The following is a 70,532-nucleotide window of genomic DNA, read 5'->3' as shown; positions in this document are numbered from 1 at the left end:
AAATGCTATATCATAAATTATGAGAGAAAATTGTAAGATTAAATTATAGACTTAGCACTAGTTTATAATACTCTTTTTTTATTCTATCAAACTCACCGTTCCACCCATTTAAATAAACTCAACAACTCAACAATTAATTAGGCCTTAATGTAATAATAGGCCGGCCCAGCACAACAATAAAACCTAACTAATTAAATCTGGGCTACCAACTAAGTAAACTATCAACACAATTAACCCACTAATTCAATCGACACAATTTGGGCATCGTTAACAATAGACCAGCCTACTTAACAAATTTAAACTCATCAACAGTTCAACACTATCAAACTCATTAATCCAATTAAACCCATTAACACCGTTTAACCCATTAATCCTTTAATAATTTAATTACCCAAACTAAATAATTGGATGTTATTATCTATGGGCCAACCTACTTAGACAATTAAACCCATAAATTAAAATTAGCCCATCAACCTCTTTATAAAAACCCACTAGGGTTTGGCAAATTTAATTTTGGTTCTCTCTTGTTTGTTTTTTCAAGCTCCCTTAAAACTTTTGAATTCTTACACTTTACCCCCCAAAAACACAAAATAAAATTTAATAAAATTCCATAAAAATACGGGGTATTACAAAGTGTTTATTTGTGTTTGTTTGCGAGGAACGGTGGAGTCGGTTATGTGGTAAAATAAAATCAAATACTGATTATCTATTTAAAATTTCTTTACATAAATTACCATATCTTATCTAAATAATCTTATAAAAGATGTGAAGTCAATCGGTTGCCTTAAATATTTCTCTTTTTATGTAACTATTATAAATATTAAATATTTTACGGATGTATCAAATTAAGTTCATTCTAAAATCATCTATTAAAGTCATAATCAAGTTTAATTTAGATATATTAAGTTAATATGAAATCCTTTTACTCCTCGAGGGACGCACCACCTTCCTTTTAATATTATTTCTATTTCGACTTCTAGATTTTGTAGCTTTACCTTTTGTTATTATTGATTATTTTAAGGTTGCGTTTGGTTCGGGGTGATATAAGATTAATCTTGTAATCTTTGTTTAATTTTTAAAATTCTCTCGTTTGGTTGTCAAGTAATAAAATATTACATAATCTTTTATTATAAATAGGGTTTACTATTGGTAATATTGGAGGTAACCAGATTACCTTCTTAAGGGGTGTTAATATAAGATTACCAAGGTAATCTTAATTTTGACCCTATTTTGCCCTTAACTTTTTATCATTTCGGACACATTTGCCCTCATATGTTTATCAAATAACAATCACCCCAACCCCCTACATTTGAGAATTTAGCTAAAACACTTCAGCCACAAAAAAAGTTTAAAAGTTAATAAAATACCCCCAACCACCAAAGACCATGGTCGGTTACTAGCCACCACCATTAGCTGTCAGCGAAAGTCGTCATATCGGCACAAGATCGGCAAGATCTTGCCGGTAAGGATGTTTGGCCAGAAACTACCAGATTTGGCAATTTCATAGTCAAAGATGTGGCCGTGAAACGCCATAGATCTAGTCGTGAAATGCTAGATCTTTGGCCGTGAAATGGCCGCTGTTTCACGGCCAAAGATCTAGCCTTTTCACAGCCAAATCTGTGGTCGTTTCACGTTCACGGCTAGATGTAGCCGTTTTTTGCTATGGATCAAAGATCCATGGCCAGATTAGGCCTTACTAGCGCACCACCAACCAGATCCGACTGGTTATGCGCCATTACGGCCGCTGCCAACAGTGGTGGTTGGCTGCCGGCAGTGGCTTATAGGGGTGTTCAAAAGTTCGGTTAACCGCTTTTCTAAACTGAATCGGATTTTAACCGAACCGGTTTTAGGGAAAACCGGTTTAAAAAAAGCGATTAACCGATTTTCCCTTTTTTTTAATAAAACTTTTTTTTTTAAATTTTATCCTAAATTAAATTATAAATATAAACAATACATTGGGAACTAAGAAAAAAATTTTGGGTTGGGATTTTAGATTGAGTGAATTAGGGATTTATTTTAGTTTAGGTTATTATTTATTTATTTAATATATATATATATATATATATTTGAAAAACCGGTTTTCGGTTAATCGTTTCTAATTTTTCCCGAATTGGTAACCGAACCGAAAATTCGGTTTTTTGAATTTTTTGAACCGTAACCGAACTGTTTTTTTAGTTAACCGTTTTTTCGGTTCGGTTCGGTTTTTGCATTTTTTTGAACACCCCTAGTGGCTTGGGGTGGGTGGGGGTGATTTTGCTACAAATTAAAGTTTTATATGGTTAGGGTGTTTTAGCAAAATTTCAAATCTAGGGGGTTAAAAGAAATAATAATAAAAATAATATTATATTATTATTTAAAAAGGAGGATAATTTAGTAATCTACATAACATACCCATTCATTTATCCTCCCAACCAAACATATTATTATAATATATCCACAAATTTATTTTAACCAACCAAACATATTCCTCTAACGATTCCCTAGTAATCTATCTTTCCAGTAATACAACATCTTTAGTAATATAACATTCCCTGAACCAAACGCGCCGTAATTGTTATAATCACTGTTTTTTTTTTTTTTTTTTTTTTTTTTAAATTACTACAAAAATGTTTATAGTTATGTTTGTTAAACATGTTTCGCAAGCATGAATATGGATATGAAATTATTTTTTTTTTTTTTTTTGTGTTTAAATTACTACAAAAATGTTTATAGTTATGTTTGTTAAACATGTTTCGCAAGCATGAATATGGATATGAAATTACTTAAAATAAGAAGAGAAAACTAAAAAAGAAAATTTATTTATTTATTAAAGTTCTTAATAAAGTTATATAAATAATAATTAAATTTTTTTAGCATAATTTTGTGTTTCTAATAATTTTATCTTTATTTGATATATTAGAGTAGGATTTCTTTAAATTTTAGCCTTAGCGCAAAATCCCATAGGAAAAATTTATTATAACATAAATTTCAAAGATTTATTTAGTAGGGTGAACAATTGAGCTTGTATTTATTTATCCAATTTTTAATTCATTTATATATTTTCATTTTCCAATTATAGTGCATATATATCCTAATTTTAACCCAAAGAATATTTATCTTAAACTAGGTGGATATCTATAATAATAAACGCTGAGAGAAGAATATTCCTAAATTTCATATCAACAAAAAATTTTCGAGAGCAGAATATATGATATTGCATATTTGCATGCAGAAAAGGAAAACATAAATGTACAAGGAGACAAAATACCACTTAGAGAGACAATTTAGTTGCCTTAAAACTTTTTAATACTCTGTTTAATTTCTCTTTCAATCTCTCTCTTTGCGTGAAAACACGAAACATAGTGAAGGAAACAGCAAGAACTTGTTCTCGTTGTGGCCACAACTCAAGCACTTGTAATGAAAAGGGTTGTGTTAAAACTCTTTGGTGCCAATATTCATGTTCATCATGAGAGAGATGAAGCTGATCAACCTCCACATGAAAGGAAAAAGGGTATTTTTTCAAAAAGGGTATTTTTTCTTTTTTCTTTTCAATAATATTGATTTCATGATTTAATCCTAAAGGGGAGTACCTTAAACAATCAAATTGTAAACTTGGAACCTCTCATGAACATTCCACATTACGGTGGGATTACTTACATGGTAAAAACCAGTTTGAGCTTTGGCCACTTAAAGATTTTAACTGCTTCATTAAATACTATACTAGTTAATTTAACAGGATTCTTTTGAATTCAATATATCTAATTCTTTGAAACATATGGTTTAATTAATAGGGACCAAGTAATGTGCTATCTCTTTCATACATTGAAGCAATGAAGTACTACCAGATATATGTGTTGAGGGGTAACGCCTCTCACAATTTTAATGCTTGTAGAGCTTAATTTACCAATGTCAATGTCACTGCAAGCTGAAGCCGCTGCTTCCACATCTTCAAATGCAAGAGATGACAATTCTCTCGACCATAAAATTGGACTGCCTCAATCCTCCCATCAATACTAGGTTTATTTTACTATACCTCTTTGACCATTTGAACGTTTATTTTACTAATTATTTTGGCATTTGTTATTAGAATTATATTATATTATGACTGACCAGCTGGTTGCTCATGACATACCTAAAGTTATTGAAAATGTTTGGTTATTTTGTACAATTGCAGAGCTTTATGCTGGCTGACTGCCTCCACCATTGAACCATGTATAAATTAAAATACTTCAATTTTCTCGATTTTAATTTAAGTATTATTTTTATATTAATTAATTATTACATCTCGAATTTATTGTTAATTTGTAAATTGTTGTATTATAAAAAATATATATGTTAATTACAATGATATTATTATCATAATTTTAACTATTTTGTGGTCCAACAAAGAAAACCACATAAATGTTTCAGTACTTAACAATGAACAAAGATTGAGACTTATGTAATTGTTGTGAATTTGCGTAAACATATAATTTATCAAAATTAATAATATGTGAAGCAAATCACCAATTACACAAAAAATATAATAATTTAATGTGATTCGACGTAAAACTTTCATACACTGATAGTATAAAGAATAATATACTGATATCTTTGTATAATATTGCAAAGAGGCAATGGCAACAATATCCTTTTTGGTTTTTATGGCTCAAATTGATTAGGTAAAGATCTGGAAAGAAATTGAAGTTAGAAAGTGGTTCTCTTTCCATGGCAATTTGTATTCTAGCAGGAAAGAATTTGAATACACTATAGAATAGGAAAGTGTTAGATTTTAGTTTCAATAGAAGTGAGATATTTCTCTTGTCCCACATTAACTATAATGTTTATTTTTTATGTTTTTAATTTAATGTTTTGGTTTTTGTAGGGGTGTTCAAAAGCGGTTAATTAAACCGATTAACTTCTTTCTTGAACCGAACCAGTTTTTCGGTTCAAGAAAATTCCTTAATCGAAACCAAACTGGTTTTTTGGTTAAAGAAAATTCCTTAATTGAAACTGAACCGATTTAAGGGAAAACTGGTTTTTCGGTTAACTGAAAAACTGGTTAACCCGTTTTGAACCGGGTTTCCCCTTAAATTGGAGTAAACTTTTTTAAAAAAAAAAAAATTCCTCAATTAAATTGTAAACATCAATAATATATATCCAAATGAAAATTAAACATTCATACATATCAATTAACCACAACTAACGATACATTAAAAATTGATATAAATAAATTTAATTTTTATTTAATTTAATTTTAATATATAATATCCATTAAGATTATTTTTTTATTTTAATTTAATATATATATAAATTGTAAACATCAATAATATATATCCAAATAAAAATTAAACATTCATACATATCAATTAACCACAATTAACGATACATTAAAAATTGATATAAATAAATTTAATTTTTATTTTATTTTATTTTAATCTATATCCTTAAGATTATTTTTATTTTAATTTATATATATATATATATATATATAATATATATATATATATATATATATATATAACTAGTTAGTAAACCAGTTTGCATTTCACCCAAACCGGAAACCGAACCTAAAATCCGGTTTTTGAATTCTTTGAACCGTAACTGAACTGATTTTTCGATTTGGTTTGGTTTTTGCATTCTTTTTAACACCTCTAGGTTTTTGAAAATAAAAATGTGGTTGAATTAAAAGAAATTGGAAGTAGTTATGGAAACTGATTTCAGGAAAAAAATTAGTAGTGCGGGCACGAGTGGTGTCACTTAGGGGGCGCACGGTAAATTTAGAAATTTTAAAGGACCCTTTGGACTTTGTAAGGGAACCTTTTGATATTTTACAGATCCGCAATAAATCGACGCCGTCTCTGCACTGGGCGATGGAAAAATGTTAGTACAATGTAAAATATCGCATAAACTCCTATACTTTTTGTGTATATTTTGGAAATATAAACATTCTAAATCTATTTTTTTTAATACTTTTATTCGTACTAAAAGACCATAAAATCTATCCTAAACACATAAACACCATTATATATAACAAATCAATACAAAATAACAACTTTAAGTAACCCCAATACAAAACATTAGGTATTTTCTAAGCCCATAGCCACCATTCATTTTATGAAAATTAGGTACTTTTATGAGGAAGATTTGGGTATAAAAGAAGAGTTAACCACTTTTTCCCACCCAAAGGCTTAACGACACTTTCCCAGTCATAGACTTTTAAAATATCATTTTACTATCCAAGCAGCGAACATGAGCAAACTCAGTTCAGGTTATTAAAGACTTTGAAGAGGGGAGTCCGATAAGTCTTTTGGTGGTTGGGATTGATCGAAATTTGATTTGGGAATCACTTTATTGCTAGCGATTAGCAAGGTCAGCAAGAGTAGAGTTTGAGAGGTTTTGATGAGTAATGATCGAAAAAGAGAATAGTGGTGGTGTAGGGTCGCAACGATGCCAGAATCGAAAACGGAATTTAAATTTGGATAGTTAAATGGTATTTTAAAAGTTTGTGGGTAAGAAAGTTCATTAAGCCATTATTTGGGTTGGGAAAAAGTAGTTTACTCACAAAATAAAGAAAATAGGAGAAGCGTCTTATTTGAAAGTCGCATTTGAATGTGGTCATTAGTTAATGCACCATTTTTTAAAAAGGTTTTATTTTAAGCAAATTTCCGTAATCTAAAATTTTATTTTGCTTGTTTTTGGGGTTAATTATTGATTGTTTATTAACTTGATAAATAATTGGCTTTATTAGTTTGAATAATACTAGATGTGCAAATTTCATATACAAACTATGCCAAAGCTGATGTGTTATAAAATGATAAAATGAATTTGTATACAAAATCAATTGATAATAAAAAAATTGTCACATCAATTTATATACATTGTTTATATATGTAGCACCACTGAATTTATGTATAAGAGGTAATTTTTAAACCTCATATGTTTTATTAGACTATTAGTAACCACCGCTTGAAAAACATGATTGTAATGAATAAAAAATGAAATAATTGTAAACATTTACTCAAACTTCTTCACTCTCAACTTCCTTTCTTCACTTTAATAAAAGTAAAATATTAGTATAATAAAATAAATAATAAAAGCTATTATATGTTTTATCTCAGTTTTTAGTTTGCACTCTCAAATGATAACAAATCCTTGGTATTTTAATTGCTAGAATATAACCATTTCTTTTCATGTTAGACTTATATGGTCCATGTGATTATTATAAAATCGTCAATATTTAATTTCATATTGAAATTGGTGCAATAATAATACTAAATCTTATTGGTTAGTTGGAGTAGCGGTAGTTTTCCTTTAATAAAATAACTTTTTTTATGGAAAGATAACTCATGCTAGTGAAGAATACAAATTGATATATTTTAAGATAATTAGATGATTTTAAATTAAAGATAAATTAAATAATTAAAAGAAATTACATAACAAACATGTCAAATTGTCACATCAATTTGTAGAAAATAATTTAGGTCTCCTGTACATTCTTTGAAATAATATTCTATTATGAATATAATAGGATATGATTGAATCAAGTAGGATAGGATTATGAAAATGTGTTTGATATATTTTTTGAAAACGTTTTTTGAAAATATTTAGATTATTTTTAACCCTTTACATTTGTTAATTTAGCTAACCCCCCCCCCCCCAAATAAAAGTTTATAAATTAACAAAAACACCTTCATCCACCCACCCACTGGCAATCGGCCACCACCACCAGACGATGGCTGGTTGTCATCGAAATGGCACACGATCAACTGTATCTAACTAGTCATGTGCCGATCTGACCTTTTTTGGCTAGGTCCACTGTGTATCTGGTCAGAAACGACCAAATCTATGGTGAGAATCTAACCGTGGTAGCAACGACAATGATTGGCGGTGGTTGCTGGCGGACGACTATAGCTTGGGTGGGTGTCGAGTGGGGGTATTTTGTTAATTTATAAACTTTTATTATGAAAGTTAATTGTTAAATGTTTTGAGTTGAATAGAATAAGATTGTATTTTGAATTGAATAGTCAATATTTTAATAAATATGTTTTTTTAAATTATGACTTTTAAACGTATTATTTTCCGAAGCATTGTCCGTGGTTTCAAGGACTATGGGTTTTAATAGCCGAGAAAAAATCACTTACTACGAATCTTTCAAAACTAATCACTCAAATGGTAAGTATTGCGTGTTTAATTGAACTTCCTCCAAAACTTTCAAAAATTTATCACTAACCCTCTTTTATCGAAGAATTATTAAGAAATTTACGACTAACTGAATATAATTGATAAGTGATTGGTTTTTAAGTAATAATACTCATCCCAAAATTTATCCAAAATTTTACACTTCATATGGTTTATAGTGCAGTATCATCTCATACCAAAATTTATCCCAAATGATTTATATTGTCATATTATTCCTCACTTATATTGTTGACTTTTTGAAAGTTTAAAGGTGAAGTTTGATTATAATTGTAATACTTATTTGACTGATTATTTTTGAACGATTAGGGGTAGTGAGTAATTTTTTCCTCTCAAATAGCTACATATTTCTGAAAAATAAAAAATAAAAATTACATAGTTATATTAGTTTAGAAAGTATGAGCGGACTAGAAAATAAATTTAGGAGGGAAAATTTAAAATAAAATAATATAAAATATGAGAAAAATAAATAAGTAAATCTAAAAACATTAATATAAATGCCGACCAATCAAAAATGGAAAATAAACTAAATTAAAGATTTTTTGAGCGTTTGTATGTGAGTCCATCCCTGTTAGAAAGTACTTCAATTTTTTTTTCCAAAAACACTACAATTTTTTCTTCATTTCAAAGTCTTTATTTATAATTTATCTATATATTAATGACTACATAAAATACAAATGTGTGCAAGATTTGAGACGGTAGACTGAGAATGCTAAATTGTACATATAAGTTAATGTCTTTGCATAGGTGAGCAGGGAAATTTCTTCGTCGTTCAAATTTATGAGGTTTGAGGAGAATATCAAGACCTTCATCTTCATCTTCATCTTCATTATTATTAGATGAGTAATGTTATGTGTACTAATCTAAGTACTGACAGTTGAAATTTTGAAAATTTTTTTTTTTAGTTTTTGTGGGGAACTGACGTGGTAATAAGAGATGTTTGCCATGTCAGTTAGTACTTGGGTTGTATGGTTTTTAGTTAGTGCACATAGTATTATTCTTATTAGATATAAATGACATTTATGTAATTTATAGCTAATTGATGTTTAGTTAGTTTTAGAGAAGTTGAGTTAGTTAACTCATATTCAGCTCAATTAGCTAATGAGATATAGTGCTATATATAAAGAAACAGTGATGCATCAGTCAAAGTGTGATTTCATTTTCCCAAAATTCAGTTCAATACACTCCTATTTGCTTTATTAACATGGTATCAAAGCATCGGAGATTCAGCCTTAATCTGGGAAATGGGTCAATTCGAATCAATCCTTTATACTTCAACTAAGCTTATTCAAGCTTATATCTAATTTGTTCATTTCATTCCTTGAATTTCTAGTTCGAAATCTTGGATTTTAGGTTTTGTTCTAGCTCGAAATCTTGAATTAGGTTTGATTCAACCATAATTCTTTGTTGATTTCTACTTGAATTTGATTTTGCAACAATCAATTTGGCATTGGTTAATCGATGTGGCAACATCGACAGAAGAAGTAACTATTTAGATGATTGACTCCAACTCGCCCTCGTATGTTCATCCATCTGATACACTAGGCTTTATACTAGTCTCTAAGCAACTTGTCAGAACTGAAAATTACAGTATTTAAAGTCAAGCCATGACAGTCTCTCTTTGTGCCAAAAACAAACTCGGATTTGTTAATGGTACTTGCACAAAATCGATTGTGCATCCTAGCTTGGTTCCACAATAGGAGAGATGCAACTCATTAGTACTTGCATGGATCTTTAATTCAGTTTCAAAAGAGATATTTGATGGTATAGTTTACTCCACAAGTGATGCACAATTTGGCAAGATTTGAAGGAGCAGTACAACAAAGTGAATGGGACTAGAGTTTTTGGATTACATCGAGAAATTTCTAACCTAACTCAAGGAACTAATACAGTATCTAGCTACTATAGCAAGCTCAAGTCATTGTGGGATGAACTGGATTCCTTGGTCAACCAACTTGCACCTAATAGTGCCTCAGCAAAGGCATATCTATAGCAGTTAAATTAGTAGAAGCTACTGCAGTTTTTAATGGGATTAAATGAGTCTTATTCAATGGTTCGAAGCCAAATCTTGCTGGTGAACCCTTTACCGAGTGTCAAACAGGCTTATTCAGTGGTTAATCAAGATGAAAGCCAGAAAATATTGGCAAGAATGAGTTTGAATCCAGAGATAAGTACTGCACTTTATGCCAATCATACTAGAAATGGCAAAAATCATAGTCAAGGCCAAAAGTATAAGGGAAAAAACCTTATATTGAATGTGAATTTTACCATATTCCTAGACACAAACATGACAGCTGTTACGAGTTACATGGTTATCTGCCTGAGTATCAATTTACCAAAGGAAAAGGAAACTTTAAGTCAAAAGCCACTGCTAATCAGGTGCACACTTTGAAACCATTGGATACTAGAAATTCATGATCAAGCATTAGGAATTCAGAGTCTATGATTGGTCCTGTTTTGATTGCTGAGCAATACAAACATATCCTCGAATTGCTAGGAAAGGAGAACATTTCTCCACTAGTTGCGAACCTAGCAGGTAATTCTGTTGCCCTGATGTCTTATCTTGATAAAAGTTGCTAGATAATTGATACTGGAGCATCTGACCATATGACATTTGACCATTCTATCCTACAATCATCCACTACTATAGAACTTTCTGCGAAATACCTTGTAGGATTACCAAATGGAACAAAGACTTATGTTAAACATGTAGGATCTATAATTCTGAACAATAATTTACACCTATTAAATGTCCTGCATGTTTTAGATTCCCATTACAATTTACTTTCAGTCTCCAAACTTGTTGTCTCCAACAATTGTTTTGTTACTTTTTATCCTGATTTTTGCCTTACTCAGGATCTTTGCAGTGGCAAATTGAAGGGGATTGGTAAGCATAGGCAAGACTTTACCTTTTTCATTCAAAATCAAAACTTTCTTCTTTTGTATCAGATTTAGGATAGTTGAATAAGGTTGTTTGCCATACTGTAGAGTCATCACAAATTGTACCTCTTGAAATGAATTTGAATAAAGTGTCTGTTTCTTTACTTTCATTATCATCATCTAATCATTTTGCATTATGGCATCAAAGGTTAGGGCACATGATAGGGTTTGGGATATGATATATTTATATGAGAAACATAGACCTTCAAGAACAAGAGATATAGAGATTAATTGACAAAATTCTTCATTGATAACTACAATTTAGATTTAGTCTATTATACAGCCTTACACTTGCCTCCAAATGACTCCCAAAAAGACTCTAATTGCCTAATTCAAATCTAATAAGATATTCTATCATAATTATAAAAGGATAATAAGATAATCTTAATTCTATCATAATAAGATAATAGCATAATTATAAAAGACTTAACATAATTATAAAAGATAATAATAAAAGACTTAATATAATTATCCTAATTCTAAAATAATCCTAATAGCACACTTCTTATTCTGTTTTGCCCCTTGTTCATCCTAGTCTGTCAAAGTCTAAAATAGAAAATCTACAGCCTATACATTGTCCTATCTACCCTCTAGCTAAACAAACTAGAATACCTTTTCCTAATAGTACATCTCAAACACATAAAATTTTTTATTTACTACATATGGATGTGTGAGGTCCTTATAAAACACCTACACATGGTAATGCAAGATATTTTCTCACTATAATTAACGATTTCTCTAGGGTTACTTGGTTGTTTCTTATGCAATTCAGGTCAGACACTTATTCTACTATTAAACATTTCCTTCGCATGGTCCATACACAGTATAATTTGATCCCAAAGTGCATTAGAACCAATAATGGTTTAGAGTTCTTTAATGAAACTTGTCATAATCTCCTAAGTAGTCAAGGCATCATTCATCAAAGTTCCTGTGCTTATTCTCCTCAACAAAATGACATTGTTGAGAGAAAGCACGAGCACATCTTAGAGGTTACTAGGGCTTTAAAATTTCAGTCCAACATTCTCACTCATTTTTGGGGATACTATGTCCAAACTGTCATATACATCAGCAACAGACTACCTATTGCGGTCCTTAAAGGTCAGTCACCATTTGAAAAGTTTTTTGCCAAACCACCATCTTTTGATCATTTTAAAGTTTTTGGATGTGTAGCCTATGCGACAATCTTCTCTTCTAAGGATATATTACATCCTAGAGTTGCACCTTCAGTGTTCTTGGGGTATTTACTTACCCAAATTAGGTATATCCTATGCAATTTATCTATTCACACTATCTTTGTCACCCAGGATGTCTTTTTCTATAAGCATGTGTTCCCTTTCACTTTACCAACACCTTCCTCAAATCCTTTTCCCATAGATTCAGATTTTCTTGCTTTAGAATCAGTTCAGCCTTCTTCTATAGATTCCACTCAAACTCATTCTTCAACTTGTCCTGGTTCTTCAATTGTCCAGACTACAAACATTGATGTTTCACCTGGTTCTGTTCCAGTTCTAGTTTATTCAACTCCTCATATGCCCAATAATACTCACGTTTCACCACCTCCTCTTAGAAGATCTAGTAGACTTACCAATCCTCCCATTAGGACACAAGATTTTGTTTGCCCTACAATACATAATAATCCTATAGCCAATGTTTCTCATTATCTCATTACCAATTTTTTGTCCTATGCTAATGCGTCCCCTTCATACAAAGCCTTCTTGCCCAATCTTTTTTTGATAGAACCTACAACTTTCACACAAGCCTCCAAGGATCAGAATTGGGTCAATGCTATGCAAAAAGAAATTCAAGCATTAGAAACTAACCACACCTGGTCTTTAGAACCATTGCCCCTTGGAAAGGCTCCCATTGGTTGCAAATGGGTGTATAAACTTAAATACAAAGTTGATGGCACCCTGGATAGATACAAGGCACATTTGGTTGCTAAGGGGTATACACAGCAGGCTAGGATTGATTATGAGGAGACTTTCTCTCCTGTGGTCAAAAGGGTTACTATTAGGATAGTTTTGGCTTTGGCTTCTATGAATAATTGGCCACTTTATCAACTTGATGTGGACAATGCTTTCTTGCAAGGGGACTTGCAAGAAGATATTTACATGACATTACCTTAAGGTTTTCCAAAATTGGGGGGGGGGGGGGGGGCAGTATGCAAGCTTCATAAATCTTTATACGGGTTGAAACAGGCTTATAGAGCCTGGAATTCTAAGTTAACTACAACCCTTTTGGATGGTGGTTTCCAGCAGTCCAAGTCAGATTACTCCTTGTTTATCAAAAGAAATTAGTCTCATATTGTCATGCTTCTTATGCAAGTTTCATAAATCTTTATATGGGTTGAAACAAGCTTATAGAGCCTGGAATTCTAAGTTGACTACAACCCTTTTGGATGGTGGTTTCCAGCAGTCGAAGTCAGATTACTCTTTGTTTATCAAAAGAAATTAGTCTCATATTGTCATGCTTCTTATGCAAGCTTCATAAATCTTTATATGGGTTGAAACAGGCTTATAGAGCCTGGAATTCTAAGTTGACTACAACCCTTTTGGATGGTGGTTTCCAGCAGTCCAAGTCAGATTACTCCTTGTTTATCAAAAGAAATTAGTCTCATATTGTCATGCTTCTTGTGTATGTGGATGACATTGTGATAACAGGTAATGATCCAGTTTTGATCAGTCAAACTAAGTAACTGTTGCACAACAATTTCAAGCTGAAAGATTTAGGTGTATTGAGATATTTCCTAGGATTTGAAGTAGCTCGATCATTTAAAGGAATCGGCACTTGTCAAAGGAAATATGCATTGGAACTTATCTCGGAATCAGGCTTATCAAGTTCTAAACCATCCTTAGTTCCCATGGAACCCAATATTAAACTCACCTCGGCAGCATATAACCGTCAGTTTGCTTCTAATAGTGCGCAACATGATCATTTTCTTGAGGATCCAACTATTTATCAAAGATTGATAGGTAAGTTGTTGTACCTCTGTATGACCAGGCCAGATCTTAGCTACTCAATTAGCCTTTTAAGTCAATTTATGCGTCAGCCCAAGCAGTCCCATATGGTAACAGCTTTAAAGGTGGCCAGATATGTGAAATCAGCTCCTGGACTTGGTTAATTCTTTCCTACTCATAATACGTTGTCTTTATCAGCCTATAGTGACTCTGATTGGGTTACTTGCTTAATGACAAGGAAGTCCATTACTGGTTTTTGCATCTTTCTTAGCTCTTCTCTCCTTTCCTGGAAATCTAAGCACCAAGCCACTATTTCAAAGTCTTCCTCTGAGGCTGAATATAGAGCTATGACCTCTACCGTATGTGAAGTCATCCGGTTGGTCCAATTACTCAAAGAACTTGGCTTCTCCAATTTGCTTCCCGTTACCCTTCAGTGACAACCAAAGTGCCCATTACATTGCCTCCAATCCTATGTTCCATGAGCAGACCAAACACATTGACATTGATTGTCATATTGTCCATGAGAAGCTCAAGAATGGCCTTACCACTACTGCGCATATTTCTTCCTCTGAGTAGCCAGCCGATATTCTTACTAAAGCACTTGGAAAGACTTATCATCATCACCTATTACACAAGTTGGATGTGCTAGACCTCTATCACCCTTCGATTTTGAGGGGGTACTAGATATAAAGGACATTTATGTAATTTATAGCTAAATCTCTTTTTAATTATCTTTGTAAATATGTATCCTCATTTTGATTTTCTATATATATGTATGTATGTATGTATGTATGTATCAAACAAATCAACAATATTTTTCAGTATCATTTAGAAGTTTTTAAAATAAGTATCAAAGTTTTTGAAAAATTCTTAGAGGGGCAATCAATATAAATAATTAACATATATAACTAATATTTATTCGAGCTTTATCAAGCTCGTGAGCCTCAGAGCTCGAAAGCTCGATAGAGCTCGCAAATTATCTGATGTTTGAAAGCTTCCAAGTCGAGTACTAACATGTTCAATACTTGGCTCGAATATCAATCAAACATTTCAAGTTCAAGTTTGGTTCGAAATGTGTCGAGCCAAACACGGGCTTCCGTTGAGTTGAGCTCGAATTGTTCATGAACTGTTCTGATCGTTTATAGCCTTAGCCTCTCGGTGTATTATGTTCTCCTTTTCTCATTGTTTTAAGCTTTCTCAGTTATTGAAAACATTGTATTTGGTATAGGATGTAGAATTTCATTATCTTGTAATAAGCAAGCAAATGGTTAGTTGTCAATTTATCTATTTTAATTGTTGTTTTCCATTCCATCAATATCCTTTTCATAATGCAATGGGAAAATCATATTGCTTAATTATTCTGATAGTTTTCCATTCCTTTCTGTCAGTATTATTTTTTATCCATACCAAGCATTAAAGAAGTAGAGCTCTGATGATTATGATTGCTTTCTGTCAGTGCCAATATTGCAGACTGAACTTTGTCAATTCCCTAAAGGAAGAGAAATGTGAAGTAACACAAAAAGTTGAATCTCACCCTTGCCGTAAAAAGGTGCTGTGAAATTTTTTATATTTGGTCCTTGTTATTGAGAATGTTTTTAAAAAGATTTCAAATGTAAAGCCATATTTTGCCTGTCAGATCTAAGTAAAAGAGAACTTGGTGTCTTACGGAATATCTAACTAAAACTCTAAACTCATCCATAAAAATTAAGAAAATGATGCCGAAATAATAAGATGATTGAACAATCAAGGAACAATTGATACAAAAAACCACCACCGAATGTATTAAGTTCAGATATTGGATTGAATAAAAAACCATAAAAGGTTCTTAAACTTTCATTTAATAAAAATAATTATCAAAAACTGTCCTATTACGACTATAATAGCCTTTTTATAGTTTGCCTAATCAAAAAACCAAGAAAAAGAATATTAAATAACTATCGCAAGAAGGTCCCAAAACATTCAAAAAGCTGTAATAAACCCAAAAACTTTAAGAGTTTGCAAACACACCCCTAAAATCATAAAAAAGGCCTAAAAACCCATCTAAACGATTTCGAAAGGCTAAAAAATGAAAAAACTTGTAGCCTTGCCACAAGCCTAACTTATTTGACCGTTTTAGAATGTCACACCAAAATTCGTTGCATTTTGACATCATCAATACTATTCAGCACTATTCATATGATACTGTTCATCACTGTTCATATGACACTATTCATTATTGCATCATTCTTTCCCACCAAAAAAGGATTCGTCCTCGAATCGACAACCGCATGCTCCTCTGCGACGCTATCTACCAATTCATCTGCATGGTACGGTTATAAATCCACAACATTGAAGGTGCCAAAAACATTATACTCACCTAATAACTCAATCTCGTATGCATTGTCATTGATACGCTCTAGAACTTTGAATGGACCATCAGCTCTTGGTTGTAACTTTCCAAATCTGTCCGTTGGAAATCATTCTTTCTAAAGGTGAACCCACACCAAGTCCCCTAGTTTGAAAACAACCTATTTGTAATGCTCGTCAGCCCGTTGTTTGTACCTTTCATTCTGCTTGACAATACGTTTCCGAACCTACTCGTGTAACTCCTTAATGAACTCAACCTACTCATCAGCATCAGAACTGAATTGGTTAACAATCAGAAATGGTGCCAAGTCCAAAGGTGTGATTGGATTACGACTATTTACTATCTTGACCGGACCTTTCCCTGTTGTGTGATTCTGAGATCGATTATATGCAAATTCTGCATGTGCAAACACCAAGTCTCATTGCCTCGAATTATCTCTAATCAAACTCTGTAACAATTTTTCGAAGCTCCGGTTTACCATTTCAATCTGCCCATCTGTCTGTGGGTGGTGAGAGGAACTAAATTGTAATTTGGTATCCATTGTTTGCCATAGAGTGCACCAGAAATGACTCAGAAATTTGACATCTCGATCTGAAGTCAGCGACTTAGGAACTTCATGGAGCTTGACAATTTCCAGTAGAAACAACCTTACCACCTATGAAGCATCAAAATTTTTGTTACAGGGGATAAAATGGGCCATCTTCGAAAATCTATCAACAACCACCATAATGGAGTCTTTATTCCGTTATGTTCTTGGAAACCCCAACACAAAATCCAAACTCACATCCTCCCACAGTGCTACTGGAACAGGTAATAGTGTGTATAAACCTACATTGGTACTTCGAGTCTTTGCCAGATGATAAATTCTACAACGTTCCACAAGACCCCTAACATCACGCTCCATACGAGGCCAGTAAAAATGCTCTGATAGTAAAGCTAACGTCTTATCCTTCCTAAAATGTCTAGCTAATCCTCCAGCATGGCTTTCAATAATCAGGGATTCCCTCCATGAACATTCAGGAATGCATAGTCTATTCCCCTTGAACAAATACCCCTCTTGAATCAGAAATTGCTCACAAGAACCACCCTTACACATTTCCTAAATATCACTGAAGTAAGGATCATCTCGATAAAGGTCCCTAAATGTATCAAACCCAGTACTTGCACCTGCATTGTTGAGAGTAAAGAATGGGGCCTACTCAATGCAGTTGCCACCCTATTAAGAACCCTCAATTTATGTTTAATGGAAAAAGTAAAAATCTGTATGAATTACACCCATTTAGCATTTCTTGAGTTGAGTTTGTGTTGCCTATTAATGTATTTCAATGCCTCATGATTAGAATATATATAACACAAATTCCTTTAAAAGTAGATAATGCATCCAGTACTCCAAACTCCTTACTATCACATAAAATTCCTTATCATTCGTAGAGTATCTCCGTCTCGCATCATTAAGCTTCTCACTGAAAAAGGCAATTGGCTTGGTCTTCTAGCTCAATGCTTCCCTAATCTCAACATTCGAAGTATCACAATGAACCTCAAATACCTCTCCAAAGTTTGCTAGCACCAAAACTGAAGCCTCTATAACCTTGCTTTTCAAAAGTTGAAAGGCATTTTTGGCTTCTTTGGTCCATACAAAACGTCCAGCCTTCAAACATTCGATAATTGGCGCGATAATGGTACTGAAATTCCGAATGAACCTTCTATAAAATGATGCCAACCCATGAAAGCTCCGAATATCATGAATGTTTTTCGGTGTCGGCCAACTCGTTATTGCCTCAATCTTGGCTAAATCCATTCTAATCCCATCTGTTGATACTATATAACCTAGAAACGCCACAATCAGTGAGAAAATGACACTTCTTCGGATTTGCGTATAACTTCTGCACACATAACACCTCAAAAACCCGCCTCAGATAGTCTAAATGCTACTTCACTGAAACACTATAAACAAGGATGTCATCGAAATAAACGACAACAAACTTACCTATGAATGGCCAAAACACTTGGTTCATAAGGCGCATGAATGTACTCAGTGCATTGGATAGTCCAAACGGCATTACCATCCATTCATACAACCCATAGCGCATCTTAAATGTTGTTTTCCATTCATCCCCCGATCGAACCCGTATTTGATGGTAGCCACTCCTCAAATCTATCTTTGAAAACACAGTAGCCCCATGAAGTTCATCAAGCAAATCATCAAGTCGAGGAATTGGAAATCGGTATTTGATAGTGATTTTGTTGACAATCGGACTATCAATACACATCCACTAAGACCCATCCTTCTTTGGAACCAATAAATCCAGAACAGCTTAAGGGTTCATACTTTCTCTAATTACACCTTTTTCTAACAATTCTTGAACTTGCCTTTGTAACTCTTCATGTTCTTTTAGACTCATCTGATAGGCAGCCTTGTTGGGAATGACAACTCCCAGAACAAAATTAATATAGTGTTAGATGTCCCTCATAGGTAGTAATCTAGATGGCATCTCCTCCAGAACCACGTCACCAAACACATCCAATAATGGTTGAACTTGGGGCAGAATAGTAACAACCTCGTCATTCTCTTATACTACAACCAAAGCAAAAACCTCTTGTGATTTTTCAATCGCATCCACAATATCTGACTTGGACAATAGGTGATTCACATTACCCTTATTGTCTTGCCTCACATCTAACGGCCCTAACATGATCGTAATACGATCTTTTTTGAAGGTGTAAGTATTTCTGAAGTCATCATGTTTCGTCTTCCGATCAAACTACTAAGGTCTCCCTAACAAAAGATGACAAGCATCCATTGGTACAACATCACACCACACCTCATCCTAATATTTTTTTCCAATCGAAAATTGCACAAGACACCGTTTGTTCACTTTTACTTCATTTCTTTTTCGAAACGAGGAAAGTTTGTATGGTTTAGGATGTTCTTCCATCTTCAAATTCAACTTTTCTACCATAGATGCAACAACAACGCTTTCACAACTACCCCCATCAATAATTATCGACACACTTTTCCCTTCAAGGTGCACTTAGTATGAAAAATGTTGTTTCTCAACCACTGCTCATCCTCTATTGCAGCAGTATTCAACAATCTACGAAAGACTAAAGACTCACCTTCATCTGCATAGATGATTTCGTCTTCATTTGAATCTGTTTGTTCATGTTCTTCCCCTACATCATCATATATTAGTGTAGCATCTTCCTCAATCAAGGTCACAATCTATCGATTTGGACAGTCTGTTGCAAAGTGCCCGAGTCCTTGACATTTGAAACATTGTCTCCCCTTTCCTCATGTTGATCTAGCCTCAACTACTTGTTTAACCTTCAAGTTTGCCTTAGAATTACTAACATTCACTGCCACTGTCGTTGGTTTCAAAGATGTTGAACTTCCTCGACTCCCTGAATACTCATTTCCTGAAAAATGATTTGAATACCGTGAACCTCCNGTTGCCATATCTCAAGCACAAAAGCAAGAGACTCTATCTTCAACAATGGGTTCATCAAGAAAGGAGGCTGAAAAAAAACAAACCCCCAAGAAACAAAAGATAGTCTTTACAGCGATACACTTGATGAAGCGTAAGAACCACAACGGCCCACAAGAATCTGAAGCAGCTAGCGGAATTTCAACAGAAGTTACTCTTTTTCATCAAAGAAATAATAAGAAGCCGAGAACAATAAGTTACACCATTCTTTCACTGACAAACAACACTCAAGTTTCAACACAACTGAAGTTGTTTGATGATACTTGGCCGACTGCTAACATACCTGTGGCTAAAGAATACTTTGAGGGGGTCAGAAAGAAAAGAGAGATGGCAAACTCCAAGATTGCCATGATGAAACATTACAGCCCTGAAGAGGAGGAAGAAGAGAGGATGAAGGGAGTTTCAACCAAACTAAAACTTTACAATGATCCATGGAATATAAAGAAGAGGCTAACAAAAAGTGATATGGGTCATCTCTGTAGGCTTTTGCTGCAAACAAGTCCGATGGAAAAGTATGTGTTGCCATTCCTCAACAGGCATCAGATTAATGAGGTTCAAAGCAAAGAGGGTATGAGAGTGATGGTGTGGGATCAAGATACTCAATCCCAGCACTCATTGATTATGAAGAAGTGGTCAACTTCAAAGAGCTACATTTTCATTGACGGATGGACTCAAAAATTCGTCAGTAGACGAAACTTGAAGACGGGAGATGAAATTGGACTGTATTGGGATCCGTACAATTCAATATTTAATTTTCATGTTTTTCAACGTGCGGCCTAAAATTTACATTTAACTTCCAGATATTCCACTCAATGTAGCTACGCAAGAGCATGTATGGAGTTTAATTTAATTTAGTCAAATTTTCCAATTGCAAATATTAAATTTTGATTTTAAATTTCATGTAATGTTCTGTTTTGTTCACATAAAAGTTATCCTATAAAGACGCAGTAGAACTTTTACAATAACTCGTGTCTCTTTTGTTATGAATACCAGAAGTTTCTCTTGAAAAACAAATCCCCTAGAAACAAATGCTAGTGATACACAGGATATATAAAAGAACCACGACAACCCACAAGAATCTGAAATTTCTTCGGAAGTAACTATTGTTCATCAAACCAACAATAACAAGAAGCGAAGAACAAGCACCACTAAAATCGTCTTTATCGGATAAAGAATACTCAAGTTTTAGTAGAACTCAAGTTGTTTGATGATACATGGCCTGGGTCAACTGATAAAGAACACTATGAGGGAGTTAGAAAGAAAGGAGAGACGACCAACTCCAAGATAGCAAGGATGAAACATTACACACCTGAAGAGAAGGAAGAAGAGAGAGTACTATAGGGTGTTTCAATCAAACTAAAACTCTGAACTCATGCATAGAAATTAAGAAAAGCTGAAGAGGCTTGCACAAAGGGACTCATACGCTTTGGGAGATATATTACATTGTACTGGATATAATTTATTCATTTAGTTTTTTTTTTTTTTTTTTTTTTCATTTTTGTAATTAGTTTAGTGTTTTTTATATTAATATTATTATCTTAAGCCTTTTAATTGAGTCTTATGAGATGTTTATAATCTATTTAAACACTAATGTTAAGAGTTAGTTTGGGATTGTTGTAATTTCAAATATAATCAATTTTTATTTAATTTTAAAAACAATTAACTTTGAAAATAATTCAAAGGATATTTAGTAAACTTAATTTTTTTAAATTGCGATGAGTTTCAAAAACTATATATTTTTCCTTTAAATATTTTTATATTAGAAAAATTATTTTGATAAATATTTAAAACTATATTAAATAATTTTATATACAAAGAATTTGTTTATAATTTATAAAAAAAAAAAATTAATAATTGAAAAGTGCCAAAAACTCTCAATCATCATCGGTTCCGATGAGCCACTACTGGCAGGGGCGGATCCAGAAATTTCTGCTAGGATGGGCCAAAGTAAAAATTAATTATGCATTAATACTTTTGTCTATTAATATTTTTGTTAGGGTGGGCCAAAATATATAAATTATACATATTAATATTTTTAAAAAAAAAATTGAGGGCCCACCCAAAAAATGGCTAGATCCGCCACTTACTACTAGCAACTACTAAAATAGCTCCGAGATCGGAATCCATCGATCTACACAACCCAGGTGGTTCCGCCAGAAATGGCAGTTCGAACCTGACAGTGGATGCTATGGTTCATCTATTTTATTTGAAAAAATATATATTTAATTTATTTTATTGATTAATTAATGTTTTGGATAAGATTTCAATGTAATATATATAAATTGATTAATTTAAAATATTGATCATAAATATATATTTAGGTTTAGCTGAAGACATTGGAGTGAACTAATTGAAATATCAATATCCATAATATTTAAAATTATTTGGAGAGGAATTAGATATGATGCTATAGTTTCACCATGTTCAAAGAGTAGTTAAAATCAAACCTATCCGATTTGTACAGTGGGATGGTTCTTGCAATTGCGGTATAATACAGTCCAACCCAGAGGAAGTTATGACACAGTCCAATCCGAATGAACAAAATATTGTATTGAATCGTACCAGTCTCTACTGGCTTAGTAGGCTTTAAAATGATGATACAAAACTGTGTGTTAATAAGTAAATATTGGGGTTGTGTAGTGGTTTGATGTTTTCAATGGTTAAAATAGTGCATATCTAAATAACTGCTCTATCTGGATAAAGCCCATGGGTTACTGTGCTTATAAAATCTGCATTTGAAATGCAAAATATACAATTGGATTGTATTAAAATCTCTGCATTTCAAGCTTTAATTTCCAAGTTTTACTTATATATTTATGTTCAGCTTGAGATACTGGGTCAATTAAATAAAATACTGCATCATCTTACTACAAAAATTTTGCATTCTTTCTGATACAAACACTTTTATGGGAAGGTAAACAGAAGCCATACTCTATAAGGATAGAGACATGCAGTGTTTCAGATGCTATCTTCATTATTCCCTGAATCAATGGCTTGACCGCCCCACTTCCGCATGCGCGCTGTTGTCTGTTCGACCTGAAAGTCAATTCATAATCTTTATATACCTTTACTTCACTCATTCTGAATTCTGATTCTCGTTTCAAAAGAATAAAATGTACAACACAAAAGCTCAATTTGAGTAGACACAATGTAAAGTCATTCTGTTATGCTTAATGATCAAGTAATTTGCATTACAGATTTTAGTTACCTCCTTGCTCCAGTTGGTTCTGTAAAGTACAATCAGGAGCAGCAATGTTTGCAATGCAGTTCCACATATCATGCCCGACCAAAGTCCCTATATTAGCGAAAAATATTAGCCAGATTTACAGGAAATCATTGATGAAAAACAAAGCAAACAAACATTGCGGAAAAATATTGTACCTTCACGCCCAATTTTGCTTCATAACCAAGGAGGTAACCGAGAGGGAGTCCAAATACGTAGTACGAACCTAAATTGATGTAAGCCACCAATGCTTGCCATCCACCACCAATAGCAACACCTGAGAGAAGAGAGAAGTAATTAAAGGAGATTCGCTAAGAAGAAGATGAAGGAGTTAGTTTCAATGGAAACTCAGATTGTTACCTGATATTACTGGTTGGACACTGTTAAGGACCATGGTGATACCAAGGAGGAATGCTAGTTTAGCCACGGCAATTTGCAGATCCTTGCTGCTTGTGAAAAAGACAGCAAAATAGTCCTTAGTTATCAATATAACTACCATGAAAAAAAATCCTATGAGAAGAGATTGAAATACTGTCACATAGACTGAGTATTTGGCTGCTCTAGGACGTCCCAATCCAAGCTCATTAGAGACGCGGACGCTGAAAATGTGAAAACAGAGAAAAATTAGTCAGAAATGTTAAAGTTTAAAGAAAATATGCATTTGGTATAGAGCATTCTGATAGATTGACCCTGTGATTTACCTTATTGCAGCATTTATTCCAATGAATAACATAGCTTCCCACCCGTTCAAGTTCATGCTGAAACATTATACCAAACGAGTAGATTCTGAGGATTGGCACTACAAATGGAAAATATATGGTGGCAAAAACAGTTTATACAAGTTATTAGGATGAACTCACCATATAGAAAGGGAACCGACTGCAATTACAGCATTATCAAGGTGGCCAGTGAGAATGATAATGCTCATCATATACCAAATCTCTAGGCAACTCATCACAGCTGAGGCAATTGAAAGCCGAACAAACGCCCAAATGTCATTAAATGCTGACCAAGAGAAGCCATGCCACCCCTCTTTGCACCAACCCATCACATATATAACTTGTGCAATGGTTATTTCCCAAGCTGTGATATCAAATGCTATAGCCGCACCAGTTGTGCCCCAATCGAATACATAAACGAAAAGATAAAGCAGTACAATGTGAATTGTCAGAGCTACAAACCCAATCCAAGCAATGACGCTAACCCTGCTTTGAGCCTGAAGGAACTTTTGAGTAGGAAAATTGATGGCAAGTGAAAACAATTGAGGAATAACTAAGAGAGTGAATTGTCCTGCTAGATCAGCTATTTCATCTTCTTGCCCAAGAAGTTTTAGGATTGGAGTGGCGAATATGTAGACGGGCAAGAGAATGATACAGCTCACCCATAAGACTATCCAAGAGCGCTGCATATAAACACCAAGCATGTGAACTTGCCCAGCACCAAAAGCTTGACCACACAGCGTCTCCAGAGCACTCCCCATGCCAAGCTACAATTTTGCACAACAAATTCAGGTTCTTTCTGTTCATCATGAATGAAAATCAAGAAATACCAAGCCTCAGCTTGAAAGAACTACAGCAAACTAACCCACTACTGTACTAATGTACATAACAATGATATACACATCCTATTTTTATCAATCCTGGCAATCAAAAATTTGATTTGCTACTAAAAAAGTATTACAAAATTTATAGAGAATTTTCTGACAAAAGGAGAAAAGGGAAAATTCAAAGTTTCTCTCAGAAACAATAGGAGTTCCAGAAGCAATATATAAAACAAAGAATCATAATGGAGGCAACATACAAACATACTTGGACACAGAAATCTACATCGCGCATTATCAGAGATAACATCTATTGCAATCTATCTGAATCAGAATAAAACACAAAAAACCCAGAAAAGAGAAAACAGTTTCAAAGTTCAAATCATGAAGCGACGAAACAAAAGAGAACAAAGAACAAAACAAAATAGACTGACCATGAAGCCAAAAGAGAAAGTTCCAATGACAGAGAGCGATATGGTTACAGAAGAGAGTTGAATATCCCCAAGATGCCCAACAAATATACTAGTAATCGAGTTCGTCCCGTATTGACACAAAATATTAAAAGCTATGGGAGCTGCAATCTTCCACATCTTCACAGTCTCAGTCCAGAACATTGACTTTGTTTCCTTCCAGCTTCTCACCGGCGCATAGTCTTCCTTCACTTCACCGTTGAGAAGCGGCGTCTCCATTGTTTCCGGCGGTGCACACGTTTACGATACTGATCTAATTCTAATATCACTATAGAGTCTAGTTTATTATACGTAGATGGGTTGTTGATATTTGATAAAGGTCTGTGCCTCGTTTTATGTAGTTGGTTTCGCTTTTCTTGTTATTTTATGGTTGTGCAGATTCAGCGGCCTCTCTCGTGCATGCTGACAAAACTTAATTGTCATCATTTGATCAGTAAAACCTTGTTGAAAAATCAATAAATTAGACTCTAAAATTGCCGATACTCATTTAACAAACAGAGATAAAACGTGTATAATGATAATTGATTTGATTTCCTCTTTTAATTACTATATATTCTTCTTTTCAAATTGATGTGATTTTAATTAAGGAGACCTTAAACTACAACTACCAGTCACAGTGAATGGGTTCCTTTATTAAATCAATGCATGAAGATGGTCAGTCGTGATGAGTACACCCATTTCATGAAACTGAGAATTGAATTTTCTATGAAAGTTTCACGTGATTTGGACCAAATCATTGTTTTGTTTTTTCTTCTCAAAATTTAAAAATTATTTACTTTTTTTTTTAAATCACTAGGTGGTGTTCAAATCAATGTGGGGTACATCTTAACTAATTATTCTAGACTCTGAAATTATCGAACGAATAAAAGTTTTAGTGACCACCTCTATTAACAATTATGGGGATTCAAACTCGGAAGACTATGTTAGATTATCCTTTTACTCTTTTACTATTAAATCATCCAATGGTGGTTAATTATATACCTTTTATCCTAAAAAAATTCAAAGAGCGATACTACATATATAAATTAATTATATAAATTATTCTCTGCAAATTGATATGTCAATCATGTATATTTGATATATCATCTACTCTAATTGTTTAACTTATCTCGTTAATTCAACATATTTAAATACACCATTTTATATGAATGAATTTGTATATATAACATTAGAATAATATTATGTGCACTAATTATTTTATACTAATCTAAATATTAATATTAAAAATTTAAAATTTTTCAAAAAAATTTTAAATTTTTAATATTAATATTTAGATTAATACAAATTGATTAATACACTTAGCATTACTCATAACGTTGTTATTTTCCAAAATATGGGGAGACTTGAGATTGGATATATATTGATTTAAATTTCTGAGATATCTTGGAATTAATCTTTACAGTTTCAGGAATTGGAATTAGTTGGTTTTCGTGTCAAATTATTAAATAATGAAACCATTTGTGGGATAGGTAAGGTGAATGGGCAAAACAGAGTCCACGCCGCTACTGTTTGGGAAATTGCAGACTGGTTGTTCGGTTGGTGAAGTGAACGGCCAAAATTCTGTCCACGTCCACCCCCTCTTTTTTTCTACAGATTGTTGTTATTGTAATTTTTATACGGTCTCAGAAGTTATTATAATCCTACACATGTTGCTCTTATTTTACGTGTCTTGGAGTTAACCATTTTAAAATAGGTTAAAGACACTCATCCTCATACTTTTAAAATACCACTCTTTTAACCTAAAACACAAACTTAATTAATAATTTTTTTTAAATACAATAATTTTAATTACAAAGATAAAAGTACCCCCACCAAATTTCAATCCCTAGTCATCGGTCACCGCAAATCAAACTTTCACTCATAATTTCGGTCAACTTCGACCACCATAATCTGACCTTTTACCACCAAACGAATCACCGATCATCCCTCTTTAATAGCTCTAACACTCTAAACCGTGATAGCTCTCCAATCGTCGGTGACTATGGTTTAGTTCTTTTGCTACAGGGTCGGCGTCCGATGAACGGTGAACAACCACGGTCTAAGATGATGCGGCTTTTGGAGAGGAGGTTTCGTTGATGCTACAAGTGGCTTTAAGTGAAATTTTCGACAACCAGAATCTAGCTTGGAAGCTCAATGGTCGTGCGAACCAAAAAACTGCAATGGCTGGAGATTGGCGTGCTCAGTGTGGTTGAAAAGTGCGGAGTATTTATGAGTGAAGGATGGGAAAGCTAAAGGTGGAGTCGACACTAATCAATGATGTCGGAATCATGTTGAACTGCCTGAACGGCCTAAACCTAGGGTTTGAGAAGATTCTGGCCAAACAACAATATAACCATTTTACCCTTCCTTTTAACTAGTTTATGACTATCTTACCTTTCTTCACAATAAAAGTTACTAACATATTTGTATTTTGGGTGAAAAAGTAATATTTTAAAAGTTTAAGGATGAGTATAAATTAAACCATTTTTTTGGGTGGGGAAAAAGTCCTTAACTCCATGGTTAATGAAGAAAGGACAAATTCCACGCTAAGGAGAGTGACATTGTATTGCTTTTAATGAACTGGTTTGGTAGCGCAAGTGACAGCTGCAGTATTTGACTTTTTAGCTATTGTTGATGTCCAATTTGAGGCCCGTATTGAATCTTGCCATGTTCATTTATTGTCTTATGTTCTACATGTCCTTTTCTGAGTAGTGATGGGTAGGGGTATTCAAAAGAACTAGATAGAATCGAAACGTGACCGATATACTAGGTTTAGTTTCGGTTCTTACTAAGAATTAGTCATTAATGGGTAGGTTTTGGTTCTAAATTTTTAAAATCGTTACTATACGGTTTCGATTTCGATTTCTATAGTTAGAAATCAGAGCTAAAATCAGGAATCAGGAATCAAGACTAATATAAAATAAAATTAAAGATTAGGAGGGTTAATAAAATTTTTTGTAGAAAAAGTAATGTGAATACATTTATATTTATATTTATATTTCATAATATTTAAAGTAAGTTGGTTTGACTTTTAAGAATCTACCTTTACAAAGTAATGGAGTTTGTAATTTTGAATTTATAATTTGTAATTTTATTTTCGTTAACAAGTGCCAAGTGGGGGGGTATTTGTAAGTTTTTTAGGGTTTTTTGTCATTTTAAAAACTTTTGGGGGGTCATGAATTATACAGGGTATCCAGAACAGGAATCAGAACCGTTGTTACAGGTTCTGGTTCTGGGTACCTAGGAACTGCAACCGTCGGTCTGGTTCCAAATTTCAAGGAACCGTCGGTTCTAGTTCCTTCAAAAAGTGCAGGGTATCCAAAACCGAACACCCCTAAGGATGGGCGTATGGGTGTTTGCCCTAGCCATGCGGGGATCCGACCTCACCTGGCTCAAATGAGGCGAGAAATCCTCTAAAATATCGATGACAAGGTTGAGGATGATCTCAACAAAATCCCATAAAAATTAGAGTTTAAATAATAGTTTTAAGAAATATATCTAAATTTATGATATTTAACTTTATAATACTTTTTAGTATTAAATTTCTAGAAAAAATAATTTAAACAACAGGGTTTAATAATTAAATATATGTATTATTACTTTATAAATTTCATAAAATAATAATACATGACCCAAAAATAAATTTAATTAGGTTATTACAATTTGCCAAACCAATATAAGAATATAAACAATTGTTTAACGAGTTATAAATTACACACATTCAATTATCCTTTTAATTAATTAATTGATCAATTAAATATGATGTTTAACTTAATCAATGATGGAATTTGGGATAATAGGATTTGTCCCTTTCACAAATTGACTGATTTTATTAGTTGTAGTGGAGATGGTGTTTTATAAATTAATTCATCAATTTACCTAGTAAATTATGTTAAAATTGAATTTAGTTATATTAATTTTGTGAAAAATTAATTAATTAACTGGGCTAACTAAGTCTAAGCCACCATACAATTAAATAATTAATTAATTTACCTAATAAATTATGTTAAGATTATATATAGGTGTATTTTTTTAATGAAAAATTAATTAATTAACAGGGTTGATTAAGCCTAACCGGCTAAACCTTCATACAATTAAATAAGTAATCAATCTACCTGGTAAATTATGTTAAGATTGAATTTAATTATATTAATTTTATGAAAAATTAATTAATTAACCAGGCTAACTAAGTCTAAGACTCAATACAATTGAATAATTAATCAATTTACTTAATAAATTATGTTAAGATTAGATATAGATATATTTAATTATGTTCGAGGAAAAATCTCCGTTGGAGAAATTTTCCCTCGAAGCCTCGTTCATCGGGCTAGGCCAAGACGGGGATGGAAGTGATTCCATCCCTACGGACAGGGGATGGTCATGAGAGTTGTCCCCGCCAGCAAGGACAAGCCAGAGATGGTCATGGGAGTGAATATCGTGGACGGGGACGGGAAATAGGGTCCCTGGACCCGACCCGGCTTGCACCCATCCCTATTTCTGAGTCCTTGTTAATAGTAAACGAAAGGGTTATTATCAGCAACCTCCCTTGAGGTTTAACTATAATAAATAAGTCCCCATATAAGTATTAAAAATACTAACTCACCCTCCTTGAGGTTGAATAATGAAGGATACACGTGTAGTTTTATTTTTCGAAAGGGTAATGTTGACATTGCGTTTATATTCAAATGAAGCATTTTTTTTTAATAGGAATATTTGCAGATATTACCAAGAAAAATAAACATTTAATTTGGCAACATGGGACAATTCCGATAATTGTTTTATTTGCTTAATTTATTAAAAATCAAAATGATTACATTCATCTCACCAATCAAAATTAAATGATTTGGCTTCATACAGAGAACTGGATAATTGTTTCATTAAAGAATATAATTTTAATCTTAATTTATTAAAAAGATTGATTCCTTTTTTTTAAAATAAGAAAAGTGGGCGTAAAATGATTTTTATTTTGACTTCCTATTTTAGATTTTAGGCGGGTCCTGAATCTGAAGGTTTGATTTTGTGGGTCAAGTTCTTGGCCCATTTACAAGCCCTCAAGGCTCCTTGGATCAGGGTTAGCCCATATCCATATTTCAAGGTCCAAGGCCCAGTTATGTTGGACTTCTAAGTTAAAAATGCATTGTTTCTTGATGAGTTTTACGATGGTTGGCAGAGTGGTGTTCTTTAAGTCTTGCTAAAAGTAGATTAAATTTATTTTTTAAATATAATATTTAAGAGGTGTTTATAATAATTATTATTATTTTTACCTTATTGTTATTTTCTTTAATTGATAACAGGTGAAATTTTTGAAAATAGTTGTTTTAATGCATTTTAAATTGTTAATGTCTCTTTTGGTAATTTTATCTAATAATATACTTTTAATTTAAAAAAAAAAAATGATTTGATGGGGCTTATAAAGAGCTTGAGTTATTATGCAATTTATAAACTTAGTTCCAATTAAATTATTTCATTTTATAAGTTAGTTATACAAATAAAAAGAGAAGATAATTGAAATAATACAATGATGTGTCACGATAGCGTTATTTTAAAATTTTAACAGGTTTCTTAGAATAACATAAGCGGGCGGCAGCGTTTAAAGTCTTGCCCATTTCAAGAATTAACAACGAAACGAATGGGTTTAGGACAGAAAAGAAAAGATAACGTGTCCGCCTGCACACTGACTATTTCGTACTTAATAAGGCAACAGCCTGCCGACACGTACACCAGACAAAATCTACAGTCTCAAATCAACGGTTATCATTAACTAACAGGGGAACATCTCCGTTATTCATTACGGCGCTCGATATATAAAAAAGTATCGTCGGTACGCGCCTGTGCCTCGTGGCATTGCCCGTAACTACTTCAAGATTTGACAACTCACTTCCCTTGTCCTTTTACCGGCTACTGCCGGTAACTAAGTCGTCACATGATGACTCAATTTTCTTAATACTATTTAATTTAAAAATTAAAATACATTTAAATTTTAAAAATTATTATGCAATTTTTTAATATTTGAAAATGTTTTTAATATAATATTTAAAAGAAGTGATTAAATAAAATACTATAGAGAACAATGAAAATAACTTTTAATTGTTCTTCAACTTTACATTAATTTTTATGAATATATGTAAAACTATTTTTGAAAACATTTTGAATCAATTTATTATACGAATTTTTATAAAATTTATTATATTTTTTATTTTGAAAAATAAAAAATTATATTTAAATTCTATATGAAATGGGTGGAGACTTTTTCTTACCGTAAAATTGAACAAAATATTAAATAGAGGAAGAGTTGGTATGATTTTGAGTGATGGGGAAGGAATAGAGAGATATTTGTTTGTTTTTTTTTTTTTTTTTTTTTTGTAGTGGGTTTCAAAATCAAAGATAAAAAACGTTTGGTGAGTGTTGATGGAACCTGTAACCCGGAACTGAATGTATTATCAGATGACAGCTAAATAATGGAACCTGTAACCCGGAACTGAATGTATTATCAGATGACAGCTAAATAAACTCATGTATCCAAACAGTACCCACCAAACATATATATTTATTTATTTATTTTTAAACAAAAAGTATGATTGAATTTGTTTAGCCTGTGTGTGAGCAGAACAGCCGTTTTGTCTTCAATCTTTATGCCATCTCACTATTTATACCTCCTTCCTAATACTTTTTTAAAGCTTTTTTTTTTTTTTTTTTAATTATAATTTACTATATATATTACTATAATATCATAAATCCTTTCTTTTGTGCTACATTTCTCTTCCTCTCATCTCTTAAACTATATAGTACGCAAATTATGGGTTTCCAAAAAAAATACAAAAACCGAATCGATAATCGAACTGAAAAATTGATTAACTGAAAAAACAATTCGGTTATAATTCAAAGAATTCAAAAAATAAGATTTTAGGTTTGATTTTCAATTTGGGTAAAAATAAAAACCGATTAACCGAAATCGGTATTTTGAACCAATTTACTAATATATATATATTAAATAAAAAAATAGTAATATTTTTAATATGTATTTGCATAATTTCTTTTGTTGTTTTCTATTGGTACTTATTTAGTTATTTTATTGTTTTATTATGAATACTTCATTACGGACTTTTATTTGTATCAATTTTTAATGTATTGTTAGTTGTGATCAATGGATATGTATGAATGTTTAATTTTTATTTGAATATGTATTTGTATTGTTGATTTTTACAATTTAATTAAGGAAAAATAAAAAACAAAAATTTTATCCAATTTAAGGGGAAACCCATTCAAAACCTGTTTTTCCCTCCAAACCGATTCGGTTAACCATTTTTTAACACCCCTTACGCAAATCTCCTGGGAAATTTATGTGAGGGTCTATAGGAGACCAATAATATGATGCTGAATCAACAGAAGAATCAACAAATAAGCTAAGAAGGAGATAAAAAGAAATTTTAAAGTGGTTTAGATGTAAAGTACAAATCCTACGTTATTGTTATCCTGTTGCTTTTCTAGTGTGTTTACAAATGTGGTGTGCTCTCAAATAAGGCAATAGCTTTGAGCTCTTGGAAATGAAAATTGGGATCTTCTTTTGGGGTGAGTGACCCTTTTTTTATACTATTTCATAGACGAACTTGCACATGAAATAGCCCTTAATAACATGACATGTGGCTTGGCAGATTGAGCTTCCTAGAAACTTAATGACGAAACAACATGTGATAAGCTTACAAGTACAGTCGTCCTTTCATGGTGTGATGTGGTAGCCTGGATAGTTACACGGTCATGAGACACGTGACATGAATTCATACTACATGAATCCACCGCATAACAAATAAGGTTTTTATGTGCATTTAAAAACTAATTTCTGCTTCCACCTTCTTATAAAATTATAAGCAAAATTTGGATCATATAAGAAACGACCATTTAATTACTCATTCAAACGAAAGGTGGTGGTTGACAGGAATACAAATCCAAGTATTTTGGAAGGTTCTATAATGATAAAGTTTATAATAATAATGTTAGCCGGTCTTATTGGGGTTAAAATGTGTGACCAATTCGTGACATTTACTTTGAATATGTTTTATTAATGTAAATAATTAAAACTTTGAATATGTAAATAACTAAGTATATATGTTGTGGTCCAAAGTCCAAACCAGAGGTTGAACTAAAGGGAGATTAAAATTTAATATATAGTTTCTTACGCCTATGGCGAAAACCAAACCCATTAGAAAAGGCACCGCGTGGTACAGTGTGAAACTATACAAATGGAACGTGCATTGTATTGATTTGATTTTAGATGGGAATATTTATTAATTATGTAATGCTATTTAATAGGTTGCGGCGTTCAATAGTCACTTCAATTAAATTTTAAGACTATAAACAATGGACCAATTCATCCATCTACTTTGTGAATTCACGTGTTGTTTGGTTCTAAGGAGTCAAGATTCAACTACACAATTTATATATGAAACTATAAAGTGTTAAATAAAATCAATTCTTTTGAGATTTATAAAATAATAAAGATTCTCTTACTGTCAAATTGAAAGTGTTAAAATAAATGATAAATAGTCAATTCGATATATAATTATTAAATAATAATAATATAAGTTTTACCCGTTCGTTATTCCATAAATCTCTTTAACGGTTGATTAACAACATGAATTTATCTTTTGGGAGAGTATATTCTCTAGTAGCGATACTTATTAGGAATCGAGATGATTTAAACTCATAACTTCTTGAGTAATAGATCAAAGAGTATTTATTGAATCGCTTGGTCACTCAGGAGTGGTTAATACAATAGATGCGTTTGGTTCCATATTTTTACCCATATTTTCAATCTTATTCCCCAAATATTGTTTGACACATTATTTGAGAAATATTACTATATATTTTTTAATTACTTTTAGACCCCTTAAATTTATTAATTTCATTATATACCCCTAGAAAAATGTTTAAAATTTAACAAAAATACCTCCATCGACCCATACTTGCCAGATTTCAGCAACCACGGTCGGTGGTAGCCGAAATAAGCCACAATAGCCTACACCACGACCGAAATTGGCCGGTAATTCATTGATGTTGACGGTCAACGATGGCCAAGATGGTGGTTGCCGGAATATGCCACAACGGCCTACACCACGACCGAAACTAGCTGGTAATTCACTGATGTTGACAGTCAATGATGGCCAAGACGGTGGTTGCCGAAATATGCCACAACGGCCTACACCATGACCGGAACTGGTCGGTAATTCACCGATCTGGCCTTTAGTGACGGACAACAACGGTCATATCTTTGGCCGTTGCTGACGGCCACATCTGGTCGTAGATCTGGCCAGAAAATGTCATATCAACGCCATACCCGCCAGATCTGACCGGTATGTGTTGTTATGCAGTTTTCCAGCCAAATTCCGACGGTGGTGGGGGTATTTTTGTCATTTTACAAAAATTTTATATATTGGAGTGCTTAGTTAAATTAGCAAACCTATGGGGTTTTTTTATAATTTTTTAAATTTTACCTCATAATACTCCCCTATTCAACTACCTAATATTATTCTCAAAATCTTGTCCAAAATAATAAAACAAACGGACCCAATGATTTTTATTTTTCCATTTTTTATGATTGGAGGTGTCAGAGTCTGCTTACATGCACACTCAAAGTGGTTAACACAATGATATTTTTTTTTTATGATCGAAGGTGTTTGGTCAGCTTATGCGCATCTCAATTAATCTTTTGGGACCTTAGAACTATCGGTCGAATAAAAACTCCAATGACTATCCCTATTAGCAATTGAATAAGAACTCGAACTCAAGACTTCTTGAATAATACACCCAAGAGTCTCTATCAAACCACTTGATCATTCAGAAATAGTTAATGATTTTTATTATTTCAAAAACTTGAGAGTCAATGTCTTTAATTCAATTATAATTTATTAGCAAAAAAAAAAAAAAAATTATGATATCATAGAAATTGTAAGGTGATTAGTTGATGTTTGGAGGATTTGTCTTATGGTCCATGATAATGAAGAGCAAAGTAAGTGACTAATTAAGTTAAATAGGTGTGTAATTAAAAGAGGTAAACAAAAGAAGTTGATACTGATTAGAAACAAATTGGGTAAGTGGGGACAGAATTAATAGAGACCATTCCAAGTCACGATCGAAAAGGATAATATATCACATTAACTCACCTTAGCTTTTGGGTATCATACGTGATGCCAATTGAATAACGATAATTTTAATTATCAATTTTTTTATTTTTTTTTCTATATAAATTTAAACCAGTCCATCCTCTATGGATTTTTTCTCTTGTACTCATTGGAACTCGACCTAATTTTTTTTTAATTATTTTAATTATTTATTTATTAAAATCCAATTTATGCCACATGTCCAATCATTTAAGATAATTATATTTACAAGTTGTTATGTAACGTATATAAACTGACTATTATGAACATTTAATACCCGTCATTGTATTTAGAGAAATCATAGAAAAAAATACACAAACAGTGTTAGCATTGGATTTGCTTTTCATTCATTGATCAAGCATAAAATCTTTGGGTTTTGTACAAATTCCTATTTAGATTCCCCTGAATTCTACGTACTTCTCGTTAGTGTAAATCAATGCGTCAAAAATACTTAAAGTCCTTATGAGCTTAAGGTTTTTTTTTTTCGTTTTAATTTTTATATTAACTCATGGTATTATTAAGAATTATTTAATATATATATTGATATTATAATGATAATTTTTTATTGGGTATTTTTTTTTCTCTAAAAATTACTTTAAGATGATCTTTATAATATGCACTTCTGTTCGAAACGCTTTTTATAAAACAGAATAAAGTGCATTTGGAAGTGGTTTTATAATTGAAAAAAGGCTTTTGAATAGTCGTTTTTGTAAAATCACTTGCAAAATGTTTTTTTCATCATCACCTGAAAGTGCTTTGTATTGTTCAATTATTAGTTCTAATTTTTTTTATATAAAATCAAATATTTTCTTCAAAAAGAAAATAACACACTGCTAGTCAAATTCTTGTTTCTCACAAAGATGGACCACAAAAGAGATTCTTAATAAAAGCAATTAATCAGTTAATTAATAATTAAATGATTAATCATTCTTAAGAGTTAAAGAAGGCTACAATCCACATTAAATAATACTACACACATAATCTTTTTATACAAATTTTTTCTTACAAACTTATATGACAAGAAATTATTGAATAAAAGTTTATTTTAGATTTAAATTTATCTAATTGTCTTTTGCCAAATAAGTTTATAAGATTAAATTTGTATGAAAAGTTTATAAGAGTAGAATTATTGATCCACGTTTATATGCCATGCATGTCTACGGCCAGCTTTTAGGGAGTGTGGATTTCGTGTGACATGGATAGCGTGTCCGTTTCCACGCATCGAGATGCGCGTGGCCCCTCATCCAATTTTTTAAATGTTTAAAATATCGCTTTCAGTCGGCGTTAATCAATTCCCAGTGTGATCAGGCTATCCCCGTTAACCCAAAACCTCTATGGCTCTATAACCAAACAGGGCCCACGAAAGATTAAAATTACAGTACCGCCCTTCTTCGCCAGGAGTTAGGACTGATTCGTTTTCTGTTAGGCAGTCTCCACCAACTTTTAAACCAACGGCTTTGCCTTTGCTTATCGAAAGTAAAGTGTATTTATTATGACCAATTTACCCATCAATTATAATTTCATGTCTTAATTAGGTAAGAATGGTGGGTATTTACTATTTAGAATTAATGCATGGTTTTGGATAAATGATAATTTGATTAAAAATGGAAATAAACCTTAAGGGCTTGGCCTGATAATAAAAAATATTTAATTATTATTTTAGAGTCATCTATCATATTATAATTTATCTGATATACTGAGTTTGTAAGATGTTTAATAATTTCACACATTAATTGATGTGTTTGCAAAATTGGCGTGAGTATCTAGATTATGAAAAGGAAAAACAAAACGGAAATGGAAATTGGGAAGAAGATATTAAGTTAGGCAAGGGACAAGTGGCACAATCAAGTTTATGTGAACACGTGTCGGTTTGTGGAATACATTAGAAAATAAAATACAGCAGTTTGGATGGTTAAGTTGCTAACCAATTTTCTGATTATAGTTTTTGCCTACACGCAACCTACAATCAAATGTCAAATATTGAGTGCATACTTGTGTTTATAATTTCACATTGGTTATGATAGTTATAGTCTTTCATAATATTATAATTTAATCTCACTTATAATAAGATTTTTTTTTTTTTTTTCACTTAGGATATGGTTGACTAATTAAACCTTTTAATGTTCGAATTATATGAAGGGATATTCAATTTCTTTGATTTTTACAATTTATTCTTTTTGTGATGGTATATTTTGTAAAGGGTTTGGATTTATTGGTCAAATAAAATGCTTGAATTAGAAGACTTTATATGAAGGTTTGTGATGTGGGAAAATTGAAAAAAAGCTAAAGATTATAAGTGAATGGAGTGTTATTTAATTCAAAACGGGATGCTTCAATGGACCAATTATTGTTTGTTTAAGAGAATATTGGTCATTAGTTGCTTAGAATTGGCTTAGTTTTGAAGCCATTTGAGAGATAAAGAGCACAAAGTCACTCTCAAAATAATTATTCTTAGTGGAATTAAGAAAGCAATATCCAAAAAGCAGAAAACCTTGAACGAAGAACCTTGATGAGTGATTCTTAAAGGAGCAAAACAGAAAAAAAAGTTTTATGTAAAACAAAATACTCAACGGAAACTATAAGTGGTTAAGTGGTTCGATAGAGACTCTTGAATGTATTACTTAAAAGATTCCGAGTTTGAATCTTTTTTCGGTTGTTAATAAGACTAGTCACTGAAGCTCTTATCTGATCGACAATTTCATGGTCTTGACGGATTAGTTAAGATATGTGTAAGTTAGTGGATCATTACAAAAAAAAAAAAAAAAAAAAAAAAAAAACTCAATGGAAATAAACCAATTCATTTTTAATATTATATACAATGTTATTCCAATCATAAATAGACCAACAAATTTTAATATATTGGTTGATATATGCTTTATTTATTATAAAAAAGATTGAATAAATTATTATTATTATTATTTTTTTGGAGCCCGAAATTTATGATGCAATATAGAACTTTGGTTTTGAGCATTAATTTACGGGTAATTAATATACTACATGCATGCAACCTAATACTTTTAACGTTATTAATATTTCCTTCATTTCTTATGTTAATCTAGTAGAGACCAACGAAATAAATGAAAATACATTCTTATTTTTAATATATAATAAATACAATAACAACAGTAGGTATTTTAAGTAAATAATATAACATTGATATAAAATTTTGAGTGTTGAAATAAAAAAATAAAAAAACCAAGTTGGTGATGGGAAAACAAAACCACTATATCTAGAAGAAATGGAAATTATTATTTTAACCAAATAAGTTAAGTAAATATTATATGTATTCTTCCCATAAAATAAGTTGGCGATTTCTCACAAAAGTGGCAAAGTTGTCATATCAAATACAAACTCTTAAGGAACTTACTTTAATTTGAAGCAAATAACAAGGCTTAGTATTTTCTTACCCTAAACTTATAAAATCGCATTGTCTATTTTTACAATCTAATTTTAAATTTTTTGGTTCGGTATGTCTTAATATTTAATGGTTGGGGCATGGCCAACGCAGCCAACTTTTCTGGTTTTCAAAATTCTGTAATCGAACGTAAAGTTACCAAACTGACACGTGTACGTTTCTGACCGCCACGTGTGCTTATTCACTAGGTGTCATCCGCTGGGACAAACCAGGTACTGGTAATCGAATCAGTGAACCCAGTTAGTGTAGTTTTAAATCGACAGGTCTGTTAGTACAAAGTAGTTCAAGGCCCAGTGAAATTTGTACACGTGTCCAAGTCGTTGCTTTACGCAGCTCTGTGTATTTCGTTCATGGGTTGTTGTCGTTGGCTTTTTAGAATAGTTTGTAACTGTCCTGTCAGATGATCACTGGCCGAACGAAGATCGTTTATTCGTTTCATTGACATAAGTTAAAATTCATACCCCAAATCCCAAACCAGCGCGTGTCTTCACCGAAAACCATTAAATTATTAGAGTGGTGCTTCAGTACAAGAAACGTTAAGTTTATTAAAATGGAAGTATAATTTATTACTGGCAGATTAAATGTAATAATTAATATTACATTAAAAGTTATTTAATAATTGAGAATTGTACAATCAAATATTAAATATAACTTCTTTTTTTTTTTCGGGTGTTACAAAAATATATTATAGTAGTTTTAAAAGAAATCGATTTTAGAAAAAATTTTGACTAAAAGATTTTTCTAAACAAATGATACGAAAGAATGCGTTTACATTAATCCAATAATTTCTTCCACTTTCTCAAAAGGTTGGTCACTCACGCACCTGAAAGAAGCGTTGACGTAATTTAGCCCGACAAAAGATAAGCTATAAATTGTAGCAACGAAGAGTATGTATTACTCTTTTAATCACCGTTCATAGCTTTGAAAACATGTAAAACTGCACGATAACTAAAGATCAAACGGTGAGAATCAAAGCGGCAGACATACACACGGAAAAAACCACATAAAGGTTACACCATGCATTGCATTGCACCGAAACAGCAAGTTGTAACTTGTAACTTGTAAACTCCCCACCTTCTCTCCATAAAAATATCCCTTCCGTTATATTCATGAGAATCGTTTCTTTTTCTTTGTTATCTTCTTAATTAAAAATTTCCGTATTTTTATTTTCTCTATCTCTCATGCGTTTCTTCTTCTAAACCGGAAGAAGAGCAAGAGAAGGAGGAGGAGAAAATGTCGTCTGGGTTTCCAGGTGGTGGACCGGACATGTACGGTGGTCTTGCGGGCAGATCCATGAACGGGAACACGTCACAGCCGTCGTATCGATCACAATTGCCTGGAATTTTCATGGACCCAGCCACTCAGATCGCCAACAGAACGGCACAAAACCTCATCGGTAAGCGGACCTTCACAGACTTCCAAACCCAGCAACAGTTACAACACCATACCCTCAACAATTCAAACCTAAACACCATATTTCAACGCTCAGTGAAGCCGAGAACGTTCCAGAATCTCTCTCCGATATCTCCGTTATCTCCCGTAGATTTTTCGTTTAACAATGTTCTATCTTCAGATTTGCACCGTTACGGCTTGCCGCTTCTTCAACAGCAGTTAAGGCCACATCAGCAGCAGCATCTACCAGTTGGGCTTGTTTCTGGGTCGAACCTACAACAAACGACCCCGAATTTGCCGTACGTGAATAATAATAATCACAATACAGTGCAAAACCGAGTTCAAGCGCAAGATTCGGAGAAGAAGATGCTGAATCGTCTTCAAGAGCTTGAGAAGCAGCTATTAGATGACAACGATGAAGAAGAAGGTGACGCGGTTTCGGTGATAACCAATACTAACAGTGAGTGGTCCGAGACTATACAGAATCTCATGAGTCCGAAATCCATTACTCCGATTTCTCCGATATCTTCTGCTTCGCCTACTTCATCTTCTTCGTCGTCTTCATCGGTGGCTTCTCCGGTTTCAAGTTGTTCAAAACAGACAGTAATGGAAGCTGCATCAGCGATTTCAGAGGGCAAAAACGACGTCGCTGGGGAGGGCTTAACTCGCTTGAGTCAGGCTTCCAATTCGAAAGGCAATTCGGAGCAAAGACTGATGGAGTACATGTGCTCAGCATTGAAATCGCGAGTTAATCCTGTGGAGAATCCACCGCCTGTGACGGAGCTGTTTTGTATGGAACACGTTGAGTCGACTCAGTTGCTTTACGATCTCTCCCCTTGTTTCAAGCTTGGGTTTATGGCTGCAAATCTTGCCATTATCGAAGCAACTCTCGACCAACCAACGAGCAACAAATTTCACGTTATTGATTTTGATATTGGGCAAGGAGGACAATATCAAAACCTACTGCACGCGCTCTCTACGCGTTCTCAAAATGGTAAACCTTACATTGTGAAGATCACAGCTGTGGTTGAGAATGGCTGTGAAGAGAGTTTGAATGTTGTCGGTAACATGCTGAAGCAAAACGCTGATAAATTTGGCGTTTGTTTACAGTTTAAGGTCAAGACCTTAAAACTCGGTGATCTGACTCGTGACTCACTGGGTTGTGAGCCTGACGAACCATTGGCTGTTAATTTCGCATTCAACATGTTTAGAATGCCTGACGAGAGCGTCTCTACGGACAATCCTCGCGACGAGCTCCTCCGTCGCGTGAAGGGATTGGCACCGCGCGTGGTTACTTTGGTTGAACAAGAGATGAACTCCAATACGGCGCCTTTCTTGGCCCGTGTTAAGGAGGCGTGTGCTTATTACGGCGCATTGTTTGACTCAATTGAGTCCACTGTACAGAGAGATAGGATGGAACGACTGAAGGTTGAGGCAGGATTGGGTCGTAAACTCGGTAACTCGGTTGCTTGTGAAGGGAGGGACCGTGTTGAGAGATGCGAGGTGTTTGGAAAGTGGCGGGCCCGTATGGGCATGGCCGGGTTCGAGTTGAAGCCAATGAGTCAAAACGTTGCCGAGTCAATGCGGTCTCGGCTCAGTTATGGGAACCGAGTCAACCCAGGATTTACCGTTAAAGAAGAAAACGGAGGCGTCTGTTTTGGTTGGATGAGTCGAACTCTCACCGTCGCATCTGCTTGGCGTTAACTTCACTCACTCTCTCTCTTTCCTATTTTCTTTCTAATTTAATATTATCAATTGTTATATTTTTAACGTTTTCCTGAGAAAATGGAAAGGGAAAAAAATGGAAATGGAAAAGGCCCACCAAACGATATAATAAAAGGAGTGTTTGGATTTCAGGAAAAATTCTTCTTGCTGTTAGATTTATGAGTATTGTCACGTGTGTGTGATTTGTCCGTGCGAATTGTAATATGTGTATCAAGTGTTTGGTATGATTAGGATTATTAACTAACTTAAGATATGTTAAAATTTATTACAAAAAAACTTTAGTTTATATGTCTTCATGATTTTATGGTAAAAATAATATGATCTGAAAATGGTAATGGCTGTGGGCTCAAGAAGAGTGCTCCACTAATAAGATTCTGATTTGGGAGATGAGGAGTCAGGATCTTATTGGATATGGGGGCTCCACATTCTTCGCCAAGGGTGGGAAAAATAGTGTTAAAAGGATAGCGTTGGGATTTGGTTGGGGTAAGGTTAATTCGATCACCAAACACTCAGTTGAGCAAATAGTTGTATTTATTTATTAAGAAATTAGAAAATAATATCAGTGCCTTAAATTTTGTCAACCCATGCAAAAGAGGCATATGTATATGAAAATATCTCTAATTCATTCAAAAGTTGTTGGTGATTAATTTAATGTATGGTTTTTGTTTTTATTTTTGTAACGCCTACCGTAACAGTACCACATGTTTAAAATGTTAAACATGGTAATTATACAATTATTTTAGGCCTTATTAAGATTAAAAAAGAATAATCACTATATTAAAGAGGGATGCTGATAATATGTTGTTTTCACAATAATTAGGTTTATCTAGCAAAAACCTTTCTTATGGGCACAAATATTGCCGCCTTCATCAATCAATTTCTCTTGTTAATGCTCACCTACTAACGAAAACAAATATATATAAAATCACTTAAAAACTTGTATATAAACATCAAAATATATTCTGAAGATTAATAAATATATTGCAGAGAGTGTATATTTGGTAAATATATATAAATGCAGTATAATAATAATAATAAATATATAGATTGAGAAGAGATCGAAGAATTAATTGAGGAAGATGGTAAACAGTTATTGTTTTTAGAATCTATTGATAAGATCTGAAATGAGTTGGGGAAGAATATAAATGCTACCTATTCTAAACTAAGTATGAATCTCTTCTCTCGTTATTTTTTAGGCATTGCCAAAAAAAAAAAAAAAAATTATAGTTACCCAAAGATCTTGTATTCAAATTTCATCAAGTGACCGTCTACCACATTTATGACTTTATCTGACTCATTATCTTTGTTTACCTTTGTAGGGTATTCAATATACTGAAATTATCAATATCGTCATGAATATGAACTAGTATGTTTCTAAAATGGTCTCAATCTTTTTCTTAAATCTCTTGATGATAGAGACCTAAACGATATTTTTGAAATTAGAGGTGATTTTGATTTAAAAGGAAACATCAAGGGAGGTTTTCAGTAATGGACCTTACCAAAAATAGGACATTAAAGGTTACTAATTACAATTAATGAAATAAGATGAAAATCAATAATGAGGAGGGAGAGTCTTGGATTTGATGGGCTGAATAGATTATCACAACCATGTCACCTAAAGAAAAACTTTTTACTTATTTTTATATATTCTTTTAAATATGCTGTCAACTATCAAATGTAACTGATGGGGAGCAAAACGTTATTAGAAAAATTCTACTGAGCTAAGATGCCATTTAAACAAAACCTCAGGGACGAAATTATTTGATCCCTGAGATTGTGTAAATATAACAATTAGGTCAAGTAAAACACGAAAGTAACACTTATGTCCTTATCAATTATTGATTACTTAAATATATATATTTATATATTTTTGGTAAAAGTTTAAAATATCTCTAATATTATGTTATATATATGACATTAAAAATTAATGAAAAAAGTAAACTGATGTTACCTGACGAATATGTTAAAAATTTAGAGAGTAAAAGTTAACAAATTAGGGGTATTTTAGACTTTCAGAAAGAAATCTTCAAACTACTTCTAATTCATAAGAACCTAAGTGTCACTTTTATATCATATTGGACCTTACTTACTTAGGTCGAAAACAAACCCTTGGGTAGTCGAGTGGTTTGATAAGAACTCTTGAGTGTCTTACTCAAGAGGTTATGAGTTTAAGTCCGTCCTTGATTGCTAATAGAGGTGACCACTATAACTCTTATCTGGCCAATAGTTCCAAGGTCTTGAGGGATTAGTATAAACCCGAGTACTATAAATTAACTTCCCATGAGTATGGCTATGTATGTTTGGATGTCTTTTGAGTATGTTTTTACATAAATAGTTCATGATTTGATTTGAAAATAAAAAATAAAAAATCCTGATATCTTGAATTTGATTCATAGATTATATCCAACTAGTAACATTAGTGCTCGAAAATGAAAGATCATCCTTATCACGCAAATAATAGCCTAATCTCATTTCATAAAGTGCAATTACGGATTACCAACCACAAGGTTTCTTCAAAACCCAACTAAACCCCACAACTCTTAGCAAACCCCATAGGATTTCTCAAATGACAGCATTATCCTTCAATTTCACACTCAGAAGATATATATAAAAGTATATTACTTTATCTAATAATCAAAATTTTATTTTATCATAATCAATATAGAATATCATTTAATTATGAGTAATTGTCCTATGAATGTCATCATAATGCACATGCATTAATGGGTATTGAAATTTCAATAAAGATTGGCTCGAAACTCAATCTCACAAATTATTTCTCACAACTCTGACGTGGTAACTGACAATTAGTCGGACAAGAAAATTAATTAGAAACCAACTGCGAATTCTCACGTCAGGGTTGTGAGATTATGTTATAAGTATAGTATTACTCTTGAAATTTATACCTTGAATATAGATTAAACATCAGCGATTTTAATAATGTGGAGTGAGTATTGTAACTTGTCGCTACTTATTCAACACTTTACATACAATTTCACTTCTTGTATATTGTCAACATCATGAGATAGATTGAAGTTACACGACTATGATGGGGCCAGTAATGAGAAGGATGTTAGTGCACAATGTAAGACTTGGTGTGACCACATACCACAATTATGCAGTTGAATGTGGTTTAAAGAGGAGTTATTTAACTGTCTATCTTAATCCTTGATGGGAGGTTCAAAGTAGTTGATGGCTTAAGCAATCGTTTCTTGGGTAAAACCTTTAATCGAAAACTAAAAATGTTATGCTTATAATATAAAACTTGAAATTAATATTGTTTAATTATAATAAAAATGATCAATTATTTGAGAATGCAAAGAAATTCAATACATCTTCATTTTATGTTTAATGTGGTGTCAGCTGTGTGCTTTTATTGCACTTTGTCATAAAAGTCCCCCTCAATTTCCAGTGAAGCTCACCTATAACACATGAATTGCATTAATAAACGATATTATGACGAAGGAATTTTAAATTAAAAAAGAAAAAAAAAAAAAACTTCATAACTGAAGCTAATTAATATGACATTGATACAAGAAGCCAAAATTGATGAGAAAGTTTTAGCATTTATTTAATGATTTAAAAGAATTTTTTAAATTAAAATATTTTGTAAAATAAAGAAATAGTACAAGTATAATTTATTAGAAAAAAATCATACATTTATTCTCACCAAATTTTCAATTAATGAGAAGTATAAGTACATATAATACATGTTGTGATGTTTTATCCTTAGTTACTCTACCATTTAGTCAGAAGGTGATGACATAAGGATAGATTTGTAGTTTTCTAATATGGTAGGTGTCCTATTTTCTTTTGAATATGACTTTGCCCTCATGATAGTTATAATATTTGATTAAAATAGATATATATATATATATATATATTTTTTTTTTTTCTAGTAAAGAATGATTAATATAATGTATTTGAAAGCACTTTTTGATGCTATTTATTTATTGGCTTTTGTTTTAATTTTATATTATTAATTAGAATTTTTAAATTTGGGTTGGGACGCTTATCCCTGATTGGGATTTTTGTTGATTTGGGAATATGAGAGATGACCCAATTAACAGGCCTTGACTGTTGTGTAAAATCCTAGTTGGGCTTGATTGGTTTAGTGGCACACGAAGATAATTTAAGATGAATTATTAAATGACAAAAATACTTTAATGTAAAATCTGTTGAGATATGAAATTTGGGTATAATCTTACATATATAACATAATCCAAAATAGATATGACTTTTAATATCTGCATTAAATCTTAAATATATTGATTAAATAACTAAAATATTATGATATAGTTTTTTTTTTTAAATTTTACACAATGCATCATACCCCACTCATCAAATGATCAATGCAAGTCATCGAACGGCTTAAAATGAAAATAATATTCTCGTAATTGTATGTCCAGAGAAGGGTTTTAACATAAAAGAAAGAGAAAGTTACCGTTGGAAAGTGGAAACCCAGTGCTGTCTGCACTACTACATACAGATACACGAGCCAAAAGTTCTTCGAGACCCATTTCAAATAACAACTGCAAGTTTTGTTGAGAGTGATTTGATTTGTTGATCAAAAGAGAGAAAGCTGTATGGAAAGGCCGAGAAAATCAAGAAGCGAAGCAATAAAAGAAGATTGTACCTTGTCACCCATTTGTGAGTTATTTCTCTCAAACCTCTGAAATTTCTTATTTCTTCTAACGTTTCGTTTGAGAGATGTTATCATGTTTTAGAGTGGTTTTTTTTTCTTTCCACTGATGACTAATCTGTTTGGTTACCGAGAAAATTTTAGAAATAAACCCTAGATTTGAAAATTTTTGTTGTTTAGGGTTTTAAGATAACCATCATTTTACATCGACTAAGCCCGAAGAAACGAACTCTAATTTGTGGTTTCGAAGTTCAGTTTTCTTCTATTTGTTTTCTAGGCAAACAAACTGGGAATAAGGGGAAACTTTAGAAGAACTTCGTAAATTTTAGGATTTAAAGGGCCGTAAAATATATTTTGAGATGAACTTATTGGTTTGGGTTTTTGAGAATTTTTTAGAAAGGTTTTTAATCTTGAATCTTGAATTTCTTGATGGAATTAAGAAAAAGGTTAATTATTGCTGTTTTTTTTTTTTTTAAATCAATACTATTTCTAGTCTTTCAGAAATTAGAGTTACCTGAGGTTTTAAGTTTTGTTGCTTTCTTTCTAATTTATCTGAGCTTTTAGTGGTAACAGGAAAGGTAGTAGTAGCATAAAACCAATTAAATTTTTCAGAAAGGTATTTTTCTGGCTGGGTGTTTTTGCATGAATTGAACCGAAGACCCACACTTTTTCTGGTAATTTGAAAACTATGATGTGGGGATTTGTTAGCATAACTATCATGGCAGTTGAATTGCAGGCCTCTTTTGCTTTTCTTTGAGACTTCAAGAAACGAATTTGATGAAACATAGAGTTTGGTAGCTGGACTGTTTGAGAATTGAGATCATCTTGTTTGATTTTGATGTTGTTTTGTTTGAACCAAATTTTTCACTAGAGAGATAAACATAGTACCCTAACACTTTTGGAGTGAGAAAATAAATCAATGTATTGAGAATTATGAAAAAGTTTGGGTGTTCCGTGGGTAAGAATTTATATGGGTGTTTAAACCATTTTCTAAGGAGAGATCCATAGCATCAGGATTATCCCGTTGTTTCATTGTTGTTTGATTTCAATTTGGGTTCTTTTACAACAAACCGTTGCAGATTGGTGTTTGAAGATGCACCTTGTTGATTTGCTTGGGAGTTCCATTTCTCGTTTCTTAGGTTCTTTTTTCATTTGTATTAAAAATGTAAACCATAACACTGAGTAAATTTATTCAATTTTTTTTTTTCTCCTAAAGTTATTGTCTGATATGATACATATGTTTCTTTCTGAGCAGTGTACTGCTCTGAATTGTTTCACAAACATAGTCAATGGCATCACAAGTTGGTAGCCTGATTCATGATAGGAATTTGAATGTTCACTATAATGGTAAGTCACCTGTGTTTTCTGTTTAATTTGAGATGTGATTGTTCATTTATTTTCAATGCCCTTATCGTACTTAAATAATCTTCTACACCAGCATCTGCTGGGGGGAAGACCAATGTCTCTAAATCCTTAAAAAAGGGAGGGCTTGGCGGAAGGAAGCCACTAGGTGATTTATCAAATTCGGTGAAGCCTACTCCCAATCAATCCTTAAAGAAGCCTAATTCCAACTCTTTTATTGAGAAAGACATCAGTGCCTCTAAAATTACATTTGATGGAAGCAAAAAGAAGAGTTCTAAAGCTTCTGAGAAACCACAGACCAGCACCAGGAAAGCACTTTCTGACATTTCGAATTCGGGGAAGCCCCATCTGCGTGAGTCCTCCAATCTGAATGCGAAACTGAGTGTGCTGGAGGAGGAACATTTCAGTGCTTTGGCAGAGGAAGATTTTCTACACAACCATCAAGAATGCCCCAAAGCACGGACAAAAGCTATGGACATAGATGAGTTGCTGATAACAGTTGGACTACATAATGGTAAACAAAATTATCAAACATTTAAATATTTACTGTGCTGGTACTTGACAAATCCATAAATCTCTATTGTTGTTTTTGTTCATTGGTTCTTTTGTTTCAGGTTTTTCTAAGCAGTCAGTGTCCCCATGGGTGGCATCTTCAGCATTGGATGATTTTAAGGTCTGTTTTTATTTTGGTTGTTTACTTGTTTCGGTTTAGCTACTTATTTATGGATTATCTAATGGATGATAGTTTCTTTCAGTTTCAGCCTGCAAGTCCTCTAAGGTGGTTAGAATTGGAAGAGCTTGGAGAACATGGACTAGGAGGTGCTCAATCACCTCAGAAAAGTGAGCATTTCAGTGATCTTGGTTCTCCAAAATCACCAAATCGCTGTATGCAGTGGGATGAAAAAGTCAACTTTATGTTGATAAAGACACCATAATTGCCAAAGCATTGACTTTCCTAGTGCATAGAATATGTCAGCAATTATGTTCGTTTAACTTTTGTGGTAGAATTAGGGTTTGAACTTGTCTTGTAAGGCAAATATTATGCAGCTACAATATGCTTGTAGTCGAGCAAGTTCTCCGATAGTTAAGAACTGAAGTTTCTCTTGTGATGACAATTATTTGCTTGTAACTTCGTAGCAATATATGAGAAGGTGCTTACTAAGGTGATCGCTTTATAGATCCATCAGAAGAGGAATTATCACATTGATGACAATTATCTTGGTTATACTGGCGCCTTTTGATTACAAATGATTTGTCTTCTGGGTTCAATAACGTTTTGCAGATGCTCTACACAGGAGCCGAGTCAACCTAGGATTCACCGTTAAAGAAGAAAACGGAGGGGTCTGTTTTGGTTGGATGGGTCGAACTCTCACCGTCGCATATGCTTGGCTTTAACTTCACTCACCCTCTCTCTTTCCTTTTTTCTTTCTAATTTAATATTATCATATTTAACATAATTAAAATGTGTTAGAAAAAAAATAATCATCCATTTATTCTTGCCAAATTTTCAATTAATGAGAGATATAAATACATATAATACGTGTGATGTTTTATCCTTAATTAATCCACCATTTAGTCACAAGGTGACACATCAAATAAACAGCTTATGACATAAGGATACATTTGTAATTTTCTAATCTGGTAGGTGTCTCATTTTCTTGTGAAGTAAAAATTGCCCTCAGGATAGGTTATAATATTTTTGTTGTCTATATCTTGTAATATTTGATTAAATTAGGTAGATTTTTTTTCTTGTAAAAAAATTATTAATATAATGTACTTGAAAGCACTTTTTGATGCCGTTTATTTATTTTCTATGGTCTATACAAAAGGCTTTTGTTTTAATTTTATATTATTAATTAGAATTTTCAAATTTTGGTTAGTAGGTTTTTCCCTGATTGGGGCTTTTATTGATTTGGGAACATGCAATTAACGGGCCTTGACTATAGTGTAAATTGTAAAATCCTAGTTGGACACATGACGATAATTTAAGATGAATTATTAAATGACAAAATCACTTGAGATTTGAAATTTGGGTATAATCTTACAATATAACTTTATTAATTTTACATAATCCAAAATGGATATGAGTTTTAATGTATGCATTAAATCTTGTTAGTTTACAATTTAGACACTTTACGGTTAATTTACACAATGCATCATACCCCACTCATCAAATGATCAACGCAAGTCATCGAACGGTTAAAATGAAAATAATATTCTCCTAATTGCAAATTGTATGTCCGGAGAAGGGCATTAACGTAAAAGAAAGAGAAAGATACCGTTGGAACCCCACTATTGTCTACATATGCGAGCCAAACATTCTTCCCAGACCCCATTTGAAAAAACAACTTGCAAACTGCTAGTTTTGTTGAGAATCAAACGGGAGAGAACTGTCTGGAAAGGCCGAGAAAATCAAGAAGCGAAGCAAAGAAGCAAGAAAGATAGATTGTACCCTGTCTCCCGTTTGTGAGTTATTTCTCTCAAACCTCTGAAATTTCTGATTTCTTCTAACCTTTCGTTTGACAGATGTTATCATGTGGTGTGAAATTGCTTTAGAGAATCGTTTTTGTTTTCCATTGATGACTAATCTGTTTGTTTTCCGAGAAAATTTGAGAAATTAACCATAGATTTGAAGATTTCTGTTGTTTAGGGTTTTAAGATAACCATCATTTTACATCGACTAAGCCCAAGGAAACAAACTCTAATTTGTGGTTTCGAAGTTCAGTTTTCTTCTCTTCCTTTGTTTTCTAGGCTAACAAATTGGGAATAAGGGGAAGCTTTAGAAGAACTTCGTAAATTTTTGGAATTAAAAGGGCATAAAATATATTTTGAAATGAAATTATTGGTTTGAGGTTTTGAGAACTTTTTATGAAGGTTTTTGATCTTGAATCTTGAATTTGGTGATGAAATTAAGAAAAGGGTTAATTATTGCTGTTTCTTTCTACATGAAGGCTATTTCTAATCTTTCAGAAAAAGTTTGGGCGTTCCGTGAGTAAGAGTTTATGTGGGTGTTTAAACCATTTTCTAAGGAGACATAGCATCAGGAATATCCCGTTATTTTATTGTTGTTTGATTTCAAAATGGGTTCCTTTACAACAAACCATTGCAGATTGGTGTTTGAAGATGTACCTTTGTTGATTTGCTTGACAATTCCATTTCTTCTTTCTTTGGTTCTTTTTACATTTGTATTAAAAATGTAAACCACAACACTGAGTAAATTTATTCAATTTTTTTTCTTCTAAAGTTCTTGTCTGATATGATACATGTGTTTCTTTCTCTGCAGTGTACCTCTCTGAATTGTTTCACAAACATAGTCAATGGCGTCACAAGTTGGTAGCCTGATTTATGATGAGAATTTGAATGTTCACTATACTGGTAAGTCACCTGTGTTTTCTGTTTGATTTGAGATGTGATTGTTCATTTATTTTCGATGCCCTTATTGTACTTAAATAATCTTCTGTATATTGAAACTTAGCAGCCAACTGAAAAAGGATACCGAAGGCGAACTTGATTGAAACTCATTATTACTTGATAGTCTTTCAAGCTCATTCTTCTCATTAGCAAGTCTACTGGCACGTTGTCTTGATTCAAAATCTTCCCATAGCTCCTTTATATGCTTTAAGTGAACTTTTGTATAATGCAGCTCTAGAGACTTGAATCTCCCAATTCGATTAGAATTCCCCGCAAAACTCGGGCAATATCAATCTGCATAATAGTAAGAGGTTGAACACATGAGCAATTCATAAAGAATTTGTAATAGTTCAAAAACTTATGGTATAAGAAGAAAAATAGACAAACTTGGGTTTCTGTTTGGGTGCAGGAGGATGTTGTTCATTCCAGGGAATAGGGTTAAACCATTTCGTCTATAGCTGCAATTCCGTAAACACCGTTGTTTCGTGTTTTCTAAGCGAGTAATGCTATATGCACTAACAAAATCTTACTAACCCCTGTACTAACTGACGTGGCAACTGACATGACAGATGTCACCTCACTTATTTGCCACGTAAGTTTCCCCAAAAGCTAAAAAAAAAAAAAAATTTCAAAATTTTAATTGCCTCCCCCAAATGTATAAAAAATCTCTCAAAATAGTAATCATAAACCACCAGCTGCATATCCTCTACCACCACCATCGTTGCCCGCCGTCTTCCACCACCAACACCGGCCTCCATTGTCCACCAGCAGCGCTGACCATCGTCTTCCACCAGCACTAGTCATTTTTCATTCGCTCAAATGTAAAAAAAATGGCTCTGAAATTAGAAACCATAAACCAGCATCTAATTGTCCTCTACCACTAGCAGCGCTGGCCGCCGTCTTCCACCGTCAGCACCAGTCGCCATCGTCCACCAATAGCGTCGACCACCGTCTTCCACCAGCACTAGTCATTTTTCATTCGCTTAAATGTACCAAAAATCTTTCTCAAATTAGAAACCATAAACCACTAGCCGTTTGTCCTCTACCACCACCAACGCCGGCCACTGTCTTCCACCACCAACGTTGGCTGTCGTCTTCCACCAGCAGCGCCGACCACCGTCTTCCATCAACACTCGTCATTTCATTTGCTAAATTTATCAAAAATCTCTCCCAAATTACAAACCCATAAGATTGAACCATCTTTTGCGTCACGGTATTATTTATGTAGCTTTAGAACAACATCTAGGAACAATATAAGAGCTCGAGAGTCATGATAAAATGCTGTACTTGTTAACATGTGTTGTTTATTTTGTGGTTTGACAATTGCTGGACTATTTCATTGCAAAATAGTTTATTTGTCTATTTGTTTCTCTTTATTGCAGGTTGTGCTTTTTTGAAGTATGAGTCAAAAGAACAAGCCCTTGTGCCTTGTGGTTGAGATTTTTTTCTCAAAATATTGACCTCTGGGTTGCGTATTGCTAGCATTATTTTATGCATTGTTCATGTTCAAGTATACATCTTTCAACTTCCTTATTGGTTCTCTATTTTACTTTCTTTTTAGCTTTCGCTTCTGTTTTGGAAATTTCTCAGTCTACTAACATGGTTGAGTTCTTGTTGTATCTTGGATAGGGATCAAAAGAACTTGAGTTTCAGGAAGTTGGATGCTCATGTTCATCAGCTGAAAGGCAGCAGCTCCAGGTGCTTACGGTTTTTTAGTTTTCTTATATTTTAACCCCTATTTGTTGCCTGAAACTCATTTCTAATATAAAAATCATGTATCAAAATGATTGTGTATGTATTTAACTGCTTGTTTGTGGTTTCATTGCTGCTTGCCATATTTTTGCTCCCTTAATGTGGTAGGTTAAGATTGTTGTCTGCATTTTGATAGAGGAAGGTTATGTGAAGTCTAAGTTATATGCTAGTGATGTGAATGAGTTGCTTATGGATGGTGCATTGATAAATGATGCATGTCTTGATTCTAGAGCATTAGAATTAACTTTCTAATATTGTATTAAGATATTTATTAGTTGTATTTTTTTTTTGTGGCAGGTCTCCAACATTCAGCATTAATTTCATGGGAGACTATTAGGTTGGTGCAGGATTTTTTGGTGCTGCAGCTTTGTTTTTGTTCTTTGTAGTATTGGGAATTTATAGATTTTTGGAGTTTTAGGTTTTTGCAGTCTCTAGGACATTTTCTCAGTAAGTGCAATTTTTTGTGTGTTGGATCTACAGCTTGGATCTGCTCTTGAGGTGTTTTAGTGCTAGATCTATAGTTTTTGGCTGTTTGGGTATGTTGGTTGTTGTTGTGCAATGGATGGCGTTGGTGCATGACTAAACAAAGGATTTTGGAGAGCTTTGTTGGGAGATGCAGCAGCAGAAAACTGCATTTTTGCAATTCATAAAAGTATGTTTGGAGCTGTGCTATGTTTTGTTAAGAAGCTTGGCTGTTTGTGCAGTGTGTTTTGGAGTTGCAGCCTTAATGTTGCATTTTGTTGGCTATTAGTGTAGTGTTTTTGGGGCTGGACGCGATGACTAGGCCTATTATTTTTGCAGTGTCCAGGAGTGTTTGGCTGGTTGTACATTATAGAATTCTGTTCATACTCTTTGTAAAGATGATTGAACCATGTTTAGTAGAATTACTTGCTGTCTTTTTGTGATCTGTAAATACTAATAAATATATTATCTTTTTAGTTAAATATTGAGACTAGATTAACCTAAAATATTTATTTATAGCTAGTTGGGTTTGATGAATTGTTGGTAATTCAATGTTTAATTAAAATTGTGCCTAATTAAAATCTCTATCAATCTCTTCTATGATTATGGATAATAATCCATATTTGAAAGAAGCAACAAAATTACCAGGGCAATACAGTCATCCTGCTTCATATTTTACTTCAATGTTTGTATTACTTTACCAAATTGTGAAGGTTTTTTTAGGATCTAGAAATCAACCTCTATGATAACAATTAACTTTGTTTTTGATCTCTACTCAGCCAAGACAATATATGTATATACACATAATTATATTCATGACAAGTTACTTTTTTTTTTTTTTTTTTTTTGGGTAAACCCAATAATTTTATAAAAGAATAAAAGAATTGCAACCTAAGAAAGGGGATTCCCCATTAAAACCAAGAACCTTGGGCATTCCCAAGGGACAAAACTACAAAAGCAAGGACAACCAAGGAAAGACAATAGAGACCGAAGCAACCAAGGGCACCCAAACGTCAACCCTTAAAGGCCTTTACAAAAAGGATCAGCAAACCAAACCAGAAAAGTTGCACAAGCTTCAAAACCAGCAATCCACACTGTACAAGTTGGGAGGAAATCCTGAAAACAAAAAAAGCACAAACAGCATGGACTACACAAGTTGTAACAGACACCCGAAGACTGCATACAACACCAAAGGCAGAGAACAATTGCAGCAGCTTCAAAAACTGCACACACGCACAAGCTACACCAGTACAAAATCTCTCAGGCAGAGCAAACAAAAACTACAAAAATTGATGCATCTTTGACCAAGTTAAAGCACTCCCTCGGCAACAACACAATTGCATCATAATCCTGCAAAATACTGCATTACTTGCTACACATTCTGTAACCAACAACCAAAAGTTGCACAAACTGCAGAAAACTCTCGTTAGCAAATACACACTGGACAACCTATACAAACTGCAACAACCTTTTAGAAATTGCACACAATGCAAAAAGCATAAAACTAACAAACCTGCACAAACTACCCGAAATGTAGCAATCTCTCGGAACCTTCAAAACCTGCAATCATGCAAATTCTGCAACAACACAATTACCTGCCTAAAATAGTTTCCAAAAGACAAGCAAATAATTCCATTGAGAGGGCACGACTACCTGCCAAAATAGTTACCAAAATTATATATGTTTGAATCTTTTATTATTGACCTGGGAAGATATATCAAGTTAGTGCACCAGAAGTTAAAAACAGAACAGAAAAGGCAAATATTTGGCACAAAATACATACTCCCAAAGTTCAGCAGTATTAACTAAAATGCCAACATACAAGAACCAAACCAGTCGAACAGAATTAAACGCAACTATGAACTGAACCCAGCTTCTATCTAGGATTTATAAACCATTCTAAAGCTCTCCTACAATCCTGTTAAATATTTAGGACTACAAAAATCCAGAAACAAGGAAAAAGAATTCCACGGTTAATCACATACAACACCAACCACAAGTGTTCAACCAACAATACCAAATCCATAAATGCTTCCTCAACGGTAGAGCCAAGGGCTTTGAAATGGGCAGCTTCTGGAATCCTAATCAACAAGCAAAGAACAAGAATCATTATTTAGAAAACCGGTGTGAATCTTCCAAATAAACATGCCTTTCTTCGATGAATCAATTTGTTTAAAAAATAAGTAGAATTAAAAAACCCTAACAACTAATTGATACTAAAAATCAAACTGAAAAAGATAATAGAGTCTTACTTGTGCCTTCGATTCTCAACTGGCGATGCGTGGCGGCTTCTGGCGAGGTGTGGAAACGACGAGAGTTTTGTTTGTAGTTTTTCGGCGTCTGGCGAGGCGTCATGGCATTTGGCAAGGCGAGGTGTGGAAATGACGATTTCGGTTGGTTTGGTGAGACGTGACAACTTCTGGCGAGGCGTGGAAATGATGGTTAGTCTTTGGTTTGTTGGCGTCTGGTGAGGCATCGCGGCATCTGGTGAGGCGTCGCGACGTTTGGCGAGGTATGGAAAAGACGATTCGGGTTGGTTTGTCGGCGTTTGGTGAGGCGTCGCGGCATGTAATGAAATTGGCATGAGATCGGCTGAGAAATTTTTGAGAAATTGACTGTGAGATTAGAGGTAAAAATTGAAAGGAATGGGGAAAAATTGTAGTGTTTGTATTGTAGAGAAAATGAATTTGACTGAGGTAGTCAATTTAGGGGAAGTGATATTTGAAGAAAAAAAATATATTTTTTAGTGGCAATGGGGAAAAAAATATATTCGATCCGTTCTCTCCTACAAGGAGCTTGACCCAGGTCCTGAACCTGATGGACCAAATGTTTTGTCACACTTCATATTTTTTTAATTTTTTTAAGACTATGTGTGTTACTGGACTGATACTATCGAGAGAGAAAGCGGGCTGGTATATAAGATTTAATTTGAGATTCACATTCTTCCAAAAAGAGAAGTATTCTTCAAATAATTTCAATTTGTTGTTTATATTCTAAGTAAATCCTAAAAGACAAACTATATCCTTTGATTTTTAGAAGCTACCTAGACAAGATTTTCAAATTATTTTATAATCAACTTCAAAATTAATCAATGGGCTGGTGGGATGGGAATAACCCATTACTTGAATTGAGCCGGATTACCAAAAGTTCTAAAAAATATATTTTATGGTATGTTTATATATTGATATATATGATTATTATTTCTTATATTGTGGATGTATAATTATTTGGTAACCATATATAAAAAAATGATTATATTTAAAGTAAATTATGAGATATTATATTCTAGGTTTAATTATATCATAAGTTACCGAATTATCACTTTTTTCTTATTGAAGGTATCAAACTATTTTTTTTTCCTGTTGAAGGTATCAAACTATTCATTATTTCTTTTGAAGCTACTGAACTTGTATACCATCAAACATTTTAGAGACTAACCTCTTGCACCGTTAAAAATAAATGATGTGAATTTTTTTTAATTCTAAAATGTGTATGTGGAAATTTATGAGGGTTGACGTGTACATGTAACACTGATGTGGACTTTTTTAGGGCTGATAAAAACTACTGTCTATGAAAACCGCATTTGAGTTTTAGAATAGGTAAATACTAGAATCGAGAAACGTTGATAGCTCATGCTCATCCTTTTGTGTTGAGTTATTCATTATTTCTATGAAAAGTTATTTGATACCTCAAATGCAATTTAGGTGGGTTTTAATTAGGATAAGTTTTCACTCTGGGTAGATTTTATTTATTCTGGGTGGTTTTTATGGTTTTTATTTAAATAATAAAAAAAGGGTTAATTTGAGATTTTTTAAATTATAAATGTCTGAGTCAACCTCAATTGTCACGTTAAAATGTCCAAACAACACACTAAAATTGCCATGTCAGCGATTTTTGACAGAAAAAATGTCATGTCATCAATATTTAATGTCGTAGGAAAAAATATAAAGTTTGGTACTGATAATCCTAGGATTATACTGTTTTATTTATGCTTTTTAGCTGGATTTTGGATACTTCTTCTTCTGTTTGTGCCTGAATTGCAACTTAATTTCATATATTTTATATTTTAGGCCAAAATGCGCAATTAGAGCAAACACTGAGCGAGATTGAGTTTCTGGACCCAGAATCAAGCGAATTCTAGGAATCGGGAAAGTTTTGATGCGGATTCGAAGCACTATGAAGCTTGTTCCTATTGGAGATCACAAAGATTGAAGATTCAAGGAAAGAAGCAAGCGGAAGGTAGTTTCGTAAATTCAGAATAGTTCATAAAAGTTCGCCATGGCGAAGTTTATTCTTCGTTGCGCGGGAGAAAGTCTTGGGTTAGATTGTTCAATAAAAGCCAACTCGATGCCGCGACGAAGTCTGCAATTTTCAAGTTTATTAGAACTGTGCGTTTTAATTGTATGGGATGAGTCTTGGTTTTGGGATCGACTATATAAGTGGGACTTAGTTATTTTATGAGGAGTCGACACTGTTTGGAAAAAGAAAGAGAGAAATTGAAGATTAGAAGCTTTTGGGTTCATCAAATATGGAAGATTCACTCTCTTTTCGTTATTCCATCATGTTGAACTCTGTGTTTACAAATTTTATTTTGATTTGCTTTAATTTTAGTATGAACTAACTCACTTTTGGGTTAGGGTTTTGATGTAGGTGGGATTTTAATGTCTAATCAATAAATTGATGTTGCTTTTACATTCTATTGCATTGATTGTGTATTTACTCTTGTTCTTATTGAAATTACTTGTTGAGCATGATAAGACTGAGAAGTGAATCATGTATTAGTCTCTTAGGGTAAATGCCATTGATTGATTGAACGCTAGAGATATGTTTGAGAATCCATGAAATCCATTTAGGATTCCATTTAGCTTAACGGACTTGGAACTATTAACCTTCATTTTGTTAGGTGCGGAACCTTAATAGGGATAAGTAGGAAAACATAGCCTGAGAAGGTATGTTTTACATGTTAGGGTGTCCGATTTATAATCCTTGCATGTGAATGTAAAAGTAACAGAAATCGTAGATTAATTCATAAAATCCTAGTGAAGTCAAAACCCTAACCGCTTTGTCTTAATTGATATTTTTCTTGAATTGATATTGCTTTCATTAGTTAGATTTTAAACTATGTTGTGAGTTTTGTTTTAATTTCAAGTTAATTGTCTCCCGCAAATCCAACCATTTTTCGTTTGCTCCAACTTGATACAAATTAGGAAAATTAGTACTTGATACGCAATCTTTGTGGGAACGATACTCTACTCATCATTCTATTACTTGTTGTAACTAGTGCACTTGTTACACATTGCATGTTGTAAAATCAATGCATCAGGTACCTTCAATAAGAAAAATTTAAAGTTCAGTACCTTCAATAGAAATAATAGATAGTTTGGTACCTTCAATAGGGAAAAAAATAGTTCGGTACTTTTAATAGGAAAAAAAGTGATAGTTCAATATCTTCTGATGTAATTGAGCCTATATTCTATAATAGATATTCAGTGGACAATCTCAATGGTGCTAGTGGTGTTGTCTCACTCATTGTTGGTGGTTTTATCGGTGACAACAATTAGTAAGAATGGTGTCGGTAGTGTTGTTCTACTCGTTATCAGCGGTTCATTGGTGACAACTAGTTTGCAACTTTGGGTCGATTTTCATATTCTCTTAATTTTAAACTTTTTTTATTTAAAATAAATATGTTTTTATAATAGATATTTTTTTTTTTTGAAATACCTAGGCTGTGTTTGTTTAAGTTTTTAGAATATTATTTTATTATGAATAAGATTTAATCAGATAGGATGAGATTCTGAGAATACGTTTGATACATTTTTGGAAAATATTTTCTGAAAATATTTAGATTATTTTTAACCCCTATATTTGTTAATTTAACTAAACACTCTCCATAATAAAAGTTTATAAATTAACAAAAACACCCCCACCTATCCAACTATTACTAACAGCCAGCCACCACCACCGGACGGTGGTCGGAAGTTGCCAAAATGGCATATTAGCGGTTGGATTCAGCTAGTCGTGCATCTATCTAACCTTTTCCGACCAAATCTACTGCAAAAGATGTGGCCATTGACGACGACCAAGATATGGCCATCGTTGAAGGCTAGATTTTCTGGCTGTTGGTGATAAACCTTTGAAAAATGAAAAAAATTGCCATATTTTCTGATTGAAGGGGACATTACAACGTAGCAAAACCTTTGAAAAATCGTACAGTGTCACACATTACAAGTTTATATAAATTTCTTTGATTGAAGGGACAAAGTAGCAAAACGGGGAAATCGCAATAGAGCCCCACCATATGGGTCCTACGTAACCTCCCTACAATGCTAGTAGCAACAATGTCGGAATTGGCTGGTGAGTGCACTCTTGTCGATCGATTCCGACATCATTGCGATCCCAAACCCCTACCATTCTCTTCCCCGATCATCACTCACCAAAACCCCTCAAACATTTCTCTCACTGACCTCGCTAATTGCCAACAATCGTGCAATTAGGATTTGCGCAACCGTCTCTCCCAAGTTAAATTCTAACCAATTACGATTACCAAAATCCAACCTGCCACCACCAAAAGACTCACTAACCTCCCTTTGTCAAAAGCCCCAATATCTTGGACCAAATTTTCCCTCCATTCGTCGCCAAATTGGAAAGTGTATTTTGGGTAGTAAATAGAATATAAATTTGGGTAATAAAGTGGTATTTTAAAAGTTTGTGGCTGGAAAAGTGTTGTTAAACATTATTTGGGTGGGAAAAAGTTGTTTACTCTTTATTAAATAACAAAAAAAATACTTTAATGTAAAATCACTTGAGATATGAAATTTGGGTATAATCTTACATATATAACATTATTAAATTTTTCTAATAATTAATTTAACATAATCCAAAATAGATATGACTTTTAATATTTGCATTAAATCTTAAATAAATAACTAAAAAATTATGATATAGTTTAAATGGTGATCTTGGATTTTCCAACTTTGCAATTTAGGCACTTTACCGTTAATTTTACACAATGCATCATTACCCCTCTCATCAAATGATCAATGCAAGTCATCGTACGGCTTAAAATGAAAATAATATGTCGTAATTGTCTGTCCAGAGAAGGGCATTAACGTAAAAGAAAGAGAAAGTTACCGTTGGAACCCCAGTGCTGTCTACATATACGAGCCAAACATTCTTCGAGACCCATTTCAAATAACAACTGCAAGTTTTGTTGAGAGTGATTTGATTTGTTGATCAAAAGAGAGAAAACTGTCTGGAAAGGCCGAGAAAATTAAGAAGCGAATCAAGAAAGGAAGATTGATCCTTGTCACCCATTTGTGAGTTATTTCTCTCAAACCTCTGAAATTTCTTATTTCTTCTAACGTTTCGTTTGAGAGATGTTATCATGTGGTGCGAAATTGCTTTAGAGAGTGGTTTTTTTCTATCCACTGATGACTAATCTGTTTGTTTACCGAGAAAATTTTAGAAATAAACCCTAGATTTGAAGATTTTTGTTGTTTAGGGTTTTAAGATAACCATCATTTTACATCAACTAAGCCCAAAGAAACAAACTCTAATTTGTGGTTTCGAAGTTCAGTTTTCTTCTCTTTGTTTTCTAGGCAAACAAACTGGGAATAAGGGGAAACTTTAGAAGAAGTTCGTAAATTTTAGGAATTAAAGGGCCGTAAAATATATTTTGAGATGAACTTATTGGTTTGGGTTTTTGAGGATTTTTTAGAAAGGTTTTTAATCTTGAATCTTGAATTTCTTGATGGAATTAAGAAAAAGGTTAATTATTGCTGTTTTTTTTTTTTTAATCAAGACTATTTCTAATCTTTCAGAAATTAGAGTTACCTGAGGTTTTAGTTTTGTTGCTTTCTTTCTAATATCTCAGCTTTTAGTGGTAACAGGAAAGGTAGTAGTAGCATAAACCATTAATTTTTCAGAAAGGTATTTTTTGTGGCTGGGTGTTTTTGCTTGAATTGAACCGAAGACCCAGGCTTTTTCTGGTAATTTGAAACCGATGATGCGGGGATTTCTCAGCATAACTAGCATGGCATTCGAATTGCAGGCCTCTTTTGCTTTTTGTTGAGACTTCAAGAAACGAATATGATGAAACATAGAGTTTGCTTGCTGGACTGTTTGAGATCATCTTGTTTGATTTTGATGTTGTTTTTGTTGAACCAAATGTTGCATTATAGAGATAAACATAGTACCCGAACACTTTTAGGAGTGAGAAAATAAATCAATGTATTGAGAATTATTAAAAAGTTTGGGTGTTCCGTGGGTAAGAGTTTATATGGGTGTTTTATGTTTAAACCATTGTTGAAGGAGAGATCCATAGCATCAGGATTATCTCGTTATTTTATTGTTGTTTGATTTCAAATTGGGTTCTTTTACAACAAAACATTCAGATTGGTGTTTGAAGATGCACCTTACTTTGTTGATTTGCTTGGGAGTTCCATTTCTTGTTTCTTAGGTTCTTTTTTCATTTGTATTAAAAATGTAAACCACAACACCGAGGAAATTTATTCAATTTTTTTTTTTCTTCTAAAGTTCTTGTCTGATATGATACATATGTTTCTTTCTCTGCAGTGTACTGCTCTGAATTGTTTCACAAACTTAGTTGATGGCGTCACAAGTTGGTAGCCTGATTCATGATAGGAATCTGAATGTTCACTATAATGGTAAGTCATCTTTGTTTTCTGTTTGATTGGAGATGTGGTTGTTCATTTATTTTGATGCCCTTATTGTACTTAAATAATCTTCTACAACAGCATCTGCTGGGGGGAAGACCAATGTTTCTAAAGCCCTAAAGAAAGGAGGGCTTGGCGGAAGGAAGCCACTTAGTGATTTATCAAATTCGGTGAAGCCTACTCCCAATCAATCCTTAAAGAAGCCTAGTTCCAACTCTTTTATTGAGAAAGATATCGGTGCCTCTAAAATTACATTTGATGGAAGCAAAAAGAAGAGTTCTAAAGCTTCTGAAAAATCACAGACCAGCACCAGGAAAGTACTTTCTGACATTTCGAATTTTGGGAAGCCTCATCTGCGTGAGGCCTCTAATCTGAATGCGAAACTGAGTGTTCTGGAGGAGGAACATCTCAGTGCTTTGGCAGAGGAAGATTTTCTACACAACCATCAAGAATGCCTCAAGGCACGGACAAAAGCTATGGACATAGATGAGTTGCTGATAACAGTTGGACTACATAATGGTAAACAAAATTAACAAACATTTAAATATTTACTGTGGTGGTACTTGACAGATCCTTAAATCTCTATTGTTGTTTTTGTTCATTGGTTCTTTTGTTTCAGGTTTTTCTAAGCAGTCAGTGTCTCCATGGGTGGCATCTTCAGCATTGGATGATTTTAAGGTCTGTTTTTATTTTGGTTGTTTACTTGTTTCGGTAAAGCTGTTTATTTATGGATTATCTAATGGATGTTAGTTTCTTTCAGTTTCAGCCTACAAGTCCTCCAAGGTGGTTAGAATTGGAAGAGCTTGGAGAACATGGACTCGGAGATGCTCAATTACCTCAGAAAAGTGAACATTTCAGTGATCTTGATTCTCCAAAATCACCAAATCGCTGTATGCAGTGGGATGAAGAAGTCAACTTTATGTTGATAAAGACACCATAATTGCCAAAGCATTGACTTTCCTAGTGCATAGAATATGTCAGCAATTATGGTCGTTTAACTTTTGTGGTAGAATTTGGGTTTGAACTTTTCTTGTAAGGTTAACTTCAGTACTGTGCACATTTGTGGTTAACTTCAGTACTGTGCATATTTGTGGTTAACTTCAGTACTGCATATTGTGTTTGGTTTGAAGTAGGAATTTCTTTGTTTTTAGGACTTGTAGTTATCCTTGTCTACGCTAGTAGGCAAATATTATGCAGCTACAATTTGCCTGTAGTCGAGCAAGTTCTCCGTTAGTTAAGAACTGAAGTTTTTCTTGTGATGACAATTATTTGCTTGTAACTATAGCTCAACTTCGTAGCAATATATGAGAAGGTACTTAATAAGGTGATCGCTTTGTAGATCCATCAGAACCGGAATTATCACATTGATGACAATTATCTCGGTTATACTGGAGCTTTTTGATTACAAATGATTTGTCTTCTGGGTTCAATAGCATTTTTCAGGTGCTCTACAGTGTCATATGATTATGAAACAAAAGTATAAATAACTGTTTGTGTGTTAAGCATGACAGAAATGCTAACTTTGAAGTGATCATGCCGTGAAGAAATTGCAATGAATAATAATAAAACATAAATAGTTCAGACTATAATAACTTAATTTGATTAATTAATAATCTATAACCATTGATTAATTCATAATTCAACGGTGTAAAAGGTAATGAATTTTTTATTTTTTTTATTTTTATGATTAGGGTTATTTGGGTCAGTTTGTACGTATTTTAATTAATTTTTTAGGATCTGAAACTATCAATTGACTAAGAGTTCTAATTACAACTCTTATTAACAACTGATGAAAAATGTATTGAAGTTGATATTAGTCTAACCCAACAAAAATTGTGGTCTCAACTATTTTAAAAAATTGTGGTCTCAACTATTTTAAACCCATTTTGATTTAAGGTTTCAACAGACTGTCTTCAAACTTATCCAGGGCGTTATCCTTTTCTTACTCTTGTTATTGTCTGTGCTGGGGGAAAATTCCAAGCCCATGAGCCAACTAAGCAACAAAATTAGGCCCAACAGAAAGTAGATCCATCGGTGGACGAAGCCGACCCTCCATCATCTACAATGCACGTCACTACGCAGACTTCTCACACCAAAATCTCATCTCCTTGCTTTTCCACTGCTGTACTAAAACGCAGCACGAGCGTCGCGCACTTTGCTCTAAACGACTCAAGGAAATGGTAGTAGCTCTGAGGCTACCCTCTCTTACTTCACTCTTCTCATCTCCCTCCGTCTCTCGCCAGTCTCCTGCGATTCTGCGCCGTCGCCACCACATCCTGCCGCCTTTGCGTGCCGCTGGATTCTCTGCTCAGAGCGCTGCCTCGAGTCCGCCGGAGACCGAGGGCCGAGTAGATAAGCAGAAGAACAAAGTGAGTCAAGAGCGAGTTAACCAGGACCGTGTCATCACGCCTAGGTCACAGGACTTCAATGCATGGTACCTCGATGTTATTGCCAACGCTGAGCTTGCTGACTACGGTCCGGTTCGTGGAACCATGGTTATTAGACCTTACGGTTATGCTATTTGGGAGGCAATTCAGGTTGTTATTATTTTTTGTTTTATGGCTTTTGGACCACACTTTGAGCTTTTTGAAAGCTTATATTTTCAAATTTGAAAATGCTATTAATAATTACATCATACTTTTCAATTTATTGATTTATTTATTTCATTATAAATAATTTGCAGGAATATTTGAATGTCAAGTTCAAGGAGACTGGGCATAGTAACATGTATTTTCCACAGGTGTGATTCTGACCTCTCTGTTTGATTGCTGAGAAAGAGTGAAAAAAAATTTGATTTTATGATTTTAATGCTTTATTGTTTGCTGCACTGACACAGGAAATGTTCAGAAGAAATTTCAAATAAATTATCAAATTATGCTTGTTGATTGTTAAAATGACATTCACGGGGAATTGGGTGTTTTTAGTCACTGTGTATTTGAAGTTTATATATTTGTATCTCACGAAAGGTCAAGATCTTTTGACTTAAAACTTCAAGTGAAAAGAGACATAAGTCCTAAAGCATTAAGCTGCATTAATTTAAGGGTTTAGAGAGCTGCTTAGTTGAAAAACATTAAATATTACTCATTAACTTCAAGTCTTAATCATTGGATTAAAAGATGGACAGTTGAGAGTCTATGTCCTTTTTTCAATCAAAAGATCTCAACCTTTTACAGTTTACTAAAGTTCAGATTAAGGAAATAAGACATTTTTTTTTTGGTATAACATGAAATTGAATCCATTGGAGGCAAGGGGATGATGCTGTATGGATGTTCATTTTATTTGTCCTGGAATTGCTGAAGTTGTGAGTGCTGAATTTGTCTGCTTTGTAAAGTTAGTCCAGCCTGTTATAGAGGTTTGGATCGATTAACCTCCACTCGCTTGCTGCATGTTTGCCCTATATCAGTTTCTTTGCAACATTCTAATACTGGTCCTTCCTAAAGTGAAAAACTTGCAATATCTGTTGATTGTATGATGCAATTAGATGTATGTCTGCAATTTCTATAAGATTTTATATGAAAGGGATGATGGCTGTGTTTTGCGTTACATTATTACGTCTTATTATCACAAGTTTGATGTAATTAGTGAAAGGGAGGATTAAGATTTCCTGCCTTTGTGGAAAATCATGATATAAAAGATTCTCTCAATCACTATATCTCTAAAATCTAATACTATTTATGTTTCTCTTCTGAAACTTTATAATCTGCATTATGATGCTTGTGGTGCCTCTTGAAATTCCTGACTTGCCTAGGGGGCTGTTAAACTGTTCATTATGAATATTATAGGCTGATAAGTGATAAATTGATTGTAAAGTGCTCCCGGCATCTTCTGATTGGATAAATATTTACTGTAAGGTGCACATGGTGCTAAAAATCTTGAAGAGAAGCTTGAGATCTTGAACTATATTTCTTGCTAAACCCCATTACACCTTTATCTTCCATATGGATGTGACGTTCATAACCAGCAGAGTGTGGTCCATTGAATGTTCTTATGCTTATTAAAAGATAGTTTTAATATCTTATCTGCAAATTAATGAAAGATAGTTTTTAGTAGAAGACTAGATTGGTTTTCTTGTTTTTTATTTTTTAAAATTTTAATAATAATATTAATAATAGTAATTATTATTATTATTATTATTTTATAAGGGGTCAATAAACTGATATGTTGCATTTTATATTTTTAAATTAAAGAAGCATGACATTTTGCTGGTTGTCCTTTCCTGGATGGAGTGGTAAACTGAGATTGATTTTTGCAATTTCACTGGTGATTGCAGTTTATACCATACTCTTTCATAGAGAAAGAAGCAAGCCATGTAGAAGGATTCAGTCCAGAATTGGCGCTTGTGACCATTGGAGGGGGGAAGGAACTAGAAGAAAAACTTGTGGTACATATATTCCCCACCATATACTGTTGTCTTTTTTTCTATCTATGTTGATGTAACCATGATTGTCCTCTTGGAAACTATGACCTGAGTTTTGGCTTTGATTGTTGCACTTCCTGAGGTTGTGGCAGGTTCGACCGACTAGTGAAACCATTGTGAATCATATGTTTACTCAGTGGATTCATAGTTACCGTGATCTTCCTCTGATGATTAATCAGGTAGTATACTGTTATATGTTTGTTGTCACCTGTTATAGAAGGTAAATACTGACTGCATCTTGTTTGCTCATGACAATTTGTTTCAGTGGGCAAATGTCACACGCTGGGAGATGCGTACTAAACCATTTGTGAGGACCCTTGAATTTCTATGGCAGGAGGGTCACACTGCTCATGCCACTCCAGAAGAGGCAGAAAAAGAGGTTTGCAGCTCATTTACCTCTGGACCACTCATAGTGGTGAGAGTTATGTCTCATTTGATCTATTATGCAGGCCATGCAGATGATTGACATCTACACAAAGTTTGCTTATGAGCAAGCTGCAATACCTGTCATTCCTGGTCGAAAATCAAAAGTGGAAACTTTTGCTGGTGCTTCGAAGACCTACACAATAGAGGCTATGATGGGGGATAGGAAGGCATTGCAGGCTGGAACTAGCCACAACCTTGGGCAAAATTTCTCTCGTGCTTTTGGAACACAGGTAAATCATACTACCACTTCTAATTTTCAGACAACTGTAAGAACATCCAACTTAAATTGTTTTATTTTATTTTTCATTGGTTAAATACTATTGTGCTTTATAATACCTTAATATCCACCAGCCGAGATATGACTGAAGTATGTGCTTGTACAGTTCACTGATGAAAATGGACAAAGGCAACATGTGTGGCAGACATCATGGGCTATCAGTACCCGCTTTGTCGGTGGTATCATCATGACCCATGGAGATGATTCTGGGCTAATGCTTCCCCCAAAGGTTGCACCTATACAGGTAAATTGTAGCCTTTTTTATGATTTACTGTAAGTGTTTGTACAGGTGTTCTGTTTTTGCACCAGGAATGTGCATCTGTTAAGACTATAGATTGTTTTTGGGAAATGAGGCTCATCATATTGACCTCACATATTCTCTCTATCTGTATGTTTGAGCTGTGAGTTCCATGTTTTGATGGAACGAGCCTTGTCATTCAATCCGCCATCATCCCCCCTCTTATCTGAAAAGAAAATCCTTCACTGCTGATGGTAAAGATATGGAAAATTTTAGAATGAATCTAATCCCATATCGTTTTCTGGCATAGATTGATTGTTGCAGGAGCAAGAACGACTTCCATTGATGAATCTGTTTATTGTTTGCACCAGATTCTTGATTTTTTGTGGTCAAATTACAGAAAAATGGTTCTGCACATTTATATATATATATATTTTCTTGGCAAATTTTGTCCAATATGGAGGTAACATTTAGTTTCATCAATGCCCAATGATTAACAACTAAGATTTCTTCATAACTACTGAAGTTTAGCTTCCGTGACTTCATAGATACCTCATAATGTTACAGATTTTGAAAATTCATAGTGATGAGTCATGGCACTATCTTGGATGTTGGATCCAAAGAAAAACAGAGACAAGTTTGCTGTTTGTTTCTTCCTTTTCATGATGGTTATAAAAATTGTTTCCTTACGTAGTATGTTTCTTGCTTCAGTTGGTAATCATACCAATTTGGAAGAAGGCTGAAGAGAAAACAGGAGTTATCAGTGCGGCATTGTCGGTAAAAGAAGTTTTGCAGAAGTCAGGGATTAAAGTTAAACTTGATGACTTAGAACAACGAACCCCTGGTTGGAAGTTTAACTTCTGGGAAATGAAGGTATTCTATCATTCTCAAAGGTCAAGCATATATTACAACTCTTTCGTGGTGATTTTATTTTGATAAACAAATTTTAATTTCTGCCATAATTGGAAGTCAGCTACTAGCAGTCCATCATACGTTATAGATGGGGTATTGAACTACTTGTAGATACTTGTAGCTTTTGAAGGTCAGAACCTCTGCATGATGCTCAATTTGTTAAAAAGACCTTCAATGTGCTTATACCTGGTTCATTTTTGTGCTTTGTACAATATGGTTGCTATCCACAGCATTGATACTTACGGTTTTAAAAGAATAATGGTGGTAGAAAATATTGCTTTACTTTCAACTGTTATGATAATGGACTTTTTTTCTATAGGGAGTTCCCTTGAGGATTGAAATTGGTCCACGCGATGTTTCCAGTGGTAGTGTGGTCATATCAAGAAGAGATGTTCCAGGAAAGCAAGGGAAAGTTTTTGGAATATCTATGGAACCTTCAACTTTAGAAGCTTATGTGAAAGACAAGTTGGATGAGATCCAGTCAGCCCTTTTGGGGAAGGCAATATCATTTCGAGATAGGTGCATTCTTTTGCTCTTTAATTTTATTAGTTTCTTCAAGCTGAAGGCAATATGCTTGATCAAGTTTAAAATGTTTCAGTTCTACTCTTCATCGCTGTAATCTACTTGTTTTCTATTGGAACTAAATAGCATAATTATATATGGCAACGTAAATTCTGTGCACCAAGATAAATGCAAGTAAAAATTTTGAAATCACCATATAGTGTCTGTACTTGTCAACTAAGTTAAATGATAATGGACTATTTGATTGCCTGCTTCTTTGGGTTCTGTACTCTTTCTTTCTTATACTCTGTCATTTGTTTTCTTTTATTATTCTTTTGCAGTAATATTGTGGATGTGAGCTCATATGATGAACTTAAAGAAGCAATAAACTTGGGCAAATGGGCAAGGGGTCCTTGGTCAGCTAGGTAAAATATATTACTATCATTTTGGCTTTGGTTATGTTAATATTATTAACAATTTGATATTACTTATATGTACTTGTGCATTCCAATAATTGTTACAGTGATGCGGATGAATTAAGAGTGAAAGAAGAAACAGGGGCAACCATTAGGTGTTTCCCTTTTGACCAGCCCCAGGGGATTAAGACATGCTTGATGACTGGCAATCCAGCTGAGGAAGTTGCCATTTTTGCAAAATCTTATTGAGTAAATCACCGAATGATAGCTTTTGATGCAGCGGTTACATGCAGTAAAATTTGTTAAGGTCTCTTCTTCTTCTCTTTTTAGTATATAATCTTGATTCCATTAAGTGAAACTTTGTATTTTTTAACTGTTCATTGTGGATGGCTGAAGCTTGGTGATGTTATCGTGATTTTTTATTCCCATGACATCTTTAGAGGATGGATGGATTTATACGTCTTAGGAGGAGGTGTTATTACAGGCGGACACAGTGAGACATTTGAAGTAATTAGACTTATAAAATATGTCAATTTCTTTTTGGTTGCTGTTCCTTGACTGGGGACTGATTTCAGCTGCTATTTGGATCACTAGAACGAAGAACCTTCGATCCGATTTAAAATTTTGGTTAACTCGTATAAATTTCGAGTAATTATAAATCTCAAATATTATAATCATTCTTAAATCTCTTCTTGTTTAAATTTGAGTAGAGTTTAGTCTTGAGTTTATCAGTAATTTTCATTGGTCATTTCCGGTCTGTCTGTTGGCTTTCAGATTCATATTGCTTCTACAATTTTTGATCATGGTTCATCGATTTGGTCTATTATCTTTGGATTGGGCTTAAGCTAAGAATGTTTTATAGATTAATGCTGCCCAATTTTAGTAGTATTTTTAAAATTTTTTATTTCGCAGTGAGGTATGATCTTGTAACTTGCTGAATCAAATCACTTTAAATAGTTAAGATTATGATACATGTACTAGTATTGAATTTACATTTGATTTAATGACTGACAATTTATTATATTAATTATGTGGACTTTTGCCCTATTGATAGAGGATTAAAATTGTTGATTGTCGGTAACGTTCTTGGATCAATATTTTCCATGCCACAATTCAAGGGTAGAAGACTAGAAGTCGGTCCAGTATGTTTCAATGGTAGTAAGAAAGTAGAAGACTGAGCGAGTGAGGAGAAAAACAGAGATTGAGAGAATGAGGAGAAATAAGAATAAGAAAAGAGCTTTATAGCATTGGGAAGGA

The 70,532-nt window shown here is 33.4% G+C and overlaps 8 protein-coding genes and 1 long non-coding RNA gene across 14 annotated transcripts; 6 read left to right on the top strand and 3 right to left on the bottom strand.

The window, feature by feature from the left end:
- Positions 1 to 17,890: 17,890 nt before the first annotated feature.
- On the bottom strand, positions 17,891 to 18,471 carry LOC116133839 (uncharacterized mitochondrial protein AtMg00860-like). Its single transcript, XM_031419522.1, has 2 exons — positions 18,389 to 18,471; positions 17,891 to 18,284 (listed from the first exon to the last, which is right to left on the bottom strand). Exons 1-2 carry the CDS (start codon positions 18,469 to 18,471, stop codon positions 17,891 to 17,893), a joined length of 477 nt encoding a protein of 158 aa, XP_031275382.1.
- A 1,424-nt stretch (positions 18,472 to 19,895) lies between these two features.
- LOC116133829 (B3 domain-containing protein At2g33720-like) lies at positions 19,896 to 20,666 on the top strand. The gene has a single exon (XM_031419518.1). It carries the CDS (start codon positions 19,896 to 19,898, stop codon positions 20,664 to 20,666), a length of 771 nt encoding a protein of 256 aa, XP_031275378.1.
- Positions 20,667 to 22,705: 2,039 nt separating this feature from the next.
- Positions 22,706 to 25,437, bottom strand: LOC116134096 (protein DETOXIFICATION 35-like). Its single transcript, XM_031419768.1, has 7 exons — positions 25,084 to 25,437; positions 23,970 to 24,595; positions 23,811 to 23,867; positions 23,470 to 23,708; positions 23,268 to 23,386; positions 23,095 to 23,181; positions 22,706 to 22,922 (listed from the first exon to the last, which is right to left on the bottom strand). Exons 1-7 carry the CDS (start codon positions 25,336 to 25,338, stop codon positions 22,845 to 22,847), a joined length of 1,461 nt encoding a protein of 486 aa, XP_031275628.1. The 5' UTR covers positions 25,339 to 25,437; the 3' UTR covers positions 22,706 to 22,844.
- A 14,284-nt stretch (positions 25,438 to 39,721) lies between these two features.
- LOC116133620 (scarecrow-like protein 8) lies at positions 39,722 to 41,922 on the top strand. The gene is made up of 2 exons (XM_031419300.1): positions 39,722 to 40,063; positions 40,241 to 41,922. The coding sequence occupies exons 1-2, from the start codon at positions 39,901 to 39,903 to the stop codon at positions 41,761 to 41,763; spliced, it is 1,686 nt and encodes a 561-aa protein (XP_031275160.1). The 5' UTR covers positions 39,722 to 39,900; the 3' UTR covers positions 41,764 to 41,922.
- Positions 41,923 to 46,235: 4,313 nt separating this feature from the next.
- Positions 46,236 to 48,950, top strand: LOC116133643. Its single transcript, XM_031419330.1, has 5 exons — positions 46,236 to 46,434; positions 47,682 to 47,773; positions 47,865 to 48,302; positions 48,403 to 48,461; positions 48,544 to 48,950. Exons 2-5 carry the CDS (start codon positions 47,716 to 47,718, stop codon positions 48,721 to 48,723), a joined length of 735 nt encoding a protein of 244 aa, XP_031275190.1. The 5' UTR covers positions 46,236 to 46,434; positions 47,682 to 47,715; the 3' UTR covers positions 48,724 to 48,950.
- A 1,179-nt stretch (positions 48,951 to 50,129) lies between these two features.
- On the top strand, positions 50,130 to 53,847 carry LOC116133671. Its single transcript, XR_004128597.1, has 5 exons — positions 50,130 to 50,254; positions 51,072 to 51,163; positions 52,582 to 52,709; positions 52,829 to 52,897; positions 53,249 to 53,847. It is a non-coding gene; the product is annotated as an uncharacterized LOC116133671 (long non-coding RNA).
- A 450-nt stretch (positions 53,848 to 54,297) lies between these two features.
- LOC116133652 lies at positions 54,298 to 56,139 on the bottom strand. Of its 4 annotated transcripts, none has more exons than XR_004128595.1 (4): positions 55,666 to 56,139; positions 55,431 to 55,494; positions 54,927 to 55,066; positions 54,298 to 54,823 (listed from the first exon to the last, which is right to left on the bottom strand). XR_004128595.1 is itself a non-coding variant. In XM_031419348.1 (3 exons), the coding sequence occupies exons 1-3, from the start codon at positions 55,995 to 55,997 to the stop codon at positions 55,013 to 55,015; spliced, it is 450 nt and encodes a 149-aa protein (XP_031275208.1). In that variant the 5' UTR covers positions 55,998 to 56,139; the 3' UTR covers positions 54,298 to 55,012. The 4 variants fall into 4 exon arrangements, 2 of the variants coding, with proteins under 2 accessions (XP_031275208.1, XP_031275201.1); XR_004128596.1 differs by having other exon boundaries at positions 54,298 to 54,763; XM_031419348.1 differs by having other exon boundaries at positions 54,298 to 55,066.
- A 4,468-nt stretch (positions 56,140 to 60,607) lies between these two features.
- On the top strand, positions 60,608 to 63,463 carry LOC116133628. Of its 2 annotated transcripts, none has more exons than XM_031419320.1 (5): positions 60,608 to 60,729; positions 61,988 to 62,079; positions 62,170 to 62,607; positions 62,708 to 62,766; positions 62,855 to 63,463. In XM_031419320.1, exons 2-5 carry the CDS (start codon positions 62,022 to 62,024, stop codon positions 63,026 to 63,028), a joined length of 729 nt encoding a protein of 242 aa, XP_031275180.1. In that variant the 5' UTR covers positions 60,608 to 60,729; positions 61,988 to 62,021; the 3' UTR covers positions 63,029 to 63,463. The 2 variants fall into 2 exon arrangements, with proteins under 2 accessions (XP_031275180.1, XP_031275172.1); XM_031419312.1 differs by having other exon boundaries at positions 62,849 to 63,463.
- A 699-nt stretch (positions 63,464 to 64,162) lies between these two features.
- On the top strand, positions 64,163 to 69,960 carry LOC116134205 (proline--tRNA ligase, chloroplastic/mitochondrial). 2 transcript variants are annotated; one of them, XR_004128697.1, is made up of 12 exons: positions 64,163 to 64,625; positions 64,772 to 64,828; positions 66,359 to 66,469; positions 66,598 to 66,684; positions 66,771 to 66,884; positions 66,955 to 67,161; positions 67,315 to 67,452; positions 68,158 to 68,319; positions 68,678 to 68,877; positions 69,201 to 69,284; positions 69,383 to 69,582; positions 69,716 to 69,960. XR_004128697.1 is itself a non-coding variant. In XM_031419882.1 (11 exons), exons 1-11 carry the CDS (start codon positions 64,266 to 64,268, stop codon positions 69,522 to 69,524), a joined length of 1,662 nt encoding a protein of 553 aa, XP_031275742.1. In that variant the 5' UTR covers positions 64,163 to 64,265; the 3' UTR covers positions 69,525 to 69,960. The 2 variants fall into 2 exon arrangements, 1 of the variants encoding a protein (XP_031275742.1); XM_031419882.1 differs by having other exon boundaries at positions 69,383 to 69,960.
- Positions 69,961 to 70,532: the final 572 nt, after the last annotated feature.

This window comes from Pistacia vera, unplaced genomic scaffold (genome assembly GCF_008641045.1).
Source record: "Pistacia vera cultivar Batoury unplaced genomic scaffold, PisVer_v2 Contig108, whole genome shotgun sequence".
Lineage (NCBI taxonomy): Eukaryota > Viridiplantae > Streptophyta > Magnoliopsida > Sapindales > Anacardiaceae > Pistacia > Pistacia vera.
This window is presented reverse-complemented; position numbering and strand designations above follow the sequence as displayed.

Bases quoted from the DNA above. Each gene is read 5' to 3' on its own strand.
- LOC116134096 (XM_031419768.1), bottom strand. From the start codon at position 25,338: ATGGAGACGCCGCTTCTCAACGGTGAAGTGAAGGAAGACTATGCGCCG. The intron at 23,868-23,969 runs GTGAGTTCATCC...ATAATGTTTCAG, and splicing joins GTCGGTTCCCTTTCTATATG to CATGAACTTGAACGGGTGGG. The intron at 23,709-23,810 runs GTAAATCACAGG...TCACATTTTCAG, and splicing joins GGAATAAATGCTGCAATAAG to CGTCCGCGTCTCTAATGAGC.
- LOC116133628 (XM_031419312.1), top strand. From the start codon at position 62,022: ATGGCGTCACAAGTTGGTAGCCTGATTCATGATAGGAATCTGAATGTT. The intron at 62,608-62,707 runs GTAAACAAAATT...CTTTTGTTTCAG, and splicing joins AACAGTTGGACTACATAATG to GTTTTTCTAAGCAGTCAGTG. The intron at 62,767-62,848 runs GTCTGTTTTTAT...AGTTTCTTTCAG, and splicing joins CAGCATTGGATGATTTTAAG to TTTCAGCCTACAAGTCCTCC.
- LOC116133829 (XM_031419518.1), top strand. From the start codon at position 19,896: ATGGGTTCATCAAGAAAGGAGGCTGAAAAAAAACAAACCCCCAAGAAA.
- LOC116134205 (XM_031419882.1), top strand. From the start codon at position 64,266: ATGGTAGTAGCTCTGAGGCTACCCTCTCTTACTTCACTCTTCTCATCT. The intron at 68,320-68,677 runs GTATTCTATCAT...TTTTTTCTATAG, and splicing joins TTAACTTCTGGGAAATGAAG to GGAGTTCCCTTGAGGATTGA. The intron at 69,285-69,382 runs GTAAAATATATT...TAATTGTTACAG, and splicing joins AGGGGTCCTTGGTCAGCTAG to TGATGCGGATGAATTAAGAG.
- LOC116133839 (XM_031419522.1), bottom strand. From the start codon at position 18,471: ATGGATGGTAATGCCGTTTGGACTATCCAATGCACTGAGTACATTCAT. The intron at 18,285-18,388 runs GTAAGTTTGTTG...TTATGTGTGCAG, and splicing joins AGTGTTTTGGCCATTCATAG to AAGTTATACGCAAATCCGAA.
- LOC116133652 (XM_031419341.1), bottom strand. From the start codon at position 55,997: ATGCCAATTTCATTACATGCCGCGACGCCTCACCAAACGCCGACAAAC. The intron at 55,495-55,665 runs GTAAGACTCTAT...CTTGTTGATTAG, and splicing joins GTTGAGAATCGAAGGCACAA to GATTCCAGAAGCTGCCCATT.
- LOC116133643 (XM_031419330.1), top strand. From the start codon at position 47,716: ATGGCATCACAAGTTGGTAGCCTGATTCATGATAGGAATTTGAATGTT. The intron at 47,774-47,864 runs GTAAGTCACCTG...CTTCTACACCAG, and splicing joins TTTGAATGTTCACTATAATG to CATCTGCTGGGGGGAAGACC. The intron at 48,303-48,402 runs GTAAACAAAATT...CTTTTGTTTCAG, and splicing joins AACAGTTGGACTACATAATG to GTTTTTCTAAGCAGTCAGTG.
- LOC116133620 (XM_031419300.1), top strand. From the start codon at position 39,901: ATGTCGTCTGGGTTTCCAGGTGGTGGACCGGACATGTACGGTGGTCTT. The intron at 40,064-40,240 runs GTAAGCGGACCT...TTCTATCTTCAG, and splicing joins AACGGCACAAAACCTCATCG to ATTTGCACCGTTACGGCTTG.